The sequence below is a fragment of the Lactuca saligna genome, chromosome 4 (assembly GCF_052625555.1).
Source record: "Lactuca saligna cultivar CGN05327 chromosome 4, ASM5262555v1, whole genome shotgun sequence".
Taxonomy (NCBI): Eukaryota; Viridiplantae; Streptophyta; class Magnoliopsida; order Asterales; family Asteraceae; genus Lactuca; species Lactuca saligna.
In genome coordinates, this window is record NC_136420.1 from 150,046,088 (window position 1) to 150,118,176 (window position 72,089).

Below are 72,089 nucleotides of genomic sequence, written 5' to 3' on the forward strand. Positions count from 1 at the left end.
ATACCTTAATCCTTAAGCCCTAATCCATAAACATTAAGCGATAAACCATAGGCCATAAGTCCAAAACCTATAAGCCCTAAGCCTTAACCTCTAAACTATAAACTGGAAGACTTAATTACTAAGCCCTAATAAAAATCTCAAGTCATACGCCATATTCCCACAATCTTAAGCCATAAGATATAAGCCATAAGCATTAATCCATAAACAATAACCTGTAACCCATATTCCTAAAATCTTAAGCCTTAACCCATAATCGACAAGTCATATGACAAAAACGAATAGAAAAAAAAATCCATAAACATAAACCATAAGCCATAAGTCTTAAACTCTAAGCCATAAACCATAAGTCATACAACATATGTCATAAGCTCTAAACTATATGCCATAAGACTTATGTTATAAGTCATAACCAATTAGAAATAAGTCACGCACTATCCATCTATACCCACCCACGGACATTCATAAATGTACACCCTACCATACCCTAAATTGTTATATATACCAACATATACCTATATTTACAACAACAAACACCCATCCTAGACCATTTACCTATACCCACCCATGTATAGCCACCTACACCTACACCCGCAAATCTAACACATACCAAGACCATCATACCTTATCCTAAATCCCCATATCCACCTACCATAACCTCACTCATGCGCGGTAACCATTAAGCCCTAATCCCTAAGCCATATGCCCTAAGCACTAAGCCTTAAGTCATAAGACCTAAGCCTTAATCCCAATGATCTCATCCCTATGCCATAAGCCCTAAGCATGAACCAACTAGTGATCAATCGAAATCATAAAATTGTTTTCAAAAATAAAAGTTAAAAATGTAAGTCCCCAAAAACATGAACCAACTAGTGATCAATCGAAATCACTAAGCAAATGCGGAATAAATGCAAAGTAAATCAAGAACAAAGCATGAAAAATGACCCAATGCATACGATTGTATTAATGACATCTTCTGGTACAAAGGAGATCTTCAATGGATGGCTTTTACAATGATATGATCGAAAACACTCTATGGATCTGCACATATATGTCTCTTTATATAGGGAATGAGGAAACCCAAAACCGAAAACACCTAAGGACCGAAATCATGACTAATTTTTGTCCAACCAACCGAATACCCAAACATAGACCCAAAATGAATAACAAAGCCTAACAATAATGAGCCAAACACAAATCAACAATGTAGGACCTAACAATCACCCCTTGGTTTGATGCTAGCATGATCTCAAGGCTTTTCAACGACCAGCACATGTGAGCTCCCCAAAGCACCTACCCACATCATTTTGTTGATAATTTATGCAACTATTCCAGTGAATTCTTTGGCAACGACCTCTAAGATATCATCTTTGACTATTATCTGATGACCTGCAAAAGTATGGATATCACACTCACCAAATTGTAAAAGATCCTACGCGTCAAGAAGACGAATAACACCAGTCGGAAGCTTGATGATGGCAGTGGAACTAGCTTCATCAAAGACCCAATATTCCATATTACATAGTGAACTGTTAGATGTATACAAAATAATAGGAATTTGTTTCATTTGCTTGATAGGAGGCCACATCACATTCTTCACTGTTCGATTGATGTTGGGATCAATTACACCCTTTGCTTTCTTTAATAAAGAATATGCAATCTTCATCCCATCAAAATTTCTCTTCACTTGATTCTCTAGGAAGATCTTAAATTCAGTTCCATGAGGATCATTTGATGGGTTGTGGAAGGGAGCATGAGATAATTTTGTGAGATCTACCTTAGTCCAAGAACTACAGTCATTTTGATGCTCGTAGTACTCTACATTTCCACTATTTCTTTTGACCGCCCATATATTCTTCTTATCATGAAACCCGCACACCTTTATGCCCGATCGATCACCATACTTTTTTGTGAATCTCCTATTTTCGAGCTCAGTGATACTCAATTGAGGCCGATCTCCATGAATGTTTTGATTGGAGTTTTTCATGAAAAGCAATTTTACTTTTCCTTGAGTTTTGGCTTGCCTTTGAGCTATCTTCAAGGCTACTCTTTTGGGATCAGCATTAGCAAGTTCATCTTCAAATCGATCAATAAGGCGGGTGGTGTTAACTTGACAAGGAACATCTTGTGGTGCATGTGCATGTTCAATTGGAGATGCATGGGCAGGTTCATTTTGAGATGTCTTGAATTTGTCGCCAAATTCTCTGATCTGTTTGTTCTTCAGGTCAAAATATCTAGCTGAAAGAGCATTGAGATTGTGTTGTAGATCAGAAATCTACTTTGTCTTTTGAGAATTTTCTCTTTCAAGCTTGGAGACTCTAACATCCAGAGATCCAATTAAAGCATCTTTCTCGATAAGCTTTTTATTCAAGAGCCCACTTTCTTCTTTGAGCTCTAAAATTGTTTGCTATTCATCATCGGAGCTCCCTACACCAATACATATAACTTTGCCTTTGGGTGCAGGATCAACGTTTTCTCGAGAAAGAAACATGGCGAGCCTTTCAGAAGTGACATCATGCACACGTACAAGGGACGAAGAACTACCAGGAGTTGAAGAGCTACCTGGTTTAAAAAATTCTTGTGCAAAATTAGTCCCCTCATGCAAAATTGGGATTTCATCTTAAATCGGTTGGGCTGGTTCAGTGGTTGTGATTGGTTGTTGAGCAGATTGAGTTTGTTCCCTATAATAAGCGCTCTCGGCCGAGGATCAGCACGTTTTCATTTTAGTGGCAGTTGAGAGGTTTGAGACTCTTCAAGATCACATTCAGATGGAATAATTTTTGGATTGACAATTTCTTAGGGAGGAATCCTTGCAGTTAAATCTAATTGAACAATAACCTCTCCCATTTGAGCGGGTGTTTGTAGTGGCAGCTTAGTAATATTTGTATCACTCTCAGTCTCAGTTGGAGAACTTACAACATCATCAACTTTATGAAACTCAAAAAATGAATGAAGGTTATCATCACTAAGCACAAAATCAAACATGAAATCCTCTTCATTAAGACCACTTGCATCACCCTTCTCAACACCACCTTCTCTATCATCATCATCATCATCATCATCATCATCTGTAACATCCGGATTTTTACCAGGTATCTTGTAAGTTTGAATTTTTATATTGTGAGAGAGAGACTCAGCGAGTTGGAGCTCGGACTCGCCGAGTAGGGACGCGGGATTGATCGAGGGTGCGCACTTGGACTCGGCGAGTCCAGGGTATGGACTCGGCGAGTCTGCGCTGTGTTATGAAACCCTAAATCTCCGGGTTTGAGGCCTATTTAAGGGGCCTTATGGCCGTCATTTGTGCTCACCCAAACCCCAGAGAGTGTCCCTAGAGTTCTTGAGCGTTTTGTGAAGGAAAGAGAGCCAATCTTGATCGTGTGTGTGTTGTTTAGCAAGAAGAAGGAGGCCCTAGGCAAGAGGAAGCAAAGGAGGTTGCTATTTCGTGGATTTGGAGCTTGGATCATCAACCTAGAGGTATTATTTTCGGACCATTTTCTGTTTGGTGAAGTTTGATGCAATTTAGGGCTTAATGTGGTCATTTATGGGGTGATTTGGTGCCCCTTTGGTTCCCTCTTTGAGTTGAGACCATGGATCTGGATCCATAGAGGTCCAGAGGGCCTCACTCATCAAGCTTTATGGGTGGAAATGGAGTCCTTGACCTTGTGTTGAAGTATTTGAGTCAAAAACATCATTTATGGTCATGTAGAGGTTATATGTGCATCAAGATTGTGACTTTACGTGCTAAATAAGCTTGGAGGGACTGGATCTATGGATTAATGGACTGGATCTGGCCTTTAGAGCAAGATTGAGTCAGTGCATGGCACGGACTCGCCGAGTCCGAAGAACAGACTCGGCGAGTAGCTTGAATATTGCACGACCACTCAGCGAGTGGCCTCGCCGAGTTGGGATGGGTGAACTCAGTGGGTCAAGGGGGAGTCAGGATGGTCAGGTGGACCGAGTCAAACCGGACTCGCCGAGTTGTTCTTGAGACTCGGCGAGTTGAGTCGTGGTGGCCCCACAACTCGTGCCAGGTGGAGCTCGTCGAGTTGGGGGAAATACTCGACGTGTCAAGAGAGGATTCCAGGGAAATTGGTGTATGCGCTCAGACTCGCCGAGTCGCTATAGTGCACTCGCCGAGTCCGGTCAAGTTGACCGTTGACCAGCGTTGACCTAGATTGTCTTGTTATAGTGTGGTCAACCCTAGTTGGGAAAGTGTTAATTAGAGATGTATTGTGCTATAGGGGGACTTCAGCTCGGCAGATCGAGTGTTTAGCGATTTCAGGGTTACGGTTTACCGAGACACGCGAGGTGAGTCTTCTCACTATACTTTACCTTGAGTAGGTAACCAGAGCTATGTGACAGAGTATTTGTGTGCTATATATATGTTATGTGTTGTACTGCATGATTTCTATGTGATTTATGTGGTGCATGATTATCAGAGTTGGAACCTGAGGGTTCACAGAGTTTGGGTGCACGGACCCACAGAGTTATAGCCTAGAGTGGCTAATATGTGCTATATGTGGTATTTTGGGAAACTCACTAAGCCTTGTGCTTACAGTGTTGATGTTATTTGTTTCAGGTACTAGTGACGACCGCGGGAAGGCGCCGGCTTGATCCGTACACACATGTTTGGAGCTTGACATTTTGATCTTGGGATTTTGTACTATTTTGTTGAACAATTAAAATGGTTGTTTCTATGAATATGGATGGAATTATGTTTTATAAAAATCAAAAAAAAATTGTTTGAAAATTTGGTGTTACAAATTGGTATCAGAGCCTTGGTTTGAGGGATTCGGGTACACCTTTGGGGGTATTTGAACTCAAACTGAGGAAATAAAGAGATATTTTCAAAATAAAAACCAAATTTTCTAAGAGTAAAGGATTTCCAGGAAGAAACGTGTGTACGATCAGTCAGCGCCCGAACGGTGAATTCCCAAAATATCTTTTGTTATGTAATAACTATTACTGTGATGTGTGTGCATGCTAGAGTAGGCTAGGTATTGCTGATAGGACTAGAGTGGCCTGTTTTGTGATGCCTTAGCTTAGGGAATGGTGAGCTGCTATGAGACGCTGAGAGTAATTAGGTAGCAGCTAGGGCTTTGTGTGAGATCTGTTCAGAGAGATTAAGTATAATAGAGTACTTGGGGACTGGAATCCGAAGAGGACGATTTGGGGTGTGTACCGAGACGGTGCGGACAGTAGTATTGGGCCCGTACTACTAAAAGCACCGGTGCGGTACGCAGTTCAAATAAGAATCTGGGGATGCCAAGAATCAAGGAGGGGTGGATTGTTGAATGTAAGGGTGTTCGAGTGAATTCTAATTATCGCATGTTGTATTTCAGAGGTTGATCATGGTGAGGACACGACACATGCCGGAGGATGCCGGATCTAGTGATGAGGACATTCGACAGATCATTCATGAGGAGGTGGCTGCGGTCATCAAAGCCGAGATACCAGAGATGTTCGGGTCCATTAAGACCGCTTTGATTGAGACGTTTGACGAGCGCTATGCCGCTCTTTCTGAGGCTGCGGTTGCAGTAGCTACCGCAGCAATTGCTGCGGCAAGACCCCAGGGAGGTGATGCGATGTTGTTTAGGGAGTTCAGCAACACCAAGCCACCAGAGTTTGATGGTACGCAGGACCCGGTGGCAGCTATGAGGTGGATATCTGATATGGAGGGATGCTTCTTCACTTGCTCGTCCCCTGAGCATTTGAAGGTTCGGTTCGCGCTGAACCAGCTTCGCTTGGGAGCGAAGGACTGGTGGAAGTTTGTGACTGCGCATTTTACACCGACTGAGCTTTCGGCAGTGACCTGGGAGAGGTTCACTTCCATGTTCCGAGATGAGTATGTTCCTCAGGTGGAGAGGGAACGTCTGGCACAGGAGTTTCTGACCCTCAAGCAGGGTACCGAGTCAGTTACAGCGATTACGAGGATGTTTCAGGAGAGGGCGATGTTTTGCCCTGAGCACGTCTCCACCGAGCAGGCACGTATGAGCCGTTACCTGAGCATTTTGAGACGGGATATTCGGGAGTTCGCTGCGAACTCCTCGTACCGGACATTTGCCGAGCTTCAGGCAAATGCTCGGAAGAGAGAGATTGAGCTTGATACTCAGGCCAGGGAGGAGGCGGAGTCTATGGGGAGGGATCGGCGGCCGGCACAGTCCCAGCCGGCAGCCAAGCGGGCCAAGCCCGCTGATCCCAGACCCGGGAGCCAGAAGGGCCGCACTTGTGGGAAGTGCGGCAAGGGTCACGATGGCGCCTGTCGGGCAGGGTCTTGCTACAAATGTGGCAAGGAGGGGCATATGGCTAAGGACTGCCCCAAGGGATTTGCAGTGTGCTTCCACTGCAACCAGACTGGCCACCGGAAGGCGGAGTGTCCGCTGCTGCGCGGGGCATCTCAGGGGTCTGCTCCCGCCGCCATCAGAGCTGCTGCTGCAGAGAGCCGGCCCGTGAAGGCCGAGGCACCGAGGGCTCGGGGGAGAGCCTTCCAGCTGACTGCGGAAGAGGTCCGCGCTGCGCCCGACGTTGTGGCTGGTATGTTTCCTTTTCATTATTGTTTATGGTGTTGAGATATTATGCTTATATTATGCTATGCATAGGTACCTTCCTTGTGAATTATGTACCTGCTTTAGTGTTATTTGACTCGGGTGCGAGTCGATCTTTTGTGTCTTTGGCGTTTAGTCAGCGTATCAGTGTTAGTCGGGGGACATTGAGTCGGCCCCTGCGGGTTTCCATAGCCGCCGACAGGGTGATTTGTGCTACTGAGGTCTTCAGGGGATGTGTATTGGAGATATTCGGGGTTGAGTTTCCGATCGACCTGATTCCGATTGCGATGGGTGATGTCTGTGTTATAGTGGGCATGGATTGGTTGAGCCGATTCGGTGCGGTTATCGATTGCGAGCAACAGCTGGTGACTATACGAGATCCTAGTGGGGGAGTTCTTTCAGTATACGGCGAGGGTACACGTTCTGGATCAGCCTTTTGTTCGGCTGCTAGGGCGAGGCAGTGTTTACAGCAGGGCTGTATGGGTTATGTAGCGTATGTGATGGATACGCGAGTGATCTCTGAGAGACCGAGCTCTGTGGAGGAAGTTCCGGTGGTGCGGGAGTTTCCAGATGTATTTCCCGAAGAGTTACCAGGTGTGCCTCCCGTGAGGCAAGTGGAGTTTGGCATCGATTTTGTTCCGGGAGCCGCGCCTATTGCTAAGGTGTCGTATCGCCTTGCGCCTCCAGAGATGCAGGAGTTATCCTCGCAACTTCAGGAGTTGCTGGGGAAGGGGTTTATTCGGCCGAGTAGCTCGCCGTGGGGAGCACCCATCTTGTTTGTGAAGAAGAAGGATGGCTCGCATCGCATGTGTATTGATTACCGGGAATTGAATAAGATGACGGTCAAGAACCGTTACCCGCTGCCGAGGATCGACGATTTATTCGATCAGCTACAGGGAGCATCTTGGTTCTCCAAGATTGATTTGAGGTCGGGCTATCATCAGGTGAGAGTGCGGGACGAGGACGTCCAGAAGACAGCATTCAGGACGCGTTATGGGCATTATGAGTTTGTGGTGATGCCTTTTGGGCTCACTAATGCCCCGGCTGTGTTCATGGACCTCATGAACAGGGTATATCGGCCAATGTTGGATCGGTCGGTGATTGTTTTCATTGATGATATTCTGGTATATTCGAGATCTAGTGAGCAGCACGAGGAGCATTTGAGGGAGGTGCTTGGGGTTTTGAGAGCGGAGAAACTTTTCGCAAAGTTTTCCAAGTGCGATTTCTGGTTACGGGAGGTCCAGTTCCTGGGATATCTCGTTAACTAGAAGGGGATATTGGTCGATCCGGCCAAGGTTGACGCAGTGATGAGGTGGGAGGTGCCGAGGTCACCTTCTGAGATCCGGAGATTCCTCGGGTTGGTAGGGTATTATCAGAGATTTATTAAGGATTTCTCCAAGGTTGCGGTTCCACTCACCAGATTGACCCGGAAGGGTGTGTCATTCGCATGGGGTCCCGAGCAGCAGACCTCCTTTGAGACGCTTCGCCAGAGGTTGTGTGAAGCTCCAGTATTAGCCCTTCCGGAAGGTATGGAAGATTTCGTGGTATTCTGTGATGCATCGATCCTAGGATTGGGAGCAGTATTGATGCAGAAGGGTCATGTGATAGCTTATGCATCGAGGCAGTTGAAGCCTCACGAGACAAGGTACCCCACGCATGATTTGGAATTGGGGGCAGTGGTGTTCGCCCTCAAGATTTGGCGGCACTACTTGTATGGGGTTCGTTGTACGATTTACACGGATCATAAGAGCTTGAAATACTTGATGGATCAGCCTAACCTAAATATGCGACAGAGAAGATGGTTAGACGTGGTCAAGGATTATGATTGCGAGATCTTGTACCACTCGGGCAAGGCTAATGTGGTAGCCGACGCGTTGAGTTGCAGGGCGGAGAGTACTCCCCTGCGAGATGTATGTTTGAGATTGACCGTGATAGCTCCAGTTCTGGACGCCATTCGTGGGGCTCAGGCAGAGGCCGTGCGTCCGGAGATGCAGAAGAGAGAGCGGGTTGTTGGGTTGGTTTCTGAGTTTATATCGGATAGTCGAGGCCTTATGACTTATCAGGGTAGGATCTGGGTACCGTTCGTGGGCGGTACCCGTGCCACATTGTTGGAGGAGGCTCATAGATCGAAATTTTCGATCCACCCCGGGGCCACGAAGATGTATTTGGACCTAAGGAAGGAGTATTGGTGGCCCTGTATGAAGAGGGATGTAGCATGGTTTGTCGAGAGGTGTTTGACCTGTCGAAGGGTAAAGGCCGAACACCAGAGACCGCATGGCAAGTTGCAGCCATTGGAGGTTCCCGAGTGGAAGTGGGAACAGATCACTATGGACTTTATCACCAAATTGCCGAGGACTGCCAGGGGAGTTGATGCAATTTGGGTGATTGTGGATAGATTGACAAAGAGCGCTCACTTTCTTGCCATCAGTGAGAGTTCTTCAGCAGAGAAGTTGGCGGAGATTTACGTGAGGGAGGTTGTATCTCGGCATGGGGTGCCGATCTCGATTGTTTCAGACCGCGATGTGTGCTTCACTTCCCGTTTTTGGAAGAAATTTCATGAGGAGTTGGGTACTAAGTTGCATTTTAGTACCGCATACCACCCCCAGACCGACGGTCAGAGTGAGCGGACGATACAGACACTCGAGGACATGCTTCGAGCTTGTGTATTGGACTTTGGGGGTATTTGGGACTCGTATTTTCCTTTGGCGGAGTTTTCCTACAATAACAGCTATCATTCGAGCATTGGTATGCCGCCCTTTGAGCTGTTGTATGGTAGGAGGTGTCGGACTCCCATATGTTGGGGAGACGTTGGGCAAAGGGTAATGGGCAGTACAGAGATCGTGAATCAGACGACATAGCAGATACAGCTGGTCAGGCAGAGGTTACTGACCGCCCAGAGTCGACAGAAGAGTTACGCAGATAGATGCCGGTCCGAGCTGGAATTTCAGGTCGGCGACTTTGTTCTCCTGAAGGTTTCTCCTTGGAAAGGAGTGATCCGGTTCAGGAAGAGGGGCAAATTGGGACCCCGGTTTATTGGCCCGTTTCGTGTGATTGCCAGGGTAGGCCGGGTAGCCTATCGGCTGGAGTTACCAGCAGAGTTGGGACAGATTCACAACACTTTTCATGTATCGCAGTTGAGGAAATGTATAGCCGATGAGTCAGCAGTGGTTCCACTAGAGGATATTCAGGTTGATGCGAGCCTGAATTATGCGGAGACACCCGTGGCTATTAGGGATCGGAAGATCAAGATTTTGAGGAACAAGGAGGTACCTCTGGTATTGGTTCAGTGGCAACATCGGAAGGGATCAGAGATGACCTGGGAGCCGGAGGGTATGATGCGGGAGCAGCATCCGGAGCTGTTTTAGAGCGGGACTTCGAGGGCGAAGTCCAGTTCTAGTGGGGGAGAGTTGTAACATCCGGATTTTTACCAGGTATCTTGTAAGTTTGAATTTTTATATTGTGAGAGAGAGACTCGGCGTGTTGGAGCTCGGACTCGCCGAGTAGGGACACGGGATTGATCGAGGGTGCGCACTTGGACTCGGCGAGTCCATGGTATGGACTCGGCGAGTCTGCGCTGTGTTATGAAACCCTAAATCTCCGGGTTTGAGGCCTATTTAAGGGGCCTTATGGCCGTCATTTGTGCTCACCTAAACCCCAGAGAGTGTCCCTAGAGTTCTTGAGCGTTTTGTGAAGGAAAGAGAGCCAATCTTGATCTTGTGTGTGTTGTTTAGCAAGAAGAAGGAGGCCCTAGGCAAGAGGAAGCAAAGGAGGTTGCTATTTCGTGGATTTGGAGCTTGGATCATCAACCTAGAGGTATTATTTTCGGAACATTTTCTGTTTGGTGAAGTTTGATGCAATTTAGGACTTAATGTGGTCATTTATGGGGTGATTTGGTGCCCCTTTGGTTCCCTCTTTGAGTTGAGACCATGGATCTGGATCCATAGAGGTCCAGAGGGCCTCACTCATCAAGCTTTATGGGTGGAAATGGAGTCCTTGACCTTGTGTTGAAGTATTTGAGTCAAAAACATCATTTATGGTCATGTAGAGGTTATATGTGCATCAAGATTGTGACTTTACGTGCTAAATAAGCTTGGAGGGACTGGATCTATGGATTAATGGACTGGATCTGGCCTTTAGAGCAAGATTGAGTCAGTGCATGGCACGGACTCGCCGAGTCCGAAGAACAGACTCGGCGAGTAGCTTGAATATTGCATGACCACTCAGCGAGTGGCCTCGCCGAGTTGGGATGGGTGAACTCAGTGGGTCAAGGGGGAGTCAGGATGGTCAGGTGGACCGAGTCAAACCGGACTCGCCGAGTTGTTCTTGAGACTCGGCGAGTTGAGTCGTGGTGGCCCCACAACTCGTGCCAGGTCGAGCTCGTCGAGTTGGGGGAAATACTCGACGTGTCAAGAGAGGATTCCAGGGAAATTGGTGTATGCGCTCAGACTCGCCGAGTCGCTATAGTGCACTCGCCGAGTCCGGTCAAGTTGACCGTTGACCAGCGTTGACCTAGATTGTCTTGTTATAGTGTGGTCAACCCTAGTTGGGAAAGTGTTAATTAGAGATGTATTGTGCTATAGGGGGACTTCAGCTCGGCAGATCGAGTGTTTAGCGATTTCAGGGTTACGGTTTACCGAGACACGCGAGGTGAGTCTTCTCACTATACTTTACCTTGAGTAGGTAACCAGAGCTATGTGACAGAGTATTTGTGTGCTATATATATGTTATGTGTTGTACTGCATGATTTCTATGTGATTTATGTGGTGCATGATTATCAGAGTTGGAACCTGAGGGTTCACAGAGTTTGGGTGCACGGACCCACAGAGTTATAGCCTAGAGTGGCTAATATGTGCTATATGTGGTATTTTGGGAAACTCACTAAGCCTTGTGCTTACAGTGTTGATGTTATTTGTTTCAGGTACTAGTGACGAACGCGGGAAGGCGCCGGCTTGATCCGTACACACATGTTTGGAGCTTGACATTTTGATCTTGGGATTTTGTACTATTTTGTTGAACAATTAAAATGGTTGTTTCTATGAATATGGATGGAATTATGTTTTATAAAAATCAAAAAAAAATTGTTTGAAAATTTGGTGTTACAAATTGGTATCAGAGCCTTGGTTTGAGGGATTCGGGTACACCTTCGAGGGTATTTGAACTCAAACTGAGGAAATAAAGAGATATTTTCAAAATAAAAACCAAATTTTCTAAGAGTAAAGGATTTCCAGGAAGAAACGTGTGTACGATCAGTCAGCGCCCGAACGGTGAATTCCCAAAATATCTTTTGTTATGTAATAACTATTACTGTGATGTGTGTGCATGCTAGAGTAGGCTAGGTATTGCTGATAGGACTAGAGTGGCCTGTTTTGTGATGCCTTAGCTTAGGGAATGGTGAGCTGCTATGAGACGCTGAGAGTAATTAGGTAGCAGCTAGGGCTTTGTGTGAGATCTGTTCAGAGAGATTAAGTATAATAGAGTACTTGGGGACTGGAATCCGAAGAGGACGATTTGGGGTGTGTACCGAGACGGTGCGGACAGTAGTATTGGGCCCGTACTACTAAAAGCACCGGTGCGGTACGCAGTTCAAATAAGAATCTGGGGATGCCAAGAATCAAGGAGGGGTGGATTGTTGAATGTAAGGGTGTTCGAGTGAATTCTAATTATCACATGTTGTATTTCAGAGGTTGATCATGGTGAGGACACGACACATGCCGGAGGATGCCGGATCTAGTGATGAGGACATTCGACAGATCATTCATGAGGAGGTGGCTGCGATCATCAGAGCCGAGATACCAGAGATGTTCGGGTCCATTAAGACCGCTTTGATTGAGACGTTTGACGAGCGCTATGCCGCTCTTTCTGAGGCTGCGGTTGCAGCAGCTACCGCAGCGATTGCTGCGGCAAGACCCCAGGGAGGTGACGCGATGTTGTTTAGGGAGTTCAGCAACACCAAGCCACCAGAGTTTGATGGTACGCAGGACCCGGTGGCAGCTATGAGGTGGATATCTGATATGGAGGGATGCTTCTTCACTTGCTCGTCCCCTGAGCATTTGAAGGTTCGGTTCGCGCTGAACCAGCTTCGCTTGGGAGCGAAGGACTGGTGGAAGTTTGTGACTGCGCATTTTACACCGACTGAGCTTTCGGCAGTGACCTGGGAGAGGTTCACTTCCATGTTCCGAGATGAGTATGTTCCTCAGGTGGAGAGGGAACGTCTGGCACAGGAATTTCTGACCCTCAAGCAGGGTACCAAGTCAGTTACAGCGATTACGAGGATGTTTCAGGAGAGGGCGATGTTTTGCCCTGAGCACGTGTCCACCGAGCAGGCACGTATGAGCCGTTACCTGAGCATTTTGAGACGGGATATTCGGGAGTTCGCTGCGAACTCCTCGTACCGGACATTTGCCGAGCTTCAGGCAAATGCTCGGAAGAGAGAGATTGAGCTTGAGACTCAGGCCAGGGAGGAGGCGGAGTCTATGGGGAGGGATCGGCGGCCGGCACAGTCCCAGCCGGCAGCCAAGCGGGCCAAGCCCGCTGATCCCAGACCCGGGAGCCAGAAGGGTCGCACTTGTGGGAAGTGCGGCAAGGGTCACGATGGTGCCTGTCGGGCAGGGTCTTGCTACAAATGTGGCAAGGAGGGGCATATGGCTAAGGACTGCCCCAAGGGATTTGCAGTGTGCTTCCACTGCAACCAGACTGGCCACCGGAAGGCGGAGTGTCCGCTGCTGCGCGGGGCATCTCAGGGGTCTGCTCCCGCCGCCATCAGAGCTGCTGCTGCAGAGAGCCGGCCCGTGAAGGCCGAGGCACCGAGGGCTCGGGGGAGAGCCTTCCAGCTGACTGCGGAAGAGGTCCGCGCTGCGCCCGACGTTGTGGCTGGTATGTTTCCTTTTCATTATTGTTTATGGTGTTGAGATATTATGCTTATATTATGCTATGCATAGGTACCTTCCTTGTGAATTATGTACCTGCTTTAGTGTTATTTGACTCGGGTGCGAGTCGATCTTTTGTGTCTTTGGCGTTTAGTCAGCGTATCAGTGTTAGTCGGGGGACATTGAGTCGGCCCCTGCGGGTTTCCATAGCCGCCGACAGGGTGATTTGTGCTACTGAGGTCTTCAGGGGATGTGTATTGGAGATATTCGGGGTTGAGATTCCGATCGACCTGATTCCGATTGCGATGGGTGATGTCTGTGTTATAGTGGGCATGGATTGGTTGAGCCGATTCGGTGCGGTTATCGATTGCGAGCAACAGCTGGTGACTATACGAGATCCTAGTGGGGGAGTTCTTTCAGTATACGGCGAGGGTACACGTTCTGGATCAGCCTTTTGTTCGGCTGCTAGGGCGAGGCAGTGTTTACAGTAGGGCTGTAAGGGTTATGTAGCGTATGTGATGGATACGCGAGTGATCTCTGAGAGACCGAGCTCTGTGGAGGAAGTTCCGGTGGTGCGGGAGTTTCCAGATGTATTTCCCGAAGAGTTACCAGGTGTGCCTCCCGTGAGGCAAGTGGAGTTTGGCATCGATTTGGTTCCGGGAGCCGTGCCTATTGCTAAGGTGTCGTATCGCCTTGCGCCTCCAGAGATGCAGGAGTTATCCTCGCAACTTCAAGAGTTGCTGGGGAAGGGGTTTATTCGGCCGAGTAGCTCGCCGTGGGGAGCACCCATCTTGTTTGTGAAGAAGAAGGATGGCTCGCATCGCATGTGTATTGATTACCGGGAATTGAATAAGCTGACGGTCAAGAACCGTTACCCGCTGCCGAGGATCGACGATTTATTCGATCAGCTACAGGGAGCATCTTGGTTCTCCAAGATTGATTTGAGGTCGGGCTATCATCAGGTGAGAGTGCGGGACGAGGACGTCCAGAAGACAGCATTCAGGACGCGTTATGGGCATTATGAGTTTGTGGTGATGCCTTTTGGGCTCACTAATGCCCCAGCTGTGTTCATAGACCTCATGAACAGGGTATGTCGGCCGATGTTGGATCGGTCGGTGATTGTTTTCATTGATGATATTCTGGTATATTCGAGATCTAGTGAGCAGCACAAGGAGCATTTGAGGGAGGTGCTTGGGGTTTTGAGAGCGGAGAAACTTTTCGCAAAGTTTTCCAAGTGCGATTTCTGGTTACGGGAGGTCCAGTTCCTGGGACATCTCGTTAACCAGAAGGGGATATTGGTCGATCCGGCCAAGGTTGACGCAGTGATGAGGTGGGAGGTGCCGAGGTCACCTTCTGAGATCCGGAGTTTCCTCAGGTTGGTAGGGTATTATCGGAGATTTATTAAGGATTTCTCCAAGGTTGCGGTTCCACTCACCAGATTGACCCGAAAGGGTGTGGCATTCGCATGGGGTCCCGAGCAGCAGACCTCCTTTGAGATGCTTCGCCAGAGGTTGTGTGAAGCTCCAGTATTAGCCCTTCCGGAAGGTATGGAAGATTTCGTGGTATTCTGTGATGCATCGATCCTAGGATTGGGAGCAGTATTGATGCAGAAGGGTCATGTGATAGCTTATGCATCGAGGCAGTTGAAGCCTCACGAGACGAGGTACCCCACGCATGATTTGGAATTGGGGGCAGTGGTGTTCGCCCTCAAGATTTGGCGACACTACTTGTATGGGGTTCGTTGTACGATTTACACGGATCATAAGAGCTTGAAATACTTGATGGATCAGCCTAACCTAAATATGCGACAGAGAAGATGGTTAGACGTGGTCAAGGATTATGATTGCGAGATCTTGTACCACCCGAGCAAGGCTAATGTGGTAGCCGACGCGTTGAGTCGCAGGGCGGAGAGTACTCCCCTGCGAGATGTATGTTTGAGATTGACCGTGATAGCTCCAGTTCTGGACGCCATTCGTGGGGCTCAGGCAGAGGCCGTGCGTCCGGAGATGCAGAAGAGAGAGCGGGTTGTTGGGTTGGTTTCTGAGTTTATATCGGATAGTCGAGGCCTTATGACTTATCAGGGTAGGATCTGGGTACCGTTCGTGGGCGGTACCCGTGCCACATTGTTGGAGGAGGCTCATAGATCGAAATTTTCGATCCACCCCGGGGCCACGAAGATGTATTTGGACCTAAGGAAGGAGTATTGGTGGCCCTGTATGAAGAGGGATGTAGCATGGTTTGTCGAGAGGTGTTTGACCTGTCGAAGGGTAAAGGCCGAACACCAGAGACCGCATGGCAAGTTGCAGCCATTGGAGGTTCCCGAGTGGAAGTGGGAACAGATCACTATGGACTTTATCACCAAATTGCCGAGGACTGCCAGGGGAGTTGATGCAATTTGGGTGATTGTGGATAGATTGACAAAGAGCGCTCAGTTTCTTACCATCAGTGAGAGTTCTTCAGCAGAGAAGTTGGCGGAGATTTACGTGAGGGAGGTTGTATCTCGGCATGGGGTGCCGATCTCGATTGTTTCAGACCGTGATGTGTGCTTCACTTCCCATTTTTGGAAGAAATTTCATGAGGAGTTGGGTACTAAGTTGCATTTTAGTACCGCATACCACCCCCAGACCGACGGTCAGAGTGAGCGGACGATACAGACACTCGAGGACATGCTTCGAGCTTGTGTATTGGACTTTGGGGGTAGTTGGGACTCGTATTTGCCTTTGGCGGAGTTTTCCTACAATAACAGCTATCATTCGAGCATTGGTATGCCGCCCTTTGAGCTGTTGTATGGTAGGAGGTGTCGGACTCCCATATGTTGGGGAGAGGTTGGGCAAAGGGTAATGGGCAGTACAGAGATCGTGAATCAGACGACATAGCAGATACAGCTGGTCAGGCAGAGGTTACTGACCGGCCAGAGCCGACAGAAGAGTTACGCAGATAGACGCCGGTCCGAGCTGGAATTTCAGGTCGGCGACTTTGTTCTCCTGAAGGTTTCTCCTTGGAAAGGAGTGATCCGGTTCAGGAAGAGGGGAAAATTGGGACCCCGGTTTATTGGCCCGTTTCGTGTGATTGCCAGGGTAGGCCGGGTAGCCTATCGACTGGAGTTACCAGCAGAGTTGGGACAGATTCACAACACTTTTCATGTATCGCAGTTGAGGAAATGTATAGCCGATGAGTCGGCAGTGGTTCCACTAGAGGATATTCAGGTTGATGCGAGCCTGAATTATGCGGAGAGACCCGTGGCTATTAGGGATCGGAAGATCAAGATTTTGAGGAACAAGGAGGTACCTCTGGTATTGGTTCAGTGGCAACATCGGAAGGGATCAGAGATGACCTGGGAACCGGAGGGTATGATGCGGGAGCAGCATCCGGAGCTGTTTTAGAGCGGGACTTCGAGGGCGAAGTCCAGTTCTAGTGGGGGAGAGTTGTAACATCCGGATTTTTACCAGGTATCTTGTAAGTTTGAATTTTTATATTGTGAGAGAGAGACTCGGCGAGTTGGAGCTCGGACTCGCCGAGTAGGGACGCGGGATTGATCGAGGGTGCGCACTTGGACTCGGCGAGTCCAGGGTATGGACTCGGCGAGTCTGCGCTGTGTTATGAAACCCTAAATCTCCGGGTTTGAGGCCTATTTAAGGGGCCTTATGGCCGTCATTTGTGCTCACCTAAACCCCAGAGAGTGTCCCTAGAGTTCTTGAGCGTTTTGTGAAGGAAAGAGAGCCAATCTTGATCTTGTGTGTGTTGTTTAGCAAGAAGAATGAGGCCCTAGGCAAGAGGAAGCAAAGGAGGTTGCTATTTCGTGGATTTGGAGCTTGGATCATCAACCTAGAGGTATTATTTTCGGACCATTTTCTGTTTGGTGAAGTTTGATGCAATTTAGGGCTTAATGTGGTCATTTATGGGGTGATTTGGTGCCCCTTTGGTTCCCTCTTTGAGTTGAGACCATGGATCTGGATCCATAGAGGTCCAGAGGGCCTCACTCACCAAGCTTTATGGGTTGAAATGGAGTCCTTGACCTTGTGTTGAAGTATTTGAGTCAAAAACATCATTTATGGTCATGTAGAGGTTATATGTGCATCAAGATTGTGACTTTACGTGCTAACTAAGCTTGGAGGGACTGGATCTATGGATTAATGGACTGGATCTGGCCTTTAGAGCAAGATTGAGTCAGTGCATGGCACGGACTCGCCGAGTCCGAAGAACAGACTCGGCGAGTAGCTTGAATATTGCACGACCACTCAGCGAGTGGCCTCGCCGAGTTGGGATGGGTGAACTCAGTGGGTCAAGGGGGAGTCAGGATGGTCAGGTGGACCGAGTCAAACCGGACTCGCCGAGTTGTTCTTGAGACTCGGCGAGTTGAGTCGTGGTGGCCCCACAACTCGTGCCAGGTGGAGCTCGTCGAGTTGGGGGAAATACTCGACGTGTCAAGAGAGGATTCCAGGGAAATTGGTGTATGCGCTCAGACTCGCCGAGTCGCTATAGTGCACTCGCCGAGTCCGGTCAAGTTGACCGTTGACCAGCATTGACCTAGATTGTCTTGTTATACTGTGGTCAACCCTAGTTGGGAAAGTGTTAATTAGAGATGTATTGTGCTATAGGGGGACTTCAGCTCGGCAGATCGAGTGTTTAGCGATTTCAGGGTTACGGTTTACCGAGACACGCGAGGTGAGTCTTCTCACTATACTTTACCTTGAGTAGGTAACCAGAGCTATGTGACAGAGTATTTGTGTGCTATATATATGTTATGTGTTGTACTGCATGATTTCTATGTGATTTATGTGGTGCATGATTATCAGAGTTGGAACCTGAGGGTTCACAGAGTTTAGGTGCACGGACCCACAGAGTTATAGCCTAGAGTGGCTAATATGTGCTATATGTGGTATTTTGGGAAACTCACTAAGCCTTGTGCTTACAGTGTTGATGTTATTTGTTTCAGGTACTAGTGACGACCGCGGGAAGGCGCCGGCTTGATCCGTACACACACGTTTGGAGCTTGACATTTTGATCTTGGGATTTTGTACTATTTTGTTGAACAATTAAAATGGTTGTTTCTATGAATATGGATGGAATTATGTTTTATAAAAATCAAAAAAAAATTGTTTGAAAATTTGGTGTTACAAATTGGTATCAGAGCCTTGGTTTGAGGGATTCGGGTACACCTTCGGGGGTATTTGAACTCAAACTGAGGAAATAAAGAGATATTTTCAAAATAAAAACCAAATTTTCTAAGAGTAAAGGGTTTTGCAGGAAGAAACGTGTGTACGATCAGTCAGCGCCCGAACGGTGAATTCCCAAAATATCTTTTGTTATGTAATAACTATTACTGTGATGTGTGTGCATGCTAGAGTAGGCTAGGTATTGCTGATAGGACTAGAGTGGCCTGTTTTGTGATGCCTTAGCTTAGGGAATGGTGAGCTGCTATGAGACGCTGAGAGTAATTAGGTAGCAACTAGGGCTTTGTGTGAGATCTGTTCAGAGAGATTAAGTATAATAGAGTACTTGGGGACTGGAATCCGAAGAGGACGATTTGGGGTGTGTACCGAGACGGTGCGGACAGTAGTATTGGGCCCGTACTACTAAAAGCACCGGTGCGGTACGCAGTTCAAACAAGAATCTAGGGATGCCAAGAATCAAGGAGGGGTGGATTGTTGAATGTAAGGGTGTTCGAGTGAATTCTAATTATCGCATGTTGTATTTCAGAGGTTGATCATGGTGAGGACACGACACATGCCGGAGGATGCCGGATCTAGTGATGAGGACATTCGACAGATCATTCATGAGGAGGTGGCTGCGGTCATCAGAGCCGAGATACCAGAGATGTTCGGGTCCATTAAGACCGCTTTGATTGAGACGTTTGACGAGCGGTATGCCGCTCTTTCTGAGGCTGCGGTTGCAGCAGCTACCGCAGCTATTGCTGCGGCAAGACCCCAGGGAGGTGACGCGATGTTGTTTAGGGAGTTCAGCAACACCAAGCCACCAGAGTTTGATGGTACGCAGGACCCAGTGGCAGCTATGAGGTGGATATCTGATATGGAGGGATGCTTCTTCACTTGCTCGTCCCCTGAGCATTTGAAGGTTCGGTTCGCGCTGAACCAGCTTCGCTTGGGAGTGAAGGACTGGTGGAAGTTTGTGACTGCGCATTTTACACCGACTGAGCTTTCGGCAGTGACCTGGGAGAGGTTCACTTCCATGTTCCGAGATGAGTATGTTCCTCAGGTGGAGAGGGAACGTCTGGCACAGGAGTTTCTGACCCTCAAGCAGGGTACCGAGTCAGTTACAGCGATTACGAGGATGTTTCAGGAGAGGGCGATGTTTTGCCCTGAGCACGTGTCCACCGAGCAGGCACGTATGAGCCGTTACCTGAGCATTTTGAGACGGGATATTCGGGAGTTCGCTGCGAACTCCTCGTACCGGACATTTGCCGAGCTTCAGGCAAATGCTCGGAAGAGAGAGATTGAGCTTGAGATTCAGGCCAGGGAGGAGGCGGAGTCTATGGGTAGGGATCGGCGGCCGGCACAGTCCCAGCCGGCATCCAAGCGGGCCAAGCCCGCTGATCCCAGACCCGGGAGCCAGAAGGGCCGCACTTGTGGGAAGTGCGGCAAGGGTCACGATGGCGCCTGTCGGGCAGGGTCTTGCTACAAATGTGGCAAGGAGGGGCATATGGCTAAGGACCGCCCCAAGGGATTTGCAGTGTGCTTCCACTGCAACCAGACTGGACACCGGAAGGCGGAGTGTCCGCTGCTGCGCGGGGCATCTCAGGGGTCTGCTCCCGCCGCCATCAGATCCAATTAAAGCATCTTTCTCGATAAGCTTTTTATTCAAGAGCCCACTTTCTTCTTTGAGCTCTAAAATTGTTTGCTATTCATCATCGGAGCTCCCTACACCAATACATATAACTTTGCCTTTGGGTGCAGGATCAACGTTTTCTCGAGAAAGAAACATGGCGAGCCTTTCAGAAGTGACATCATGCACATGTACATGGGCCGAAGAACTACCAGGAGTTGAAGAGCTACCTGGTTTAAAAAATTCTTGTGCAAAATTAGTCCCCTCATGCAAAATTGGGATTTCATCTTAAATCGGTTGGGCTGGTTCAGTGGTTGTGATTGGTTGTTGAGCAGATTGAGTTTGTTCCCTATAATAAGCGCTCTCGGCTGAGGATCAGCACGTTTTCATTTTAGTGGCAGTTGAGAGGTTTGAGACTCTTCAAGATCACATTCAGATGGAATAATTTTTGGATTGACAATTGCTTAGGGAGGAATCCTTGCAGTTGAATCTAATTGAACAATAACCTCTCCCATTTGAGCGGGTGTTTGTAGTGGCAGCTTAGTAATATTTGTATCACTCTCAGTCTCAGTTGGAGAACTTACAACATCATCAACTTTATGAAACTCAAAAAATGAATGAAGGTTATCATCACTAAGCACAAAATCAAACATGAAATCCTCTTCATTAAGACCACTTGCATCACCCTTCTCAACACCACCTTCTCTATCATCATCATCATCATCATCATCATCATCATCATCAATATCATCATGAACTGGAACATGCTCATCTGCCACAATAGCCATAGGAGATTTTTCAGCATAAACAACATCAGGCTCAAGAATAGGAATGTTTTCAGCTTCATCAACTGAAACATTCTCTGGTTCATCAACCAGAACATCTTGAAATGCAGCAGCTTCTTCAATCTCAACAAATTTTCCAAATTTTACCTAATGGCTTGTTCCCCTGAACACGAGCTTTGAGCCCTTTTAATTTTGTTTCATCAAGCCAAAAGAGTTCGGACCCAAAGAATTCATATCTAAAGTTTCACTTGTCCTCTCCAACTCAGGATATTTATCATCAAAGATCATCTGCATGAACACATCTTTCTTCTTCCATTGCAAGTTGCTCTTCGTCTCATTTAACACAAACATGGAAAAGTTGAAGTCCAAATCCATAATGAGGGAAATAATGGCACCAGTAGATTATTGGGAGATCTCATCAACTCCCCCTTTCCTGCCTGAAATACATATCACAAAAGTGTGAGCAAGGAAGCGCCAGAAGGAAGGGAGTAACTTCTTCAATGTTGGAGGAAAAGTTCCCTCATAGCACATTCTTTCGAGAACCTCCTTAATAAGAGCAGCAGAAATCTCAGTCGGGAAACCTGCATGATCTCCAAATTTAAGAGTTTCACATATGGTTTTGTCTGACACTATGATCTTTTTCCCTTTGACTGTTGATTCCAAAGTGTCTGCGCGATCTGCTCCTGCTTTATTGGTGGAAGTGTTATCCCAAAACTCGCTCACTAAATCTTTATAGATAACAGGATTCTCTCGAAGAGCATTAGTGATCCTACAGTTTTTTAGACCATGAACCATGGACCTAAACTCCTGATGATTATTTGAAAGATCAGAAAGACATCCAGCGAAGTTGTGAGTGTCAGAAAATTTTAATTCAGCCATTTATCTACACCAAACGAGCCAAGTGAGAAAAACAAAATTAGATAAACAAAAAATTAATTTTCTCAAATCATTTATTTTGATTAACTAATCTTGATTTTGTTGAATCGAAGTCAAACATGCTTGAATTAGGTTTGAATTAAAACGATTGCGGTAAAAAATGGTTAAAGTTTATCACTTTCGGTCAAATCGTGGAACACGATTGCGGTCAACGAAGTTAAGGTACATCATTTTCGCTTGGAGTTGGGTTTTTGATCGGATCTGGATCACCGTAAACCTAAACCCCTTGAACTCAGAACCCTAAATTGATGAAAAAAAACTTCCATTAGGATTGTCGATTAGTCCTAAAATCTGCAAAAATAAATAAATAAATAAATAAAAATAAAAATAAAAAAATAAAACCTTTAATAAAATGATGTTAAAACTGATGCACTATACTCGCAATCTACTTACGTTGATGAATCAATAAGCAATTTTGATGAATCACAAGGAAACACGATGAATCGATGAGATGATGAACATAGAACTCAAGCAGCAAACATCAAAGAGAACAAGAGAGAAATAATGAGATTGTGGTGGAAAATGTGAGAAGAAAGAGTGGAATGTTGAAATCCATTCTTTTTAAACCCTAATTAGCAGTTTTCGGCCCATAATACAAACCTGATGGGCCTCACCCAAAACTCAAATCCTTCTTAAAAAATAGTCCAATTCCTTTTTAAATAATGAAACTCTTTGAAGACTTTAAAATTAAAAATATAAATAAAATAAAATAAAACTAAAATTTAGATGCAAACAAAATTTAAATTTTTAGAAAAGAAAAAAAATAAAATAAAATGAAAATGAAAATTTTAAAAATAATACTAACCACACTTCAAAACTAAAATTTAGACACCTTGGGATCACAAGTTTTTAAGCAGTCTTAACATTGTTTTTCAATACACACCTACATGAATAGATCTGATCAATCATCAATATTATCATCCACTTAAACGCAAAAGACCTTTTTTTGCCAATTTTGGACAGATTATACGTGACAAGAAATTTGAGATCAAATTCCTAAATGGACCATTTAGCTAATGACGACCAAGGATATTGTTGTCCACTTAAATTCATCAGCGAGATCTATAAACAACCATTTATGTAGTTCAATTTTACGTGTACTAGAATGTGTTCTCCACTTCCCGACATACCACGACAATTAAGAACTTTCAAAGAACTCCTTACTTTAGATGAGTAGACAATCATTAAGAGAAAAGATAGAAATAAAGATGCATATTTTGTGCCCCATGTCGGATCTCTTCCAATTACGTAGAGGGGACAACATGTGACTAACAAAGATAGAGGGATTTAGAGGTAGAATGTTGCATATGCTATGTTCCAGTCAGATCATTTCCAATTTCGTAGAGGAGATAACATACGACTAACAGATAGATAGAATTGCGTCTATAAGAATGTTCATAGAGATAGAGTTGCATATGTTGCATTCCAGGTCGGATCTATTCCAATCACGCAGAGGAGGCAACATATGACTAACATATAGAAAGCAAGAAAATAATTTCCCACATAACTACTTTATCAAAAACCCCCGGCCGCCCTATCAGTACCGAAATTAAGGACATGAGTCAATATGCTAACAAAGTTTTGAGCCACAGTTCTATTAGAAAAGTAACTTAAGAATATTACACAGGTTCCCTTGTTTATCTCACTGTTTAATCTACCCAAGCGTCGTATGGTCAGACTAGACGTATCTATGTCCATTTAATTATCTTAAGTCTTTTCATTTTTGACAATGTATATTCCTTTCTTTTAGTCCTTTGTGCCTACCAGCACGTTGAGCACAGAGTCTAGACAATTCAGTTTCAGCACCTTACACTTGCTTAAGCTGCTCATTATCACTTATTCTTTATATCACTTCCCATATGACACTAACAAATGAAAAACAAAATTTTTTTAATTTTTTTTCATTTTCTGAAAAAAATAAAAACATATTTCTGGATTTTTGTTTTATAGTTTTTTTTTTGTATTTTGATTTCTCCCCTAAATTTGTGCGTAAGAGAAAAAAGAAACGAAATTAAAATAAAATGTGCAAATTTAAACACAAATAAAAAATTAGTCTTCAAAACGAATCATCTTTAGAAATCCCACAAGCACATCGAATCAAGCTTTACTTAATGATTTGGTAAACAGGCCCTCCACATTATTATCAGTGAGGATTTGCTCCAAACAGATGAGCTGGTGCTCATAACAGTAATGGATAAAATTAATTTTGATATTGATGTGCTTGGATTTTGAATGCATGACATGATTTTTGGCAATTTATATTCTTATCATCATTATCAAAAAATATGGGGGTGTTAAGAAAGTTCAAACCGTAATCCATCAGTTGATGTTGTATCAATATGACTTGTGAGCAATAGGCTGATGCAATGACATACTCTGCCTTAGCTGCCGAGGTCGACACCATCTGCTGTTTCTTGCATTGCCAAGACACCAACTCTCCCCTAAAAAACTGGTATCCTCCTGAAGTTGATTCCCTGTCAAAATCACAACCTCTATAATTGTTGTCAACGAAAGCATATAGATCGAATTCAGTATTTTTAGGATACCATAGCTCCAATTCAGGAATACCATTGAGGTATCCAAAAATCCTTTTAATGGAAATCATATGAGAGAGTTTAGTATTAGCCATATATCTAGCACGTTGATAGACAACAGACATAATGTAAGGTCTGTTGGCAGTCAAATACCTGAGAGATTCGATCATCGATCGATATTTTGTTTGATCTACAGAATCTCCTTTTGATCTAGTCCCATCAGATGTCTTTTAAGCATGGAAGTAGGTGCAGTTTTAGAGTCTTTGAACCCAAACTTCTCAAGCATATCCTCCACATATTTGCTCTGATGCAGTAAGATTCCAGATGAATCTGGACGAACATGTAATCCCAAAAACATCGTCAGTTCACTAAGCGAGCTCGTTTCAATTCTCTTCTTCATGACTTCATCAAATTCTTTGCACATTGCAAGACTTGTCAAACCAAGAATGATGTCATCCACATAGACCGGGACGACATTCAAGTCATTATCCACTTGCTTTATGAACAACTTATGATCGATTAAGCCTCTTGAGACGTCATGCTCCACCAGATAATTTGTCAATGTGGCATACCATGCCCTACGAGCCTGATGTAACACACACACAACCTTATCTAATTTATAGACTTGATTTGGAAATTTGGGATTGAGAAACCCGGGGGGTTAACCAACACAGATCTCCTCCTTCACAACTCGAAATAAAAAGTCGGTATTGATGTCCATTTGATAAACAATAAATCCCATGCAGGAAGCATATGCTAAGAAGATATGAATAGCTTCCAAGCGTGCCGTAGGATTATACACCTCATTGTAGTAAAGACCTTCAATCTTCTAGAAGCCACGAAGAACCAAAAGCTCCTTGTTTCGCACAATCACCCTAATATCATCTTGATTATTCCTAAATGCCCAACGTGTATCAAACGACTTCTTTCCCTTTGGAATCTCTACCAGTTTCCACACTTTCAACTTCTCAAATGCGTTCAAATATTCATACATAACATCCACCCAACTTGGTTCATGAAGAGCCATGTCCACGTTCTTGGGCTCAATCTGAGATATGAAGCATGAGTAGATACTTGAGTTGACATCTCCACTTTGACTTATTGTTTTAATTCCTTCTGCCTAAGGGCCGATGACATTCTCGATCAGATGATCACCTTGAATTCTGGTAGGTATTTCATGGATGATGTCATGGATTGAGACTAGAAGGTTGGTGATGTTAATGAATCTTTCTTCTGCTGAATCACTTGCCTCAGATGATCTAGGACCGTGAGAGGTGCTTGCCACATATTCATTTAAAATGGGTTCAGGAAAGATAAGCTCCATGAACGATTGTGTAGCAGTAAAGGTATCCCTTAACATTAGTTCACTTTCTTCAGGGGGAATAGGAGTGGCTTCAGCATCAGAACTGGTCTTTTGACTTGATGAAGAATCGGGTGTGTTTGGATTAGCTTGAACCACCTTAGTAGACTCAGGAGACACCAAGGGTGGTTTGTATGAACCAATTACAACAACTTTGTCTTCAACTTCAAGAACAACACATGTACCTGAGCTGGAACCTAAAACAGTATTCGAAAAGACATTCAAATATTTAAATAGCGAAGTATAATCAAACAACCAATCGGGTCCAACTCGAGCATCCGTCTCGTTCTCTTCCAGCCAGCACACATTATATGACTCCACAATCTTCTTAGTGGACTTGTAGTAGACTCGATAGGCAGTATGTGCAGCATATCCCACAGAGAAGCAGTCATCATCTTTTGTGTTGAACTTAGGGTTGGACTCCAGGTGAAGGAGGGTGCAAGGACATCCAAAATCCTAAAATGAGCGGCCGTTGGCTTGTGACCATATAGAATTTCGTACGGGGTCTTCATATGTAGTATGTTGATTAGAACTCGATTCTGAACATAACATGCGGTTTTGATAGCTTCAGCCCATAAGAAGACGGATAGCTTGGAGTCACAAAGCATTGTCCTTTTTGTGTTGAACAAAGTACGATTTCACTATTCTACAACACCAGTTTGTTGAGGTGTCCAAACAGCACTATATTGATGCAAAATACCCTTCTCAGCACAAGAATGATCCAGATAGTATTCTTGAACTCCGTGTCATTATCACTTCCAATTGCCTTGGCCTTTTTGTTGGTCTGATTCTCAATCAACTCAATGAGTTTCTTGATCAAGTCAACAATCTCATTCTTGTTGGATAAGAAGAAAACCCAGGTAAATTGTGAGTAATCATCATTGCTAAAGAATTGTACAAATTCTTATTAATGTTGAGAACGTTGACCGGACCGAACAAATCCATATGCAGTAACTAAAGAACAGTGCTAATTGAGTTGACTACTTTTGGCTTATGTAGCTTGCGATGATGTTTTCCTTGAGCGTATGCCATACACTTCTCGAAAGTAATGAAGTCCTTGATTGGAAGACCATGAACAATATCATTCTTTGCAAGACATTTGAGGTTCTTCGTATTTGCATGACCGAGTCGACGATGCCAACGCATAGCATTATGTTCAGAAACCTTGGAGAAAAGACATGTAACTTGCTCAGGAATGCTATGGTTCATATCAATGACGTAAGCATTCCCTTCTCTCTTTGATCTCACGAAAATCCACTCTTTTGGAATGATGATTCCAGGCTTCAGAATGACACAATCCTTGTTCGTAAAATGAGTTGAGTATCCTTTATCGCAAATATGAGATACAATCAGCAGACTGTGCTTCAACTCGGGAGCATAATTCACATTTTCAAAGTTGTGCACGCCATTTGTAACTGTACCCTTTTGTGTGATCTTTCCACCTTCTCCTCCAGCAAAAGAAACATAATCCCCATTAAATTTTTGAATGTCTTGCAGTTGGGAGATTCTCCTGTCATATGCCTAGAATAGCCATTATCAACATAACAAGGTCTGACGATATTCCTTCATAGCTGTTCTTGCACGATATGCGGGATTAATTCGATTTTGGAACCCAGGCAATAGAAACACTAGGTTTACCTTTTCTACCAACAGAATTAAACTTTTCACGTTTCATGTCAGATAGATTACAAGATTCTTTTAAAGGACTTTAAGATGATTAGTGGATGAGTTTTTGGGCACCCATTTGTAATTAGTTTTAGAAACTTTGTTGCTTACACAAATGGGGACTTTAAAATGTGATTTTGAAGTATTTTTATTTGTTTTTGATCATTTGGGTATCCGTCTATGATTAAATGATGACCTGGACGATGACTTCAGCAATACCGATCTTGGATCAACCAATTTCGATTTCACTAAAGTGTTTTTCGGATTTTTGTTCAAAATCTGTTTATCCTTTTTAAGTTTAGTAGCCCGATTTCTGTTTTTATTAACATTCCAATCACCATCAATTGAACGAGATCTCGAGGAATTTTTCTTAAGAGATCTTCCTCGTGACTCATTCTTCCTACCTTGTGCATAGTATGGAACATATGCACGGTTTGGACAATTTCTTGCGATATGACTAGGAATTCCACAATAGAAACATGTATGTTTCTTCATGTAGAAGCCGATACTGCTTGTTCTTGGTTCAGTGTCCTTTTCATGTCCTTTATTGTTTCCACAAGCACATTTACATAGCTTAGTCTTTTTGGTTGGCTTAGGTGGCATGTATTTGCTAGTGACAGGTCCATTAGAATTAGATTTCTTAAACACATCGACACATTTATCAGAAATAGTAGGGTTATCAGTTTCAAAGGAACACTATTTGAACATTCATTAGAAATAGTTTTCAAATTAGAATTATCATAAACTAAAGTATAAGTTTTTAAAACAAAATCATTATCAAAAACACTTCCTACAGGTTCCTGCCTGTCTTGTACTAAGGATGAATCTGCATATGAATTAGAGACATTAGTATCGTTCACCCTAGAGCTATTATGTAGCCCAAACACACCAGGTTTGCCATATTGAAAGTGTGCTTCATTTTCTATTTCCTCCTTAGTTATAGGAGTAGATGTTTAGTTATCATTGTAGGGAGGTGGAACACTATGATACCCTAGACCCTTATTCAAATTATCTTTAAATTTTAATAGAATTTCAATCATGGACTCAACTTTCTTACTTGACACATCAAACTTTTTAAAATTAAATTCTGTATTTTCAAATCTAATCTTCAATGTGTCAAGCTCGTCAGTCAAGCTGGAAAGCTATCTCTTAACATGGTTATAGTTCTCACATTTGTTACTATAGTCTTCCTAAAGCTGTCTAAAGTCTCTAGTGTTGGCCTCTAGTTTTTCTTTTAGTGGTCTTTGTCCCTTTTATGGTTATAGACTTCATACCTAAGGTCCTCATTATCTCTACGCAGTATGTTAATTTGTTCACGAAGAATTTTTGCATTATCCAAACAATTTTGAGAACAAGAAAATTCACTAACCTCTTTTGTTTCAAGAGTGGTGGAAACCATAAAAGCAAACTGCAACTGCATTAGCTCTGATTCAACGTCTTGTTCAACATATTTATTAGGGAGCTCACTCATTTACACCAGATATGCAGTGTCATGCCTTGTAATGTTCAACACATGAATCTGGTCCTCTTAAACAAAATTTTGAGCCACCACTGCCAAGTTTGTAGTTTCATTGTTGGTAGCAGCTCCTCTATTATTCCTAGCTGGCACCAGCGTCCTATCAGAATTCTCCCTTCTGTCAAGCTTTGGTCAATCACGAGCAAACTGACTTGCCTCTATTGAACCATACCTTCCTGTCTCCATTCATACTCTAATTGTTCTTTCCTATCTTCGTAGAATACTACTTAGCCCTAAACACAACCATTACAATTTTCCAGGTGATCTCCATCTCTTCCACATCTTCCGGAAGAATTTTATCACGATCTGTGAATGAGATTTGAGGAGGTAAATCTCCTGCCAAGAAGGCATAATAAGAATTCACAATGCTAGAAGCTAATGCCATGTTTTCTTCAGCTTCCTTGTGTGACAACCCGAAATTTTCATTCGGACAAACTCTAAAGTCAATCACTTCAATTAAAATTTAGTTACATTTCTAAAAAAATTTAGCCAATTTAAAAGTCCGTTTGAGTGTTTTTAATGTTTATTCTTCAAACGAACGAAGGAAAGGAACTACTGTTTCGCGTATTGAAGTAGCAAACCCACCCAATGCACCCGAATAAGGAGTTCACGACCAAACTTTTAGAGTTTGGGCCGTAAACTCCCATGTGGCCGTGAACTCATGATTAGGCTTAATTTCACTCCCCAAACTCTTCATTTCTCACTTCCACCCTCAAGAACACTCTCCATTCTCTCTCAACTATCATCCTATTCTTCACTCGATCTCCCAAGAACGTAAGTGTTTCTCGACTTGATTTGTTGTTATAACTTAACATCTAGTTGTTATACATCATTTCATCCATTCATATTTGATTTTCACCTAGATCTTCAAGTGTTCTTCAAAACACCAAGAACACCAAGAACACACACTAGTGTTCTTGGACCTTAAACACAAAATCAAGCTTCTATCTTGTAAGTACACTTGCCCTAGCTTCTTGTGTGATCAATATGAACTTGATAACACTTAAAAATCATCAAGAATCATAAGAACAAAGGATTTTATGTCCAAGGATGTTCTTGTGCCGTAAACCCCTCTTAAGGTGGTTAAATGGACCCTAGTCCCTTCCTAAGCCTTGGATGCCAACGTTGATCCTTCCTAGAAGTGTTTAAGACCTTAAACAATAATCACAACAAGTCCCCATAAGATTTTATGGTTGTAAACATATAAGGATATGGTCCTTTAGCCGTAAACTCTACAAAATAGTCTTACTGTGCCCCTAATGCTTTCCTAAGGCTTGGAATTGATCATTGGATGCCCATTCATTACTTATAAGACCTCAAAACACAAAATGGCACTTAGTACCATGAGTTTACAGCCATAAACACATGGGGAAATGGCCATGGGTCATAAACTCCATAAGGAGTGGTCCTTGGGCCATAAACTCCAATGTCATGCCATAAAACCCTTAGATGCAACCCTTTGGTACCTATAACACTTGAATCAAAGTGTTTCCATGTCCTAGGGTGTCTTAACTTCATTAATTAGTTGTTAAATGACTAATTAGATACATATATGTTTATTATATGTTAACTAGGATCATTGTGTGTGGTGAAGTCTTCACTTGACACCTAGCACCTTGTCCAAGACTTCCGAACAAACCACTCACTACAGATGAGTTCATACCCCTTAATTAACCTTTGAAATGATTTTAAATGTTTTTAAATGCTTTATGGGGGATATAAGTTGAACCATGTTAGTTATTATATCAATCACATAAGATTAATAACTAGCATACAAATGGATTTGTCATACTTTAAACTGTTTTACCAAACAAATGACTTCAAACTGTTTATCAAACTCTTTATCAAATTCACCTTTCTATACTAAACCTTTCTTTTACAGTTTTTGAACTTATATATTGTTAAAACCATGTCTACTACATATATAGTTATATAAATAAGGTTTGAAGGACTTAGGAGAGATAACCCACTTTACTTCGTGTCCTTGTTTGGTTGTGGACTTAAAGTACCCGGTTGATTGTCCGAGTGTCATTGAATCCTTACTTATATATTATGTATATATGTATAGATATAAAGATTTTTATCTCAGTTCAGTACATTCAGTCATACAAATAAGTCTATTAATAAACTATAATAGGTATAGTTTAGGGTTATACTACTTACTACTTCTGGTCCAATGAAGCATACAAGAGTCAGTTCATCCATGAGTCATTACTTACTATGATGAGAACTTATACAACTATACTCTAATGAGAACATATACAATTATACTATGATAAGAAACAATACATTCATTACATAAGTACATACATTACATATACAAGTATACGATAACATAAATGTGATCCAGTGCATTGGAGCATGCCTTCATTGTCATGGCTCGAGTTGTAACCAGAATCACTTGGAGGGAGAACGTGAGTTTGTGTATAGATCTATACTAGATTGACTATCCTACACCTTACTGCTAGCTATAGTGGCACCGGAAGGTCTTCAGGTGCCAAATGTCATACCTTTTGACGACTTAGATTGTCGTGTTTCCTAGTCGATAGTATGGTACAATTAATCAGTTTAAGGTAGTTAGTACAATGGTAGTTCCTATAATACAATACTACAGTACTACATTAATTTACGCCTTTACATTTATTTAGTGATCATTTCACTTAAACATTAATGTACAAACTATATTTTGATAATGATAGTTACACTTGCGAAAATTACACACTTTTACAAGAAACAAATATACAAAACAGTTGTGCCTTGGTAGAAGGCTACTTTTAGTAGAAAATATAGGGTTTTCTAGTGGTTACAAACTTTTACAAATACTTACAAACATTCTCATACCCTTACTACAAACGTTTACAAACTCGTACTTCGAACACTGTGTCAAACATTTTGATACAAACATAGACACTAAATACTTATGAACTCACCAACTTTAATGCTGATAAACTCTTTCAAAATAACTTGTATTCTCAGGTCATCAGTAGACATGTACCGATGCCAGCTTTTGAGAAGATAGAGTGCATACAAGATTCCTCTTATATTTTGATTCATATTTTGGTGTCTTATATGCTATAGAACACACTTGTATTAAAATTATATATTTAATGCAATGGATGATGTTGTTTACTTGTTTACTATTATACTGTGTTGTGATACTTTACATGATGTCCTCCGCCCTAGAACGTTTCCGCCGTTCTCGGTTTTAGGGTGTGATATATTGGTATCAGAGCATTGTTTATAGTAAATTGAGTATATCAACCCATAAAAGATATACTAACTATAAACAATAATGGGATTAAAACAATCTAACCAAGATTATATACTTTTAAATAATAAAATATTTAACTAAGTATACTAGTCTGCATTCATACCAAAATCAGTGTCACAATGAAAAATACAAAAGTATTATGATTGTTGAATATCACAAGTAAGCTCCGAGATGTGTGCTCAGTCCTGGGAGTGGCATAGCCTGATCAACTATGCTGGTCCGAGGAGTGATTAGCATATGCCCAAGAATGGTTGTGATGTGGCACTAGAACTAAACATAAGTTTAAAAAACTATAGGAGTATTTTGAGTTACTATGATCACTTATCTGAGAACTAAAGAGGTCACTATCAAGTCGGCCAATAGTCATTAAGTGGATACGCCAAGGTTATATGAAATTCAGGTGTTATAGACTCAGAAGCTGTGATCTTTGCTTCATTTCCTGTCCTTGTTTGGTTGTGGATTTGGAGTTAGGGTCACTTATTCGAAGGTGTATCCTACTTCAATTTCATATAACTGGTATCCACTACACAAGTATTGACATAACTGATGGAGATCATCTTATAATTATCTTAGGCAGTACGTCTATTTATATAAGATTCTTATACCCCTTTTCTCACGTAGATATCATGACCAGATTCCATCATAATGACAACCTGTACTTTCCACTCCACGACAATGCTGGATGGCTTGAAGAAGAGTCTGATGATGAGCATCAAATCCCTTCGCATGATTATCACGCACAATTCAACAACCTACCCCAAGTAGGTCAAGCCCCAATTAACAACCCCCGACCAGCGTTTCGGGGTCCCACACCCTTGTAGGCAACAAACTTGAATCGTTGGAGCGACGAACAAGGTCAACCCTCCTCCACCATCTCCTTCAGCAATCGATACGGCAACTTTGAATGTTGCAGTCGCTGCAGCAGTGGCAACTGCCATGGCTCAATATCACTCCACTGGTGCCAGCGGAGGTGGAACGCCGATTCAATCTACTCAAGGTGAAATCCTTGTGCACTCAATAAAGTGCTCCTACAAGGACTTCACTAACTACAAGACAAAGTCCTTCAAAGGGACTGGCGGAGTCATTGCCCTCTCGCAATGGTTCGAAAAGACGGAGTCAATCTTCGAGATTTGCTCCTGCCCTGATGCGAGCAAAGTTAAATTTGTCGCGTGCACCTTCGAAGAGAAAGCCCTGACACGGTGGAATGGCCATGTCAAGTCAGTAACTCTCATAGTGGCTAACGACATGGGCTGGGAAACCTTGAGAGACCTCATGACTGAGAAGTACTGCCCAAGGGGCGAGATCCAGAAGTTGGAACATGAGCTGTGGAGCCTAACCATAAGGGGCTCCAACATAGTCACGTATACCGCCAGGTTCAGTGAACTGGTGGCCCTCTGTCCCAACATGGTTCCCACCTAAGGGAAAAAGATCGAAAGGTACATCTGGGGGCTGGTGCCTCTGTATCATGGAAATGTCTTAGCTTCACACCCTGCTACCTTGAACAGTTCCAAACGACTGGCACAACGACTCATCGATCATGAAGTCCAATCCCTGTCATCAACAACCACCCTAGCCATCTCAGAACCCTCCAAACCAGCTGACAATAAGCTGAAGTTCTCGGATGAAAAGAAGAAACAACGAGCTGCTAAAAAGCAGAGAGTCGTGGTGGTTCGTGCTGCGATTGAACCCACCGCTGCTACTCCAATAAGGCAGTATGCTGGAATTCTGCCAAAGTGCAACAAATGTAACTACCACCACAACGGACCCTGCCACGAAATGCAGTGCTCAAACTGCAACAAGAAAGGACACACTGTCCGTTTCTGCAAATCTCCGGCAAGGCCGATCACCCAAGTTCCCGGTGCTGGTGTGGGCCATACTTGCTACGGCTGTGGTGAAGTGGGCCACTTCAAAAGGAATTGCCCAAAGGCAAGGAATACCGGTGGAATGGGAAGAGTTTTGGCTATAGGCCACAAGGAAGCGGTTGCCAGCCCCACAGTGGTCACTAGTACGTTTCTCCTCGATAACTCTTATGTATGCATAATGTTTGATAGTCGAGCGGAGAGAAGTTTCATAAATCATAAATTTGCTCACCTACTTAAGCAAAAACCACACACACCTAAGGAACCATTCACTGCAGAAATAGTTAATGGGAAAACTATGAGCACAAATAGCGTATACATAAGATGTACCATAGCTATAGATAGCCATTCATTCCCAGTCGACCTCATGTCAGTCTTGATTAAAACCTTCGACGCCATCATCGACATGGATTGGTTGAGTCTTCATCGCACCAACATCATGTGCTACGAGAAAGCAGTCCGTCTAAACCTCCCTGCTAATGAAACTCTCATCATCTACGGAGACAAACCACGCACGAGTCTTTGTCTCATCTCAAGTATTCAAGCACAAAAGTATCTACATAAGTAATATTGTGCATTCCTTGCTCATGTTGTCGATACGAGCGTAGAAACGAAGGAACTAAAGAACATTCCAGTAGTGAGCGACTTTCCCGACATCTTTCTAGAAGAACTGCGATGATCACTGATATGGGCATATTTAGTTATAAAATTCATGCATTATCTTAATACTTTATGTTGATTTTGTCTCATTTAATGAACAAAAGGTGCTTAATTAGATTAAATATTTCATTTTCAGCAACAAATACATGCTCGAAAGGAAAATGAAGCGGAACTAGCGATTGGACGCTTGGATCATGGATTTTGAAGAAAGAAGGACGTTGCTGGACAGCTTGACCCCTCGTCAGTGTTTTGGCCATATCTCATGAACCGTAACTCTGATTGACGAGATTCAAAATGTTCTGAAAACTAGACAGAATTTCGGATGACTTTCATGTTTTGAGAAAATGCTGATTCCAAACGTACTCGGAGAGTAGGGTCGATTACTCGCCGAGTTGGTCAGAAGTTTCGCGATTCTGGACGCGCTGACTTGCCGTACACGGGTTTTAAGTGATGGACTCGCCGAGTAGGTCACTGGACTCGCCGAGTAGCCCCTGTTTTGTGAAAATCTATATAAAGGGACTTTCAGATCGATACCCTAGGAGATAGATGAACCCTTGGAGGCCAATTATCGACTAAAGGTGCTGTTGGAGCGTGGGAAGCAAGGAAATCAACCCTACATTCAATTTTAAGGAAAATCAAGTCAAAATCAAGTTTACTCTTACCTAATCTCTTGTTTGAACTATGTTTTTACCAATTGATTTCGTTTTTGTGCTTGTTTCTACTGTAATCATGAGTTAAAAACTCATAACTTCTGTTTAGGTAGATGAATTTGTGAACATGGATTGATTATTTGATTAGGATTAATTTTAATTGGTGATTATGTTTTATTAAGCTTGTTAAAGAACCTTATGTGTTAACAATAACTATTCTTCTGTTAATAAATTAGTAATTAAGTTGTATGAACATCTCTTAGTTGCTAATTTCATATGATTTACGTGACCACATAGTTATATGTCTAGGAATAACGAATGTGAAACTAGAATTAACTTGAAGATAGGTAAGTTAATGTGTGAGCTTGTGTGATACACCATCAACAAGAGGTTAATTGAATCACCAATTTGATTAGCTAATTACAAGTCTTTCTAAACCCGAATCAACAAACTAGGAAATTCATTAATTTAGACAACTGGCCATTGCTTGAATTAATATGTTTTCTAAGGATTAGCTATAACGAATGTGAATCTAATCACTTTAGTCGGTAACCAATGAAGAATTAATCCGATATATTTACTATAAAATCATCCATGTGAACAAATGATTTGAACCTAAACAGAAGTCCTCTTTATTATTGAATTTAGTTGATTTTTATTTGCTTAGCTCTTAGTTTCTTAGTTTAAGTTTTATTTAATTGTTTAAGTTTCTAGTCTTGCAAAACTAGAGAAAACTCTTTCTATTACTTGTTTTATTTAGATAATATTAGCATCTATTTTAATTGTTTACCGTTCCCTGTGTTCGATACCCTACTTACCTGAACTAAACTGCTAATCGATAGGTACACTGCCTTTCGTGTGTTTGTCTTTGTGTTTAAGTTAGTAGGATTAAAACTAGTTGGTTTTACACACATCAAGTTTTTGGCGCCGTTGCCGGGGAACGGTTCTAAATAATTAATTCTATTTGCTAATTGTTATCATTTTTTTATTTTGTTTTTTGATTAATTTTTTTATTTAGTTTATTTTTATTTTTATTTATTATGCATTTTCCAAATCTCGATGCTTTTGATGCTTTTCTTGAGGAAGTAGTACAGGAAATTGAGCAAGAAGATGAGGAGTGTGGATGGGATGAAGATTTGAAGAAATTTGATAGATGGTTAGGTAACATCTTGCCCAACACACAAGAACAATCTGAGTTACGAGAACTAGATTTACAAGATGAAGAATTTAATCCAGAAAAAGATTTGGAGGAGCTGGAAAGGTTGTTGGCAGAAGGGTCAGATGAAGAACAAGAAAAACCCGAGTTGCAGGAACCAAGTTATGGTTTGACCATTACCACGACATGGTCCCCTGTTCTTCCGGTTTGTGTTTCGAAGCATGGGGTGACGATTCCAACTTTGGAGAAAGTTCTGAAGCACGATCCATTTATGATTAGTATCCAACCGGTTCCAACCCTTGTCAATATTCTTGGGTTTTATGAATTCAAGCTCGTTTGGCCACTTTTAGAAGAAACGAGCCAACTTTCACAAATTGGTCCAAAGAAAATATTTAATGCAATGGATGGATGGGCATCAAACTTATTAGAAGTTTATTAGGTTGGGAGTCTAGCTAAAGACTCGCACAAAAAGAAGCGCTTGCGGGAGGCAACCCGTCATTAGAGTTTTCTTTTCTTTTTCTTTCTAAACTTCTAGTTTATTAGAGTAATTTAGGATTTTAATTTTGATGTTTGTTTTCCTTTTTCTATTACCTGTGTGCTTCAACTCAGCAAGTCTACATACTTACTCGACGAGTCGCTCATTCTTCTTACTTTTGAGCTGAAGATTTGATGACATTTGATATGGGCATTGGTTCTATTCTTTGAAGATCATTTTCCTAGCATTTCCAAGAGTCTTTCTCTTATATTTTGGAGCTATCAATCACACGAGACGCATGACACCCAAGGCATGGATGAGCTGTTCCCATGTCTAAAGTCAGCTGAAGATGGAGCTTTAAACGAAAAAGTTCAACCTTGCAACTACTATCCCAGGGGAGTTTGTTCCAATTCCCTTTTTATTTTATTGTTCTTTATCATGCATGATATGCAATGGGGACATTGCATAAATTAAGTGTGGGGTAAGGGGTTGGTTAAATTAGTTAAAATTCTAGTTAAATTTCGAAAATCTTGAAATTTTAGTTAATTTTGGTAAAGCAATTAGGGATCATGCTAGTATTATATTTGATGATTGCATGAAAACCCAAATGTTTAGTTGAGCCTATATACGTTCTAGTGCATTTGTGGCTTCCTTATTCCAGTGAAATCATGGGACAAAAACACGACCTCGCTTAGTTTGAAGGATGCAATATGTTTAGCATCGTGTACCAGAAATGTATCCAGGAAAATTATTATCTTTAGCCAATAAAGGTTGAAGTTGAGCGCCCCTGCTTAAGCATGTAGGGTTTTGAGTGGAAAAAGTGTGTTACATGTTCAAAAAAAAAAAGAGAGAATTACAAGAAAAGTTGTAGGAATTTTGGAGAAGTTAAAGTAAAGATCAAATATGAAGATCAAAAAATTCCAAAAGTGAAGATACCAAAAATCAAACAATAAGGTGGTGAATTCAAAGAAATCAAAGATCAAATGCCAAAGAAGTGAAGAATTCCAAAGAGCTCCAATGTGGTATCATAAATTGTAATTGTCTAGATTATGTATGCTTGGGTTGCTCAACCAAAAATACCTTGAGGTTAAGAGGTTTTCTGAGGATGGATTCGGAGGGATACATAAAATGAGCATTGTTCGGAAAAAGCGGGCGAATGTTTATGAGGATTGTGAGTATTTGGAGTATGGGGGGTTCTTTAGGAAAAATTTTAGACACAAATGCATGCGTTGCGGTCTTGGCATAATGGCTGGGTTCGATTGGGATTGTTTTATATGATTCTAATGTGTTAAAATTCAGTTTTGCTTGGGGGCAAGCAAAAGTCAAGTGTGGGGTATTTTGATATGGGCATATTTAGTTATAAAATTCATGCATTATCTTAATACTTTATGTTGATTTTGTCTCATTTAATGAACAAAAGGTGCTTAATTAGATTAAATATTTCATTTTCAGCAACAAATACATGCTCGAAAGGAAAATGAAGCGGAACTAGCGATTGGACGCTTGGATCATGGATTTTGAAGAAAGAAGGACGTTGCTGGACAGCTTGACCCCTCGTCAGTGTTTTGGCCATATCTCATGAACCGTAACTCTGATTGACGAGATTCAAAATGTTCTGAAAACTAGACACAATTTCGGATGACTTTCGTGTTTTGAGAAAATGCTGATTCCAAACGTACTCGGCGAGTAGGGTCGATTACTCGCCGAGTTGGTCAGAAGTTTCGCGATTCTGGACGCGCTGACTTGCCGTACACGGGTTTTAAGTGATGGACTCGCCGAGTAGGTCACTGGACTCGCCGAGTAGCCCCTGTTTTGTGAAAATCTATATAAAGGGACTTTCAGATCGATACCCTAGGAGATAGATGAACCCTTGGAGGCCAATTATCGACTAAAGGTGCTGTTGGAGCGTGGGAAGCAAGGAAATCAACCCTACATTCAATTTTAAGGAAAATCAAGTCAAAATCAAGTTTACTCTTACCTAATCTCTTGTTTGAACTATGTTTTTACCAATTGATTTCGTTTTTGTGCTTGTTTCTGCTGTAATCATGAGTTAAAAACTCATAACTTCTGTTTAGGTAGATGAATTTGTGAACATGGATTGATTATTTGATTAGGATTAATTTTAATTGGTGATTATGTTTTATTAAGCTTGTTAAAGAACCTTATGTGTTAACAATAACTATTCTTCTGTTAATAAATTAGTAATTAAGTTGTATGAACATCTCTTAGTTGCTAATTTCATATGATTTACGTGACCACATAGTTATATGTCTAGGAATAACGAATGTGAAACTAGAATTAACTTGAAGATAGGTAAGTTAATGTGTGAGCTTGTGTGATACACCATCAACAAGAGGTTAATTGAATCACCAATTTGATTAGCTAATTACAAGTCTTTCTAAACCCGAATCAACAAACTAGGAAATTCATTAATTTAGACAACTGGCCATTGCTTGAATTAATATGTTTTCTAAGGATTAGCTATAACGAATGTGAATCTAATCACTTTAGTCGGTAACCAATGAAGAATTAATCCGATATATTTACTATAAAATCATCCATGTGAACAAATGATTTGAACCTAAACAGAAGTCCTCTTTATTATTGAATTTAGTTGATTTTTATTTGCTTAGCTCTTAGTTTCTTAGTTTAAGTTTTATTTAATTGTTTAAGTTTCTAGTCTTGCAAAACTAGAGAAAACTCTTTCTATTACTTGTTTTATTTAGATAATATTAGCATCTATTTTAATTGTTTACCGTTCCCTGTGTTCGATACCCTACTTACCTGAACTAAACTGCTAATCGATAGGTACACTGCCTTTCGTGTGTTTGTCTTTGTGTTTAAGTTAGTAGGATTAAAACTAGTTGGTTTTACACACATCAATTACCCACGCAACGACAAGTCGAGTTCAGAATCGACTTAGTCCCAGGAGCTACCCCATTAGCCAAATCGCCCTACCGATTAACACCAGCTGAGATGCAGGAACTATCTGGTCAACTTAACAAACTACTCAACAAGGGCTTTATAAGACCAAGCTTCTCACCTTGGGGAGCACCGGTCTTGTTCGTTAAGAAGAAAGACGGATCATTCTGTATGTGTATCGACTACAGAGAACTCAACAAACTGACAATCAAAAATCGTTACCCTCTGCCTCGCATAGATGATTTATTTGACCAACTGCAAGGGGCGAGTTATTTTTCCAAAATAGATCTAAGATCCGAATATCACCAGTTACGAGTGCTAGAGGAGGATGTTCCAAAGGCAGCCTTCCGAACTCGTTACAGACACTATGAGTTCGTGGTGATACTGTTCGGATTGACAAATGCGCCTGCAGTGTTCATGGATTTAATGAATAGAGTATGTCGACCTTACTTGCATCAGCTCATCATCATCTTCATTGATGGCATCCTGATCTACTCTCGAAGTAAGGAAGACCATGGCGATCACCTACGACAAGTTCTAGGAACATTATGATCGGAGAAGCTCTATGTGAAGTTCTCAAAATGTGAATTTTGGATCCAAAGAGTCGAATTCTTAGGACACGTGGTTAGTAAAGAGGGAATCCACGTGGACCCATCCAAAATTAAGGCCATTGAGAACTGGTCAGCCTCGAAGACGCCTACAGAAATTCGTTAATTTCTAGGTCTCGCTGGCTACTACCGCAGATTCATAAAGAACTTTTCCCGGATTGCAGAACCTCTTACTACACTGAACCAGAAAGGAGTGGCCTTTGACTGGGAAGAGAAATAAGAAAACACATTTCAAACGCTAAAGCGAGCCTTATGCACCGCACCAATACTATCCCTCCCTGAAGGGATAGAAGACTTCGTTGTATACTATGATGCATCCAACCAAGGGCTCGGTTGTGTTGTGATGCAATGAGGTAAGATCATCGCTTATGCCTCGAGACAGCTGAAGAAACACAAAATCAACTACACCACACACTATATTGAGTTGGGGGCAGTTGTGTTTGCCCTGAAGAACTGGAGACATTACCTGTATGGCACGAAAAGCACCATCTTTATAGACCACAAGAGTTTACAACACATATTCAATCAGAAGGAACATAACATGAGACAACGACGGTGGGTCGAACTACTCAATGACTACGAATGTGAAATTTGTTATCATCCGGGTAAAGCCAACGTAGTATCAGATGCCTTAACCCAGAATATTTTGGTTGAAGGGTTAAATCATTGACAATGACTATCCATTCACACTTATCTACACAAATTCAGGAGGCTCAACTTGAAGCCTTGAAACCTGAAAACGTGCCGAGTGAATCCCTTAGAAGAATGGACAAAATTTTTGAAGCCAAGGGTGGCGGAGCCTTATATTTAATGGACCGGATTTGGACACCAAAACACGATGGCTTCCAAGACCTGATCATGACCGAGGCACACAATACTCACTACTCCATCCACCCAGGTTCAGATAAGATGTATCTGGATCTTAAAAAGTTATATTGGTGGCCTAACATGAAAGCATAGATTGCTACCTTCATGAGTAAATGCCTTACTTGCGCAAAGGTTAAGGTCGAATACCAGAAACCCTCTGGTCTTCTACAACAATATGAGATACCAGAATGGAAGTGGGAGCGGATCATTATGGACTTCATAACCAAGTTCCCCAAGACAACGGGTGGACTTGATACCATATGGGTCATCGTCGATAGATTGACCAAGTCTGCACACTTCCTGCCTATCAAAGAAACGGACAACATAGAGAAGCTTATGAGAACATACATTAGGGAAATCATACGACTGCATGGTGTTCCTATATCCATTATCTATGATAGAGATAGTAGATTCACTTCGGGGTTTTGGCAGTCAATACAAAGTTCCGTAGGAACGAGGCTGGACATGAGTACAACCTACAATCCTCAGATCGACGGACAAAGTGAGAGAACCATCAAAACACTGAAAGATATGTTAAGAGCCTGCGTGATCGACTTGGGAAGGCATGGGATACTCACTTACCCCTTGTCCAATTTTCCTACAATAACAGTTATCACACGAGCATCAAGGCTGCTACATTTGAAGTCCTCTATGGTCGGAAGTGTAGATCCCCTCTGTTCTGGGATGAGGTGGGTGACACCCAGTTAGCTAAAGGACGGGTACCTGACAGCACTCTCATAGGTCCGAAAATCATTCGAGAAACGACGGAGAAGATTGTTCAGATTCGTGAACGATTGAAAGCCTCTAGAGACTGAAACAAAAGCTACGCAGATAAGCGAAGGAAACCTTTGGAATTCCAGGTGGGAGACCGAGTCATTTTGAAAGTCTCGCCCTGGAAGGGCATGATACGCTTCGGAAAGCGTGGGAAGCTCAATCCAAGATACATAGGGCCTTTTGAGATTCTCGCTAGAATCTGCCCTGTAGCTTACAAACTCAATCTACCCAACGAACTTAGTAACGTACATTCTACATTCCACGTCTCTAAATTGAAAAATTGTCTGTCCGACGAGACTCTTGTAATCCCACTCGATGAGATCAAGATCTACGAGAACCTCAACTTCGTGGAAGAGCCTCTAGAGATCATGGATCGTAAGGTCAAGCAGACGAAACAAAGAAGTATCCCGATTGTGAAGGTTTGCTGGAACGCCAAGCAAGGACGGAAATTCACATGGGAGCACGAGGATCAAATGAAATTGAAATATCCTCATCTATTCGCTTAGTAAATTGTAACTATTTTATTTTCTTAAACTCTAATTTTGGGACGCATTTCCCTTTAACGGGGGGATGATGTAACAATCCGAAATTTTCATTCGGACAAACTCTAAAGTCAAATACTTCAATTAAAAGTCAATTACATTTCAAAAAATTGTTAGCCAAATTTTGGAAATCTTCCAAGGCTTCTAAAGAGGGAGTCCATCTGCTGCTTAGGGCTTAAGCAGTCAAATTAGGGTTTACTTGTAAGATAACCCTAATTGCCTACCTATTTAAGGAGCCCCTAAGCCCCAAAAACATGGTGAATGATTCCCTTAGGGTTTCTAGATGATTTTGGGTGCTCCTCTCTCTTCTTTCTACATCCAAGTTTCTTAGTGGTGTTTGTGACTCCATTAGAGGTGCAACTCTTGAGGCCCTAAGCTTTCTGAAGCCAAGGATTGATTGTTATTGTTATATAACAATTAAATGTAAGATCTAAACACTAATTTCAGTTATAGTTTATTAGATCTAGGGTTTATGGCTTTGGATAATCAATTGCATGTTCATTAGATAAACTAGATCCAAAGCTATTAGGGTTTGCATGTACACCATAGGTTTGATGTATTGCTCAAAAGCCATCAGAGGTGTATTTTCATTGGCTAGCCAAAGAAATCCTTTGTTTACCTATTCTATAGACCCAATGATAATGTGGTCTTTGTGGAAAGGAGATGGGTATTTCACGAGAGATAATTCATCAGCCAAGGAAACTGTGGGAGGCAAGTTGACCTTGAAAAAAATTCAATAATCAGTTGGTGAAGGAACCTCAAATCCTAGCAATCAACTTGAGGAGGAAACTCTTGTTGATCTAACTAACGAGTTTGTAGGTATGAGACGTTCCACGAGAGTTAGGAAAGCACTTGAGTATTATTATGGTTTCCATATTAGTGCGGAAGGTGATACATTTACTAGTGACAACACTCTCGTAAATTTGGATGAACCTAACAACTATAGGGAAGCCATGGCAGACCCTAAGTCTGCTAAATGGAAAGAGTATATGGACAATGAGATTCAGTCCATGTATGACAATCAAGTTTGGAACTTGGTTGACAATGTACCGGGTCAAAAAATGGTCGGGTGCAAATGGAACTTCAAGAAGAAGACCGACATGGATGGAAAGGTTCACACTTATAAGGAACGACTGGTTGAAAAGGGTTTCACTCAAACTCAGGGAAGTGATTATGATGAAACCTTCTCACCAGTAGAAAAAATTAACTCTATCAGGGTTATGCTAGCCATTACTGCATTTCATGATTATGAAATATGGAAAATGTATGTCAAAACCGCTTTCCTTAATGGAAAGTTGGTTGAGGATGTTTACATGAGTCATCCAGAGAGTTTTGTTAGTGCAAAGAACCGTAATAGAGTGTGCAAGCTTCTGAAATCGATTTATATATTGAAACAAGCATCTCGCAGCTAGAACCTTTGCTTTGATGAGAAGGTCAAAGAATTTGGCTTTTCGAGAAGTGAAGATGAATCCTATGTGTATGTCAGAGCTAGTGGGAGTATAGTTAGCTTTTTGGTACTGTATATAGATGATATACTACACATGGGAAATGACATCCCAACTTTGTTGGAGGTTAATTCCTGGCTTGGGAAGTGTTTCACTATCAATGACCTTGGAGAAGCTGCCTATATCCTAGGGATAAGGATATTGAGAGAAAGGAGTAAAATACTAATTGGACTTAGTCAAAGCACCTATGTGGATAATGTGCTAAAAAGGTTCAACATGCATTATTCCAAGAAAGGTAACTTACTGATCCATCATAATGCAAAACTGAGCAAGGCTCAGAGCCCGAGTATAGAGGATGAGATAGTTGAAATGAGGTGATTACCATATGTTTCCGTTGTTGGCTCGATCATATATGTTATGACTTGTACTTGCCCTGATGTGGCCTTTGCTTTGAGCATGATCAGCAGATATCAGGGGAATCCTGGCAGGCTCACTGGACTACGGTAAAGAACATTCTCAAGTATCTGCGAAGGACTAAGGATTAGATTCTTACTCATGGTGGGAGTGATGACTTGAGAGTTGTGGGGTATAGTGATGCTAGCTTTCAGCCTGATAGGGATAACTTCCGCTCTCAGTCGGGCTGGGTCTTTACCATGAATGGAGGAGCAGTTACTTGGAAAAGTTCCAAACAGGATACATTAGCTGATTCAACCTGTGAATCAGAGTATATAGCAGCGAGTGAAGCAGCGAAGGAGGCGATATGGCTGAGGAACTTCAACAGAGACCTTGGAGTTGTACCAGCTATAAAGGAGCCGATGGAGATTTTCTGTGACAGTAATAGTGTGGTTGCCTTAGCGAAAGAACCGAGGGATCATGGTAAATCCATACACATGGACATAAAATATCACTTCATAAGACACAAGATATAATAAGGACTCCTCGTGGCAAAGAGGATATCATCAAAGAAGAACCCAGTAGATCCCCTCACGAAGGGACTGACTAGGGTTAGCATTTGAAGCATTCAAGGCGCATCAGGCTAAATGACAATATTAGTTTTATAGATTAGATAGTTTTTTGAAATTTGTAAAGTGTAATTGAAATTTTATGATGAATAAAATTTGTTGTTTATTTATGAGTAAAGTGTTGCTATCTTCTATCAATCGTTTACTATCATTTCATTTTTGCATGTTTTGACTTCCAGAATAATTATGTTATGGTATTTCATATTATTCAAATTCTCCACATTCAGTCATATGTTGGAAGTAGATACAAGTCAAGACTATCATGAGTTGGCTTGTAGATATCTAAGATGTTGGACATAGCAAGAGTTGATACAACAGATATGAGTGCTCATAAGTTATGAGTATTGGATTCAACCCACACACACTTGTATCACTTCATGGAATTTATCTCGAGTGATCATGAGATGGTAATATCAAATAAGTGTTCAAAGCTAGAGATATGAGTTGTTGCCTATGAGTTGGTTATGCATTGATTGTATGAAAACGCATCAGTAACTTGATGTCATAAAATGTACCTTTGTGTATAATTCAACAAGTAGTAGAACAAGCATATGAGTGCGATGATTTTGTTTTGACCTATGTATCGGGCCCTGTCAGAACTAAATTAATGTTTTCGATTAAGTTTTATGTCAAACAAATCAGAAATTGGGAAACAAGTTGCTAGACAATAAGTACGACATTGTTCCATGTATTTTTCCGGCTGATATCCAGAACAGAGGATTATATGATCTCTTATCTAAAATGGCGCTTCATAGTTCAATAGAGTTCTAAGATCTACGATTGTCGGTCGTTTTCTGAAGTCATGCTTGTAACTATAGTAATTAGACTTATCCAAGTGGGAGACTGTTGAATAAGGTGTCTAAGTCCATAACTATATTTGAGATGTAATTGACCCGACCCGGCATGGTGCACTTGGGTTGCACATCACCCAAACAATTTGTGGATAATCTTTTCAGAATAGCATGTTTATGATTTATTAATATAGTATGAGTTTTAATATATTAATGTAAAACCATATTATTTAATTAGTATTGATCTAGAATTAATTTAGAATTAATTTGGTGATAGAAAAGGTGACTAATTAAATATGAGCTCTTGTATTTATATAGTGTGGGCTATTGCTTATTTAGAATGGGCTAGGCTTGCATGGAAAGTCCATGGATACTCCATGGAGCTTTAACCCATGGATCTCATGGAAATGAAAGGTCATGGGTATTAGGGTTTACATGAATGTAACCCTAATCCACCACACTATATAAATGGGTCCTTCGCACTTGAAATTGCACTAGTTTGTATGAGAACTAAAGTTTGGGTGATTTCTAGAAGTGTGTTCCTATTCTCTCAAGCTTCCAAAGTTTGTGGTGATTTGTGACTTCGATTTTAGGCATCCACATTATTGGTCCTAGGCTCTCAAACTCAAAGCAATAAACCACTACTAATAGGTATGTAATTCTACTAGTGTTTTGTGATTCAAGTACTCCATAACATGCTAGTGCGGATGTGATCCTTGGAAAACTATTATTTGCATTTATCTTAGAGAAAACATAGATCCATGGTTTTTAGCGTTTCATGTACACCATAAGAGTGTTATAATGCTCAAAACCCATCAGGTCCATCTTGCACCATCATGGTGCAATAGGAATATGATTGGTACACAGTAAATATGATAGATGGTCCTAATACATGTAATAGAATTGGTACACAATAAATAGGCCTACGTATACTACTTGTGCATAATACACATATTAAGCCTAAAATCTAAGGAAGTACTATTTCTAATTATTAAAATTGTCCAGATTTCAAGTCTTAAATCCAACAAGGCTTAATACTGAAAACATACTTTAAAATATCATTTGACATATCTGCTTAGATAGTTTTAATCTAAATGTTTAACAAAAACATATTCTTGAACACTCAATTAGTTAATTTAAGAGGTTATTGAATATAATTTTTTTATATAGTAATATTTAGGTGGAAATATGTTTTATCCCAAGTAATGGGGTAAGAGTCCTTGTCTCTAGCGTTTTGAAAGTCATTTTCATGACTATGAATGTTGTTCCATTGGCGGGGAACGCACCTAACGAGTATTAATATGTAATATTCATATTTGTTATGTTTGTTGATATATGAAATATTGGAAATGCATGCTAATATGTAGGCTTGAGATGTCTTCAGGAATTGTCGGCTAGAATTGTATGATACTTAAGATGCCGTACAGTCTAGGGAATTGTTTATTACTTACTGCTTAGAACCTATATTTCTATTCAACAAGTACGTTAGGTTGCCTTCTTCCAGAATTAAATAATATTAGATTGGAAGCCTTGGAGCAATCCTTGGATCTGGTATGGATAGGTGTGGAAGGTAGTTGGAGTCCGTACTACCAGAAGTACATGATCCACACAGGACCAAGAAAAGCTACAAAGTTGCTAATGAACATGAAAGTGTTCAAATACCATTTTGGAGTTAGTTTGATTCATGTTAACCTATTCTTGTTATGCCCCCAACATGGTGATGATCATAAGACTAAGTGGGTCGGGTTCTGGATCTGAAGTGTAGGGACCAAGCGAGGTTGAGACACACGATTCGGTAGAAATGACGATATCAACTACTATAAGAGAGATAATTATAGAAATGTTCAGAACTATTAACACTGAACTAATAGCTTTGTTTGATGAATGATACATTGTCGTTGCTAGTACTGCTTCCACCACAGCCACTGTTGTCATTGCACCTACAAAGTCGCCTGGAGAAAAAAAATGCCATATCGAGAGTTCAATAACATATCGAGAGTTCAATAACATTGAAGCAAGTACAAATGTCTCGATACTTGAGTATGCTTAATACTGATATTAGGGAGTTCATATTAAACAATTGATATAAGACCTTATCGAAGATGGAAGAGCATGCCAGGAGAAGGGAAATTGAGTCAGAAACCCAACGAAAGGAAAAAGGAAAACTACAGCTCTATCTCAGCTGATAGCCAAGAGATTAAAGAATGACAATTCAAAATCTGGAGAGCAGAGAAGACCGTGGTTTAACAAGTGTAGAAAATATCTTGGGGTATTTTACCGTACTGTGATATGACACAACTGCAATAAACAGGGACATTTCAGCTAAGTCGACAAACACGAAACATAGGGAGGGCATATATGTTTCAATTGCAATCATATGGATCGCAACAGAGTCAACTGTCCTCTTTTGAATCTAGCAGGTGTAATACAAGCTCTAGCACATATGAATTTAATGATAACTGATGGATAGTAGAGCAGATTCGAAGTCCTAAGGGCTAAAGAGCGAGCCTTTCAACTTATAGAGGAGGAAACAAGGGAAACGCCGGATGTCAATGAAGGTTCTTCTTCTTCTTATAGAGGAAAAGCTCTAGCATGATGGTGATCATGTTGAAGAGATTAAAAATGTAACAACCCAAAATACGACCCAAATTTTTTTTTGTTTAAATAATATGAAAACCATAACATCGAATACCATAAAGTAAAAACCATACGTCAATATCTTAAAACCATAATAAAGTGTCGTGATAGAAACTATATCAAACTGCGTCAAATCATATCTAGGAAAAAATAAGCCAACTCCCAGGATAAAACTGAAGTTGTGGTGTGTGCGATGCTATCATCCCGAGCCCTTCCCTTTGCTTGCAGAAGTACCTGAAACCAAAACTGAAACTGTAAGCACAAAGCTTAGTGAGCTCACCCATACTACCACATACCATACAATCATATAAACACATATTGGGCCTTGCCCACTGCATCGGACCAAAGTCCGGAAACTGCATCGGACCAAATTCGAGAACTAACCAGGGCCTTGCCCTCTACATCGGACCGAAGTCCGGAAACTGCATCGGACCGAAGTTTAGAACTGAGTGGGACCTTGTCCCCTGCATTGGACCGAAGTCCGAAACTAACTGCATCGGACCTAAATCCGGAACTGACTGGGACCTTGTCCCCTGCATTCGACCGAAGTCCGGAAACTGACTGAGCAAAACATAGCATAGCACAAACATATCAACGATCATAAACATATATACTACATACTGCATCAGACCAAAGTCTGGAACACATAACACAAAGAAATGCTTGAATCACAAAGACATCAAGCACACTGAACTACTGCATCGGACCAAAGTCCAAAACTACTGCTAACTAGACGAGCCGGTATTGTGGCTGTATACCCGTTCCTACTAGAAGGAAAACTCACCTCGAAATTTGGTTGCTGAAACTCTATCCAGGAACTATCTACTGATGCTCTGGTATCTCCCTGTTACAATTCCCATAAACACACTCAATCAACTACTGATAACTATACTGAGGGTAAAATGACTATTTTACTACTGGTCAAAGTCAACTTCTAGTTGACCGGTACTCGCCGAGTTAGGGCGCAGACTCGCTGAGTCCCTCCTTTACTAATTCTGACTTTAACTCACCGAGCCCCTTTCCCACTCACTGATTCACTCTGAACTCACAACTCGAAGGGAAAATGGGGACTCACGACTCGACTCGTCGAGTCCGAAGAACAACTCATCGAGTCCAAACGCAGATTCCATGCAATCAAATTCTAATCCATTACAGGGACTCTAACTCGTAGAGTTGAGCCCTTGGGACCATCTGAACATGTTAAGTTGCTGACTTTACATGTAACTACGAAGGAATGAAGCCATTTCATTCAAACACTACTTTTCTCGGGAAAACTCATCCTACTCACCGAGTTGTAGAACAACCCGTCGAGTCTAAGGCAATCTTCATTGGACTCGCCGAGTTGCTCATCCAACTCGTCGAGTCCAAGGCTATCTTCATATGACTCGCTGATTCAAGCTTGTGACTCGCCGAGTCCATTTAGTCCCTTACCCATACAATCCTGATTTGAGCCATGCAGCGGCTCTAAGTTACAGATCCATGCTTCTAGGGCATGCTTATCACATAAAGTTGCAAACTTTACGTGCATGCATGGCTTTAAAGGCTTCAAAGTCCAAACCTAAGTTCTTAATGGAGTTCCAAGCTCAAGAGGGACTTCAATAACGACCTTACCTGAAACTTTACACTTCTAGAATTCAATAAGAGTCCAGATCTGAAGTTTTCATCCAAGGGGAGTCCATATCTCAAGTTTTGAATCATAAAAGGCCCCAAAGAAGGCATAACAAGCATAAAGGAGGTTATAATGGAGGAATGCATAAGGTTATAACATCATTACCTAAATGAAGAACAGATGTAAGCTAACTTTTGGATCTTCCTTCCCTTCAATGGACCTTCTTTCCTTTCCAAAGCTTCCAAGCTATCACAAACACACTCAAACTCAACAATGGGGCTAGGGTTTACAGGGGGAATGTTCTGAGAGTGATAGAGGCGAGGCTAGGGGCACATAAGTGTGTTTAAATATGTTGCAAACCCTTAAAATTAGGGCTCCATCCAGACAGGCAGGCTCGCTGAGTCGAGCATATGGACTCATCAAGTAGCCAGATGAAAACGCATGATCGTCCCACCTCTACTCGACGAGTCGGGCTCCAGACTCGTCGAGTACCTCTTCATAAATGAAAATACTTTATTTGAATTACATACCAGAAATGGGGCGTGACAACTCTCCCCCACTTATCTTAGACTTCGTCCTCGAAGTCTGCTGTTGTTGCTGAAAATAACTCTGGGTAATGCTCCCTCATCTCCCCCATCGGACTTCTACATCCACTCTGAACCCTTTCGGTGCTGCCACTACACCCTTACTGTAACGCCCGTGTTTCTGGGCTTGCCATTTTTAGCAATGTAATAATCTAGGTTAACCTTTGTAACTAAATTTTAAATAATAAAAATGTATTATTTGTGAATTATGTGATTTATGTGTGTATTTTCTTAATTTTTATAATTTAATGAATTAAGAATAAAATAAGCGTCAAAATTAAAGTGTGAGATAAGCCCGACATCTTTGCATAAAGTTGTAGTGGTTGAAACAAGGATTTCGGAGATATAAGGAATGCCAAAATCCGAGTTATAACGAAGAAGTTATGACCTGTCGAAGTTTCGAGACAGAACCGGTACGACGCCGAGTGACGTAAAATATGAATGTAAGATAGAGCGATATTTAGCCTTAGCGATCTAAACGAAAGTCGTAGATTTCATTAAACCGAGAGCGTGCATAAAACGAACGCCCAAATCTGACTTCGTATGAGGAAGTTATGATTTTCTGAAGTTTCGACGTGGCAGTATGCAGCCCGAATACTCGATTTGAGATCGAGCGGTTTTTAGCCGAAACAATCTAAATGAGAAATGAAGATCTCGTTGTTAGTAGCGAAACGATGACAAGTTAGGCGAGGACAGACGTCAGACGAAGAAGTTATGAATTTATAACGAAGTTTTTCTGTCCCGGCCTTCTAAAAATAAATAATAAAAATAAAAGTCAAAATTAGCCGACGGAGTCTAAATGAAAGTTGTAGAGTATGGTTTGACCTTCGCGTGGATATAAAGAACGTCGAAAACAAAGCTCGTATGCAAAAGTTACGCAATTTTGAAGTTTCACAAGTCAATTACGCCCCGCGTAATTTGAGTACGCCCCGCATACTCAGTCGGATGCAACTTGTCTGACCAATACTCGAGTGCCACCAGTCGACGCACGCAGTCAAGTCAAAGTACGCCCCGCGTAACCCGAGTACGCCCCACGTAATTTTAGATTACGCCCCGCGTAATCCCAGACCCAGCAGCCTATAAATAGAACTTGAATTCAGCCATTTTCTCTTGTTCAAACTCTTCCCTCTCTCTAAGTTTTGCCTCGTTTTGCGTGTCGTTTATGCCCCAAAGCCCCGGTATCATTCCCGAGCCCCGAAGTAAGATCCGAAGCCCCGAAGATCCCGAAGAGCATTATTCCCGAGCCGAAACGCTGCCCGCAAGGAGCCCGGTTTTGTGAAGATCTTCCAGATCTACAGAGAAACACCTCTTCGGCAAGACGTAGTGCTGCCCGATCATCTTCTGATCAAGTGAGTGTGTAGTTATTTTCTTTCCAACGCAATATTATGAAGTATTTCATATAAAATACATGTTATGTGTATATATTTGGTTGTTATACGTGTGAGTGTATATTCACTCTCTTCTATCTTATAGATCTGATGTATTCTCTATGAAATACGTGTTATGTGTGTATGCCTCATCTGTTATGTGGAATATGTATTGCTTAAAGCATGTTATACAGGTTTTTAAACAATGTATAAAAATGTATATTTTTATCTACTAATATGTTGGGTAGAACATGGGTATGTAATTGGTGTGTAATAAACAGATGAGAGGCCTCGGTGTTATTGGTGTTATTTTAGTCATTCAGCAGAGTATGGATGACGACCACGGACTATTCTAGACTGTCCTGTGGAACACTAGCAGGCTCATTACCTGTAGGTGTTGTGAACGACGTGTTCACCGGTGTACTCTATCCCCCACATGGTTGCCTTTAGGACACTTATTGTTGAGGAAGCCCCTCTGCAGTAATGTCCATCCCGATGAAAAATCCTGAAATAGGTTCCTTATAATAGACGTTATTTTTAGGAACGTAAGGTGAGGATAACGGGAATGGGTAATCGGGTTTATTGTTGATTGTTGAAATTAAATATAATTATTGTGGGTTGAAAACCCTATATGCTCACCAGGCTCCCAAGCCTGACCCACTCAGTTGATTTATTTTACAGGAAGTGGCGCAAGAGCTTAAGATGGGCGAACATCAAGTTGTTTTTGTTTACAAGTCTGTATATGTATATATTTGTTGAACGACTTGTAATGTTATCGTTTATGCTTTATGACCTGTATCGGAACATGTCATCCCGACTTTTGATTATGAAATGTTTTGATAAATATCTATTTTATCATGTTTTGTTTTTGGGAACAAATTCCGCATCTCTTTTAAAATTAAAAGGATTTACTCTGAAAATTATTTTAAAAAGCATAAATGAAATCGGTCTTTTCTGGCCGAGATTTTGGGGATGTCACAGTTGGTATCAGGGCATTAGTTTAAGCGAATTAGGAATTTGTAGGATTTCTAAACTTAAACTTAGGATGCTAAGTGGAGATTGCGAGGTGTGTGTCTGTTGGATCTTAGACACAAGCACTAGTTTATTTTAGGAAAGTTGCCTAAAATGCTTTTATGTGCTAAATGTTATATGTTGCCATATATGATATTATTTGTTCGGATCTACGGTTTGTTGCCAACCGGATCTGAAGGTTTATGTGTTTAGGATTCTAAGCGTATATGTACGATATTAGAACTAGCATGTAATCGTTTGGAGTAATAAGTTGAAATTATTCGGTGTATAGATCAAAATGGTGAGAACAAGAAGCAGAGTTGGAAATGCTAATGAAAAAAGGAATCAACCGCCTGTAATCGAGCAAGTATCTGTCGTAGCTGCTGCACCTGAGTCGATAACAATGGCTGGTGTACAAATGATGATTCAAATGATGTTGGATTGTCAGATGGAAGAAACAAGACACCTGCTTAGGCAGAATCGTGAAGAACCATCAATTCAAGCGGAAGAGCCCGAGGAGAATGGAGGGCAGTCTGAAAGAGAAAACTTTAGTGGGATCATTGGTCAAGACGAACAACCGGTGGTTAGACGCAATAACCAGTATGGAGGAAATGATGGTCGTGGGTGCAAGTATAAGGATTTCATGGCATCCAAACCACCATGCCTATCCGGAAGCCCGACGCCGGTGCAAGTTATGGACTGGGTCTCTGAAATGGAGACTATGTTTGAAAGTTGCGAATGCAGCAACAGGCAGAAGACCGCTCTTGCGATCCCTCTGCTAAAATCTGGCATGTTAAGTTGGTGGAAGCTGTTAGCTGACTCTATGCCCAAGGTAGAAGCAAGCAAAATGTCTTGGGAAGACTTTGTGGAACAACTAAAGCTACAATACTGCTCCGAGCAGGACCTTCTGGAAATCAGTAATGAGTTTCAGAATTTGAAGAAAGGGAAATTGAGCATTACTGAATATGCTACAAGTTTCACAGAAAAGATGAAGTTTATCCCATATTTGGTGCCTACAGAACTCTCTAACGTCAACAAGTTTGCCCTTGGACTACCTGCGGACTATGGTCCAATGGTTAAGCAAGCAACCACATTGAAAGCCGCCATCTGGGCTGCTAGAAATGTTGAGACCCAGATCAGGGAAAAAGGTCTAGAAAGGTCATAGGTTGGTGAGAAAAGGAAAATCGATGGATTTTCAGGGTCCAGCAAGAAAAGTAAATTCTCGAAGTCTAGTTCGAGAGGAAGTGGAGGAAAGGTAGAGGCGAAATGGTGCGACAAGTGCAAGAAGAAGCATCATGGGAAGTGTGGCGGGGAAACCACATGCTTCAAGTGTGGAAAGCCAGGGCATTATGCCAACGAATGCACTTTCACCAAGAATGTTTGTTATGGTTGCGGTGAGGAGGGGCACATCTCAAGAGATTGTACGAAAAAGAAGGAAGCAGCAAGACCGAACATTCCGCTGAAGCCAAAGGCGAGAGCATTCCAGATAACACTGGAAGCTGCTAAAGATGAAGCTGATGTCGCTTCAGGTACCTTTCTCGTTAACAATTTGCCTGCCCAAATTTTATTTGATTCTGGAGCCAACTACTCCTTTATATCGCATGAATCTGGTAGAAAACTAGCTTTGCCTATTGTGAGACTAGATAATGCTTTATCAGTCGAAGTTGCTAGTGGCAAGATTGTACCTGTTAGCCATCGTATGAAAAACATTTTAATTGATTTGAATGGGAATAAGTTCCACGAGGAATTATTACCTATAGAACTTAATGGTTTCGACATCGTTTTGGGAATGGATTGGCTTAATGCCAATGATGCCGAAATTTTATGCAAGAAGAAAATAGTGAAAGTGAATTCGCCTGGAAAGGAATCGTTTATGGTGTATGGAGATAAATGCAGAGTAAATTCTGGAATCATTTCCCTAATGAAAGCCAGAAAGTGTTTGACCAAGGGATGTACATCATACTTAGCATTCGTGATCGATGCTAAGAAGGAAAAGAAGGTGATGCAAAATATTCCTGTTGTGTGTGATTATCCGGAAGTATTTCCCAAAGATCTTACTGGATTACCGCCCGATCGACAAGTAGAATTTCGTATTGACTTGTTGCCCGGAACAACGCCAATTGCAAAAGCACCTTATCGATTATCACGGACGGAGATGAAGGAGCTAATGATGCAACTTCAGGAGTTATTGGACAAAGGTTTCATTAAATCTAGTTCATCACCCTGGGGAGCTCCGGTGTTATTCGTAAAGAAGAAAGATGGAAGCATGAGGATGTGCATTGATTACCGAGAGCTGAATAAGGCAACAATAAAGAATAGATATCCGTTGTCGAGGATTGATGACCTATTCGATCAGCTACAAGGTTCAAGTTATTTCTCAAAGATCGACTTGAGGTCAGGATATCATCAGCTAAAAGTAAGAGAGCAGGATATAGAGAAGACTGCATTCAGAACCCGATATGGACACTATGAGTTTTTGGTTATGTCGTTTGGACTAACCAATGCTCCAGCAGCATTCATGGATTTAATGAACAGGGTTTGTAATCCGTTCCTTGATAAATCTGTGATAGTGTTCATTGATGACATTCTGATTTATTCAAAAAGTCAAGAGGAGCATGGCAGACACTTGCGAGAAGTTTTGGAAGTCTTAAAGAAGGAGAAGCTGTATGCGAAGTTCTCCAAATGTGATTTTTGGATTCGAGAAGTCCAATTCTTGGGTCACGTGGTCAACCAAGAAGGTATAATGGTTGATCCAGCAAAGATTGAAGCTGTAATGAAGTGGGAACAACCAAAAAGTCCCACGGAGATTCGAAGCTTTTTAGGATTAGCCGGATATTACCGAAGGTTTATCCAAGGCTTTTCTTCGATTGCTAGTCCATTAACAGCTTTGACCCACAAAGGAGATACTTATGCTTGGAGTGATAAGCATAAAGAAGCATTCGAGAAGCTAAAGAAGAAACTATGAGAGGCACCGATACTTTCTCTACCCGATGGAGTTGAAGACTTCGCTGTTTATAGCGATGCGTCTGGTGTTGGATTGGGTTGTGTTTTGACCCAAAGAGATAAGATGATCGCGTATGCATCTCGACAACTGAAAGAGCATGAAAAGAACTACCCGACTCATGATTTGGAGTTGGCAGCGGTAGTTTTCGCTCTGAAAATATGGAGGCATTACCTCTATGGCACGAAGTGCAAACTTTTCACTGATCATAAGAGTCTCCAATATCTCTTTAGTCAGAAAGAATTGAATATGAGGCAACGACGCTGGCTGGAACTACTTAAAGACTACGACTATGAGATACTTTACCACCCCGGTAAAGCCAATGTTGTCGCTGATGCTCTCAGTCGGAAAGTCAATCTTGAAAAAAGAAGGCCAAGAGCATTGAGAATTGAAGTTGTTTCAACCATTTTGGAAAGTATAAAGAAAGCTCAAGAGGAAGCTTCGGAGAAGAATGACCGAAAGGAGGAACGTTTGGGCAAAACATTGGTGTTCGGTGTAAACAGTCACGGACTGAAGGTGTTCCAAGATCGGATTTGGATACCTAAGATAGGAGGAGTCAGAGATCTTCTGATGGAAGAAGCTCACAAGACCATGTACTCAATTCATCCCGGTAGCACTAAAATGTATAGGGACCTGAAACCCTATTATTGGTGGCCGACGATGAAGCTCGACATTGCGAAGTATGTGGCCGAGTGTGTAACTTGTGCAAGAGTCAAGGCACAACATCAGAAACCGTACGGGAGTTTAGAACCATTGCCTGTGCCTATGGGTAAGTGGGAAGACATTACTATGGATTTTGTCACTAAACTGCCCAGAACAAAGAATGGTCACGACATGATTTGGGTGGTCGTCGATCGATTCACTAAGAGTGCGCATTTCATAGCAGCCAGTGAGAAATGGTCTATGGAAAAGCTTGCGAATTCTTACGTGAAGGAAATTGTGAGACTTCACGGTGTTCCGCTAACAATTGTGTCGGATCGTGATAGCCGTTTCACCTCACGATTTTGGAAAAGTCTACAAGAGGAATTGGGTACCAAGTTGTGTTTAAGTACAGCTTACCATCCGCAGACTGATGGTTAGAGCGAACGGACGATACAAACACTTGAAGATATGTTAAGAGCGTGTACCTTGGAATTCCTAGGTAATTGGGATGAACATTTACCTTTGGTAGAATTTTCCTATAATAATAGTTTTCACTCGAGCATAAAGATGACACCTTATCAAGCTTTGTATGGACAGAAGTGTCGTACGCCGTCTTGTTGGCTTGAGGCTGAGGAAAAGCAGTTTATGGGGCCGGAGATAGTCCATCAAACTGTTGAAAAGTTGAAAATAATTAGGGAGAGAATGTTAGCAGCTCAGGACCGTCAAAAGAGTTATGCTGACAAAAAGCAAAGACCGATGACTTTTGAAGTTGGAGATTCGGTTTTGCTTAAAGTCTCACCGTGGAAGGGACTTATAAGATTTGGAAAAAGGGGAAAGTTAAGTCCAAGGTTTATTGGACCGTTTAAAGTTCTTCAGAGGATTGGGAACCAAGCTTACAAGCTCGAACTACCAGAAGAACTGAATGGAATTCATAACACTTTCCATGTGTGTTATTTGAGGAAGTTCACGGGAGAAGTTCCTGACATAATTCCACTTTCAGAGTTGAGGATCGATGAGAACAAAAGGTTGATTGAGGAACGGGAGGCAATTGTTGACCGAAAGACTAAGAAATTGCGACGTAAGATGGTGGAGTTAGTGCTTGTCCAATGGAAACACACGAATGGGCCAAATCTCACCTGGGAGACGGAGAGTGACATGATGAGTCGCTATCCGCATTTGTTTGCTGGTGTGTGATTCCGGGGACGGAATCATTCTAAGGTGGAGAGAATTGTAACGCCTGTGTTTCTGGGCTTGCCATTTTTAGCAATGTAATAGTCTAGGTTAACCTTTGTAACTAAATTTTAAATAATAAAAATGTATTATTTGTGAATTATGTGATTTATGTGTGTATTTTCTTAATTTTTATAATTTAATGAATTAAGAATAAAATAAGCGTCAAAATTAAAGTGTGAGATAAGCCCGACATCTTTGCATAAAGTTGTAGTGGTTGAAACAAGGATTCCGGAGATATAAGGAATGCCAAAATCCGAGTTATAACGAAGAAGTTATGACCCGTCGAAGTTTCGAGACAGAACCGGTACGACGCCGAGTGACGTAAAATATGAATTTAAGATAGAGCGATATTTAGCCTTAGCGATCTAAACGAAAGTCGTAGATTTCGTTAAACCGAGAGCATGCATAAAAGGAACGCCCAAATCTGACTTCGTATGAGGAAGTTATTATTTTCTGAAGTTTCGACGTGGCAGTATGCAGCGCGAATACTCGATTTGAGATCGAGCGGTTTTTAGCCGAAACAATCTAAATGAGAAACGAAGATCTCGTTGTTAGTAGCAAAACGATGACAAGTTAGGTGAGGACGGACGTCAGACGAAGAAGTTATGAATTTATAACGAAGTTTTTCTGTCCCGGCCTTCTAAAAATAAATAATAAAAATAAAAGTCAAAATTAGCCGACGGAGTCTAAATGAAAGTTGTAGAGTATGGTTTGACCTTCGCGTGGATATAAAGAACGTCGAAAATGGAGCTCGTATGCGAAAGTTGCACAATTTAGAAGTTTGACAAGTCAATTACGCCCCGCGTAATTTGAGTACGCCCCGCGTACTCAGTCGGATGCAACTTGTCTGACCAATACTCGAGTGCCACCAGTCGACGCACGCAGTGACGTCAAAGTACGCCCCGCGTAACCCGAGTACGCCCTGCGTAATTTTAGATTACGCCCCGCGTAATCCCAGACCCATCAGCCTATAAATAGAACTCGAATTCAGCCATTTTCTCTTGTTCAAACTCTTCCCTCTCTCTAAGTTTTGCCTCGTTTTGCGTGTAGTTTATGCCCCAAAGCCCCGGTATCATTCCCGAGCCCCGAAGTAAGATCCGAAGCCCCGAGGATCCCGAAGAGCATTATTCCCGAGCCGAAACGTTGCCCGCATGGAGCCCGGTTTTGTGAAGATCTTCCAGATCTACGGAGAAACACCTCTTCTGCAAGACGTAGTGCTGCCCGATCATCTTCTGATCAAGTGAGTGTGTAGTTATTTTCTTTCCAACGCAATATTATGAAGTATTTCATATAAAATACGTGTTATGTGTATATATTTGGTTGTTATACGTGTGAGTGTATATTCACTCTCTTCTATCTTATAGATCTGATATATTCTCTATGAAATACGTGTTATGTGTGTATGCCTCATCTGTTATGTGGAATATGTATTGCTTAAAGCATGTTATACAGGTTTTTAAACAATGTATAAAAATGTATATTTTTATCTACTAATATGTTGGGTAGAACATGGGTAGGTAATTGGGGTGTAATAAACAGATGAGAGGCCTCGGTGTTATTGGTGTTATTTTAGTCATTCAGCAGAGTATGGATGACGACCACGGACTATTCTAGACTGTCCTGTGGAACACTAGCAGGCTCATTACCTGTAGGTGTTGTGAACGACGTGTTCACCGGTGTACTCTATCCCCCACATGGTTGCCTTTAGGACACTTATTGTTGAGGAAGCCCCTCTGCAGTAATGTCCATCCCGATGAAAAATCCTGAAATAGGTTCCTTATAATAGACGTTATTTTTAGGAACCTAAGGTGAGGATAACGGGAATGGGTAATCAGGTTTATTGTTGATTGTTGAAATTAAATATAATTATTGTGGATTGAAAACCCTATATGCTCACCAGGCTCCCAAGCCTGACCCACTCAGTTGATTTATTTTACAGGAAGTGGCGCAAGAGCTTAAGATGGGCGAACATCAAGTTGTTTTTGTTTACAAGTCTGTATATGTATATATTTGTTGAACGACTTGTAATGTTATCGTTTATGCTTTATGACCTGTATCGGAACATGTCATCCCGACTTTTGATTATGAAATGTTTTGATAAATATCTATTTTATCATGTTTTGTTTTTGGGAACAAATTCCGCATCTCTTTTAAAATTAAAAGGATTTACTCTGAAAATTATTTTAAAAAGCATAAATGAAATCGGTCTTTTCTGGCCGAGATTTTGGGGATGTCACACTTACTAGCTGAACCACCTTGTTCCTCAAAGTCTTTGTCTTCCGATCTAAGATCACAACTGGTCTCTCGATATAATTTAGGCTGCTATCAACCTAAATATCCTCCAAGGGTACAACTGCTGACTCGTCCACCAAACACTTTCGCAATTGAGAAACTTGGAAAGTGTTGTGGATCTGGCTATGCACTTTCGGAAGATCCAACCGATAAGCAACCCGACCCACCTGGGCCAAAACACTAAAAGGGCCAATGAACCTGCGACCCAGCTTTCCCCTCTTCTACAATCTGATAACACCCTTCAAAGGTGATACCTTCAAGAGGACCATATCGCCCACCTGAAATTCTAAGTCTGATCGCCTCCTGTCGGCGTAACTCTTTTGCCTACTCTGCGCAGTCTGCAGTCTGCTACGAACCTGTTGGATCAACTATGTGTTCTTTAGCACCACTTCAGTGCTCCCAATGACTTGCTGACCGACCTCGCCCCAACAAATCAGGGTCCTACACTTCCTTCCGTATAGCATCTCGAAAGGACGACGATTAATGCTAGCATGGTAACTGTTGTTATACGAAAATTCCGCTAGGGGAAGATACGTATCCCAACTACCCCCAAAGTCTAGAACACATGCCCAGAGCATGTCCTCAAGAGTCTGAATCGTCCTCTTGCTCTGCCCGTCCGTATGAGGGTGGACAGCGGTGCTAAAATGAAGACGACTCGCCATCTCATTATGAAACCTCTTCCAAAATCTGGAAGTAAAACGGATGTCTTGGTCTGATACTACCGATATAGGCACTCCATGTCGTGCCACAACCTCTTGCACATAAATATCGGCTAGCCTCTCAGCCGATATGCTCTCCTGGATCGGTATAAAATCAGCACTCTTCGTCAACCGATCCACAATAACCCAAATCGAATCCACTCCACGTGCGGTCCTAGGAAGCTTAGTGATAAACTCCATGGTGATATCCTCCCATTTCCACACTGGAATATCTAACGACTGCAACTTGTCGTGGGGCCTCTAGTACTCTGCCTTGACCTTCCTGCAGGTCAGGTATCTCTCCACATACCAGGTGACATCCCGCTTCATGTAGGGCCACCAATAATCGGGTTGAAGATCTCTATACATCTTTGTCTCCCCTGGGTGGATGGAAACTCTAGACTTATGGGCCTCATCCATCAACACCTACCGTACTCCGCCCCAGTACAATACCCAAACTCTCCCATGAAGGGTCACCAATCCCCGCCTGACATAATCAAAAGAAGCTACTCGGCCCACGATCCTTTCACACTTCTGCATCTCCTCCTTGAGGCCCTCGACCTGAGCCTCCCTGATCCGCTCCAACAGCAGAGTAATCACTGTCATCCTCAAGCATATATCCCTGATCGAGGCCACTTCCGTCTTGCGGCTCAAGGAGTTGGCCACTACGTTGGCCTTTCCCGCGTGATAAAGGATTTCACAATCGTAATCCTTCACAACATCTAACCACTGATGCTGCCTCATGTTAAGATTCGGCTGGTCCATGAGGTATCTCAGACTCTTGTGATCCGTGAATATGGTACAATGGACCCCATAGAGGTAGTGTCTCCAATTATTGAGGTAAAAACACCACTGCCCCTAACTCCAAATCATGTGTCGGATAGTTAACCTCGTGAACCTTCAACTGTCTGGAGGTGTAAGCTATCACATGCCCCCGCTGCATCAACACTACTCCCAAACCTGTGATCACGACATCACAGTAGACTACAAAATCATCCACTCCCTCTGGCAGGGTAAGAATCAGTACCTCGCACAATCGCTACCTAAGAATCTCAAATGTCGCCTGCTGCTCAGGCCCCCAATGAAACACCATCGACTTCTTGGTTAGTAGGGTAAGTGGAACTGCTATCTTGGAGAAATACTGAATGAATCTCTTGTAATACCCTGCCAAACCTAGGAAGCTTCTAATCTCTGATGGAGACGTCGGGACCTCCCACTGCATCACGACCTCTATCTTGGTCGGATCTACCAGTATACCGTTCTGGTTGATGAGGTGCCCAAGGAACTGCACCTCGCGCAACCAGAACTCGCACTTGGAGAACTTCACGAAAAGTTTCTCCTTCCTCAAGACCTCTAGCACCTCCCTTAGGTGCTCCTCATGCTGCTCCTGATTCTTGGAATAAACCAAGATGTCATCGATGAATACAATCACAGACCGATCCAACATCGGCCTGCACACGTGGTTAATGAGGTCCATGAACGCGGATGGAGCGTTGGTGAGCCCAAATGGCATCACCACAAACGCATAATGACCATAACGGGTCCTAAAACCTATTTTCTGAACATCTTCACCCCTGACTTGTATCTGATGATAACCGGAGCACAGATCAATCTTGGAAAACTAAGATGCTCCCTGAAGCTGATCGAATAAGTCATATATCCTTGGGAGTGGATAACGGTTCTTCACCATTATCTTATTCAACTCCCAGTAGTCTATGCACATATGGTGCGACCCATCCTTCTTCTTCACAAATAAGATCGAGGCTCCCCATGGTGAACTACTCGGTCTAATGAAACCCTTTTCTAGCAGCTCCTGCAACTACATAGACAACTCCTGCATCTCTAGAGGAGCCAACCGATACGTTGCCTTAGCTATCGGAGCTGCACCAGGAACCACGTCAATCCTAAACTCAACCTGTCTCTCCGAAGGTATCCCAGGAAATTCCTCTGCGAAAACGTCTGGGGACTCTCGCACCACTGCTACATCATCTACTGTCAACGGACCCTTATCCCGGGTATCTATCAGATATGCGACATAACCTGTGCAACCCCACTATAAGTAGCACCTTGCTTTGGCTGCTAAACAAAGAATCGGTCCGCGTTGTGGCCACTCACCCTGAATCACTAACTCTCCCCTACTGGGAGTGCGAACCCTCACTAGCTGCAACTCGCAATCAATCACCGCCCCATTGGGGATCAGCCAATCCATGTATACTACGACCTTGCTCCCTCGCAAAGGAATGTGGACCAGGTCCACCGAAAACTGCTCATCGAATAACTGCAGCGAGCATGCCTTATGCACCCTCGCGAGCCTGACAGTCCTATCATCAGCTATCTCAACCTCGAGTGGACAATCCAACTCCCCAGGAGCTCTGCTAAAGCACTTGCTAAGCGTAAGGGTGACAAACGATCAGGTAGCCCCCGAATCAAACAACACTGTAGCTGAAATGTCGTTCACTAAGAACGACCCTATACACAAACACATAACCTTAGAAACAGTTAACATTAAATGCAGAGATAAAAAGGAAAATACGTACCCGTCACCACATCCGGAGTTGCTCGCGCCTCCTCTGTTGTCATCTGAAAAGCTCTACTCTTTGCCGCTGGCGCCTCAGCCCAGCCCTGACGACCGTCCGTAATCCTCAATGTAGCAGGGGCAGGTGTTGACACCTTCTCTGCTACTGCTAAGCTCGGGAACTGGGACTTTTTATGTCCACTCTAATTGCAATGGAAACAAATCAGATCTGATGCTGCGGTAGCGATGGTAGAAGCTGTGCAATCTCTGCTCATATGCCCAGTCCGACCGCACTTGTAGCATCCGGAACTCCCTGCCTTGCACGCCCCATCGTGCAATCTCCCATATTTTCCACATCGACTGTGGCTCTATCGACCTCTGGACCTATGATCTAAAACCTTGGGATTCTTGCCCGAACTCCCTGTACCTGAAGCCGCCTCCAGCTTCCTCTTCTTCTCATATCAAGATCAATCTCTCTATCTCGAGCCCTCGCAATCATGTCATCCAACGTCTTGCAGCTGGATCGGCTCACAAACTGGCGGATATCACTCCACAACATCTCATGATAACGGTCCTTCTTCATTTCCTCGTCAGCTACGTACTGAGGAACAAGAAGAGCCCTCTCACTGAACTTGGCGGTAATCTCCGCCGCTGTCTCTGTAGTCTGAGTAAGGACCTGAAACTCTCTGGCTAACTGTTGTACCACAATAACTGGTGCGAACTCGGCTCTTTACATGATGGTATCAACCTAAGTCATAGTATCAAGTGCTGATTCATCCCCAATACCCTACCCAACCTCATCCCACCAGTCACGTTCCCTGTCCTTCAGGAGAAAGAATACTAATCTGACCTTGTCCCCCTTGGGACATCTGCTAGTGTGGAACGCATTGGAAACATCTGCTAACCACCTAGTACTCGCAATGGGGTCCCACGCCCCATGGTAGTCTGGAGCTCCACAATCTCGGAACTCCCTGAAGGTGAGTTTACACGACCCTATCATGGCCACCATCTCAGCACAAAATGTGCTCAACTTCTCATCCATCAACTCCAAGATACCCTCCTTGATCGAACCGAAGATCATAGGAGTCTTCTCAAGTAAGATACGAGTAACCTCTGAAGTGAAAAACTCCTTAGTCTGCTCATCCAACTGCTCGGCCCCCGAGCCTGATCCTGATCCCTCCCCGGCACCTGAGCTACCGACTGCTGGCCTAGGGCGCAAAACCACCATTCTAAAACACATCATGATAAATGTCAGAAACACTGATATATCTCGAGGGATCACTACTACTACAGGTTTCCTGGTCTCGCCTCGACCTTCCTGGATTCAAGTACGGATCCTCTACTTCCAGTAGTATGGGCCCTTACTACCTTCCACATCTATCCACACTTTCCTCAAGAACTAACTTGTAACAACCCGTCATTTCAAGTCATCAAAGATCGAGTCTTGTAACCTCTTTAAAAAAGGGATTAGAATATCATCGAAAAATGAAGTATTCAAAAGCTCTGTTTGGAGTACGCTATGTGGTAGGTATCGTCTTAAGGTTTCCAAACATATAAATAACACAAAAATCCGAGTTATAACGAAGAAGTTATGACCATTCTAAGTTTTCCGATAAAAACCGGCAATACGAAGTTACGTAAAAACGCAAAGTTTCAATAAAACACTTTTTGACCTTAGGTGTCTAAATGAAAGTCATAGATATCGCTAAACTACAAACGTGCATAAAAAGAACGCCCAAATCAGACATCGTATGAAAAAGTTATGAATTTTTAAAGAAATTCCTTAATCATGTCATTTTAATAAATAAATAATAAAAATAATTTCAGAATTTGCCGATGGAATCTAAACGAAAGTTGTAGATCTTAGTCTCACCTACGCGTGGATATAAAGAACGTCGAAAATGCAGTCCGTATGAAGGAGATATGAATTTTTGAAGTTTGATAAATAATTAATATATATATTTATTCAAAAATTCGGTATTATCCGAAGTCTGAGTCACGCAAGTACGCCCAGCGTACTCGAGGCCACGGCCTCGGATCGTCCACGTCACCCCTATGCGAGCCTACCCCCCCTCGTCCCGTCCGAAGTGCATGGCAGTCGAGGACTCGGTCATGCGTGACGTACGTGTACGCCCCGTGTACCGAGGCGGTTCCAGCCCCCTATAAAAGGGATGCGAGGGTTCCCGGAAAAGGGCTCATTCTCTCTCACTTTTCTTGCGTTTTGCCTCGTTTTCCATGCTCGCACCACCCCGAAGCCCTGTTCATTTTGTGCAAGTCCCGAAGGTCAATCTTACTCCCGAGATTCCCGAGAATCCCGAGGAAAATTCGTTTCCCGAGACGAAACTCTACCCGGATTTCCATCTTGCTATCTTCAAACTTTCAAGTGAGTTCATACCCCTTTCAAACATACTGTAAATACATTTTAAATGCTTTTATACTCTTTTAGGGGGGAATACAAGTAAACATACGGTTATTATCGTGTATTTTATAAAGTTTCACTTCACATGTTTTATCGAATAAATCACTTGGAATTCATTACTACTATGGACAACTCTTGTCATACTTTGCGTGCATTAGACTTATACAAAGTATATAATTATTTCAAAGTACCTTTCATTGTTAAATCGTTTTATACATTCTAAAAACTTATGATTTTGCTTTGTCAAACATTGTGAAAAAGGATAAACTTTGCATACAAAACTGTCACTTTAATACAGACTTAGTTGAGAATCCATGAGACGTGTATATCTTCAAACGTTACTTTTATTTATTAGAAAGTAGTGCTGCAAGTCCTGTCTATAACCAGAGTCTCCCGTTCGGAGAACGTGTCAAATGTGTATAGATCTATACGGTAAGTCATGATCCCGGGCCCTGACTGTTAGCTACAGTCTATCCTTTGGGGTGACAGTTGTGATAACGCTGCGACGCCTGAAGAACGTCGTTACAGGCATATTATGTTTAGTATGGTTATAAAACTCATCGGATATACAATTATTATGGTATTATGCTTTTATGAACGAGTAGCTATTAAAACTATTCTTCATCTAACAAATTCGATCTTCGTATAGCTTTATTATATAAAACTATGACACAACTTTTAAGAACGTCGGTTTCTTGCAACTTTCGGTCTTAGAGACTGCCAGTCATGTTAGGAAAATAAGGGTTTTTCTTGTATACAAACCAAACAACTAATAGGAAAACGAGGGATTTTCCTGGTGCAATTATTTACGATTTATAACACAACAAATCATATCTCAGCCATTAGGGAAAATATGGGATTTTCTGGATCTAATACATTCATTTTCAACACAACAAGTCATAACTCTTTACATATGAAATACTGAGTTTTCTGGAAAACATACACCCATTTTGGAATGGCATTCAATTTTTCTAAACCACTTATGAACTCACCAACTTAATTGTTGACACTTTCTCTTTGAAATAACTTGTATTCTCAGGGAACCGCTAAGCAGGTTTGGAAATCAACTTTTGGGATTAACGCGCTGGAGTTAATTACTTCTTTTGAAAGATGTTTATGTATTTATCTTTAGAACATGTAATGAATACAATTATGTAAACATCTTGGAAACTTTAATATATATGGTGGTGTGTACTTTCCTTTCTATGAACTGTTATGATACTGAATATGACGTCCTCCGCCCCTAAACGTTTTCCGCCGTTCTGGTTTGGGGGTGTGACATGACTCAACTTCGCCAAGTCATTACTACTGCTATTGATCTCTACAACTCTCATCCTAGGTTTGCCCTAGGATAAATCTCTAACTCAACAAAAACCAATCCTCAGTTGTTGAAGGCCTCCTTGTAATGCCAATTAATCATCACCTGAATACCATCACATGTGACAAGGCTCAGATAATCCTTCGAGTAAAAGTCTCATCCCCATAACGGTTGGACTCAAACAAGAACTGCGCAGTAGGGCCAAATCCAGCACTCTGAGATTATTCAACCCTGATCTCATGTGATGTGTCGTATTCACCTAATAACTAACTCCCATCACTCGGAGTCCCACAAAGCACAAAGCAAGCAACATTCGGACACAGGAACTAATCAAGAAACTCTATTCTCATAACAAGAACTGTACTAGCATACAATGCTAAGCTCGTACTATCAGGCATAACCTAAACAGGCTATCCAAGTGCTATCTACACAATACTAGCATGAAGTTCTCATAAAGCTGAAACACATATAGCAGGCACATAAGACATCCTCCTAGATCCTTAGTCCTATTCTAGCATCCTGTTCTACTGAAACTAAAACTGATAATCATAACATAAACTTGTATGGGTAATTTGGGAGTACTTACTTGAGCTCGGTTGATCATATGCACCACACCCTTTTTCTCGTTTTCAAATCTATTTTCTTTTCAAATCTCTTTCTCAAAATTCTTTTGAAAATATTTTTCTTTCAAAAATCTTTTTACTATTTCCTTAGTTTGAGTTCATTCACACCCGTAAGTGTGCTTGAATCCTTGAAACCAAGGCTCTGATACCAACTTGAAACAACCCAAATTTTTTTTGTTTAAATAATATGAAAACCATAACATCGAATACCATAAAGTAAAAACCATATGTCAATATCTCAAAACCATAATAAAGTGTCGTGATAAAAACTGTATCAAACTGCGTCAAATCATATCTAGGAAAAACTAAACCAACTCCCAGGATAAAACTGAAGTTGTGGTGTGTGCGATGCCATTATCCCGAGCCCTTCCCTTTGCTTACGGAAGTACCTAAAACCAAAAGTGAAACTGTAAACACAAAGCTTAGTGAGCTCCCCCAGACTACCACATACCATACAATCATATAAACACATATTGGGCCTTGCCCACTACATCGGACCAAAGTCCATAACTAACCAGGGCCTTGACCTCTACATCGGACCGAAGTCCGGAAACTACATCGGACCGATGTCCGGAACTAACTGCATCGAACTGAAATCCAGAACTGACAGGGACCTTGTCCCCTGCATCGGACCGAAGTTCGGAAACTGACTGAGCATAACATAGCATAGCACAAACATATCAACTAGCATAAACACATATACTGCATACTGTATCAGATCGAAGTCCGGAACACAAAACACAAAGACATGCTTGAATCACAAAGACATCAAGCACACTGAACTACTACATCGGACCAAAGTCCGGAACTACTGCTAACTAGACGGGCCGACATTGTGGCTATAGACCCGTTCCTACTGGAAGGAAAACTCACCTCGAAAGTTGGCTGCTGAAACTCTACCTGGGAACTGCCTGCTGCTGCTTTGGCCTCTCATGGCTACAATTCCCATAAGCACACTTAATCAACTACTGATAACTATACTGAGGGTAAAATGACTACTTTACTCCTGGTCAAAGTCAATTTCCAGTTGACCGGTACTCGCCGAGTCATGGCGCAGACTCGCCGAGTCCCTCCTTTACTAATTCTGACTTTAACTCACCGAGCCCCTTTCCCAATCACTGATTCACTCTGAACTCACAACTCGAAGGGAAACCGGGGACTCGCGACTCGACTCGTCGAGTCCAAAGAGCACCTCGTTGAGTCCAAACGCAGATTCCATGCAATCGAATTCTAATCCATTACAAGGCCTCTAACTCGTAGATCTGAGCCCTTGGAACCATCTGAACACGTAAAGTTGCTAACTTTACATATAAATACGAAGGAATGAAGCCATTTCATTCAAACACTACTTTTCTCGGGAAAACTCATCCTACTCGCCGAGTTGTAGAACAACTCGTCAAGTCTAAGGCAATCTTCATTCGACTCGCCGAGTTGCTCATCCAACTCGTCGAGTCCAAGGCTATCTTCATATGACTCGCTGATTCAAGCTTGTGACGCGCCGAGTCCATTTAGTCCCTTACCCATACAATCCTGATTTGAGCCATGCAGCAGCTCTAAGTTACAGATCCATGCTTCTAGGGCATGCTTATCACGTAAAGTTGCAATCTTTACGTGGATGCATGGCTTTAAAGGCTTCAAAGTCCAACCCTAAGTTCTTAATGGAGTTCCAAGCTCAAGAGGGACTTCAATAACGACCTTACCTGAAACTTTACACTTCTAGAATTCAATAAGAGTCCAGATCTGAAGTTTTCATCCAAGGGGAGTCCATATCTCAAGTTTTGAATCATAAAAGGCCCTAAAGAAGGCATAACAAGCATAAAGGAGGTTATAATGGAGGAATGCATAAGGTTATAACATCATTACCTAAATGAAGAGCAGATTTAAGCTAACTCCTGGATCTTCCTTCCCTTCAATGGACCTTCTTTCCTTTCCAAAGCTTCCAAGCTATCACAAACACACTCAAACTCAACAATGGGGATAGGTTTTATAGGGGGAATGTTCTGAGAGTGATAAAGGCGAGGTTGGGGGCACATAAGTGTGTTTGAATATGTTGCAAACCCTTAAAATTAGGGCTCCATCCAGGCAGGCGGGCTCGCCGAGTCGAGCATATGGACTCATCGAGTAGCCAACTCAAAACACGTGATCGTCCCGCCTCTACTCGACGAGTAGGGTTACAGACTCGTCGAGTACCCCTTCATAAATGAAAATACTTTATTTGAATTACATACCAGAAATGGGGCATTACAAATAGTACTTTTAGACATTATCTAAAGCCTTATGTAATAAATATATGATGATGAAGTTATAATAAAGATGGATTGTTAACTTGATGATGTTGATGTCATTAAGTTAGTACATTTAAAGGCAACATTGTGTTTTCCATGATCTTATCCTATTTTGGTCGTGCTATGAGAATATCATTTTCATTAGAGCACAGGTAGTAGTACTACAATGGAAATGCCGATAGTCATTGCATTTAACAAACATGAGTTTCTTCAAAGTTAAAAGAAGCTACAGATTGCACAGACAAAGCCATCCAGGGCTTCGATTAATGATACGTAGTAAAAAATAATAGCTCAAACCCAAGTGAGGGAGATCCGGCCCATAAGACAAAAATATGAAGTGAACATCAAATTTTGTTCTCTACGTCGAGGACTAGGAGGGTGCACCACAAGTAAATAGAAGTTGTTTGGTTAGGTTTAGTTATTCAGGAGAAATGGAGAAAAAGTCTTCTGCTAAGATTACCCATAGGCTATCGTATTCTTGCTTCTCAAGGAAATGTTGGTCTTTCTTCCCAAGCTCCAGATAGGATTTTAGAATTGACTAAATTCTCGGCTAAAGCTTAATAGCTAAGAGAACACGATAGGTTTGTACCCACAAAGTTATGATGTATTGTATGCATAGTGAAATCAAGTGAAAGGGATAATCAAATTTCAAAAAAATTTCAAAAAATTCACATTGTGAATCTTTGAGACTATGAGATACATCAAAGATTTACAATGAGAGATTTTGCATTTCATATCAAAACATATCAAGACTCACCATGTGATGTAAATATACACATGGGGAATCTTTTCATGTATTGTGTCCATAGAGAAATCAAGTGAAAGAGATAAGCAAATTGCAAAATGCTTAATGAAAATTCACATTATGAATCTAACCGACTGTGAGATACATCGAAGATTCATAATGTGAATTTTTTTCATTTCATACCAAAACATGTCCAGGTTCAACAAGGGAATTTCAATAAGTGTGTTATATATGGTTAAATAAATTAGTTTTTTTAAGTCTCAATGTGAATGTTCTAACCTATGTTTTTATATTGCATATCTTCACTTTTTTCACTTGTAGTTGTTGATCATCTTTTACATTTCTTGTCATTTTCATTCTTTTCTTATTATCCTTTTTTCATTCCACTTTCTTCATTTCTTGTTTTTTATTAACAAAGTAAGTAAAACATGAGTTTCATGGTATGAAAGTTATGATTTGTACATATAATTCACAATGTGAATCAATATTACAAATCACCTTAAAATAAAATTTATTCACATTGTGAATCAAAATGTTACCAATGTAGCTCTTTATAAATTTAAAATGTGAAGCGGAATAAGACAGACAAGATTAATTAAGTACAGATGCTTCAGAGCTAGGGTAAAAGTAAGGGGTATCCCAAAAAAATATATCCTCTAACATACAATAAGGTCTGGAAATGAGATGGTGAATAAAAACTCTATATTAACTAAACCAACACTCACTAATTGCAGTGATTTGTACTTTGTTACTTAATGACTTTTTATAAATTTATCCCCATTCATTCTATCTTTTACTTAATGAGAAGGAAGAAAAAGAAAGAACGCCTAAATTTTTCATTAGATAGTGCAAGATCAAACCTGAGACCTCATGTTTTGTAGCAATGGTGTGAGAGATTTGTCACTTTCTATCTTTCTTAGCCTGCTATTAAGAATCTCGGCTTGCTTATCCTTCATTACATCTTTTGTTTACAAATAATAGGAAAAACATAACTTCCAAACACTTGAAATTGATTAACTTAAACAATACATTCGAACACTCTTATATGGCTATATACATCATGGAATGAAATTATGGTGAA